The following is a 71,441-nucleotide window of genomic DNA, read 5'->3' on the forward strand; positions in this document are numbered from 1 at the left end:
AAGTTGTCACCAAACGTAAGCGTATTGTGAAATGCTTACATTGGGATAAAGGCTGCAAGGAAGGATCATTAAATGTCAGACGCAAACATGCTTTATCATGATCTAGTCTGCAAAATGGAAGGTGAGCCAGGTAAATGTAACATCTTGAGTTATTTTGTCTTTAGAATTTTTATCAACAACAATTACTTTTCAGTGACCCCCCCCCATACTCTCCTTTCCAATGATGCATGATAAGCTATGCTGGCCTGTACTGGCCTGTAAGGAGCCAAAAGGTATTCCATGATGTAATAGTCTATGATAGCATTGAGTAGACAAGTGTCAAGGGATGAGGTTCTTTGATCTATTTATCATTTGTAATTAGTAATTTTGTCTGTAAAACTAAAGGTTAAGTAAGTAAGACAGCGATTATAAATCAAGATCTTGTTTTATTATCTTCTCTAGAACTGTTTGTCCGTTCTGGGCTACTGTTGAAACATTGTGGTGCAAGATGGCATGGGAAGAGGACCCTCTCGCTATGTAGATACAAAGTGGTAATTTTAAAGTAACAGAGACACAATGATCATTATTTTCATGGGATTATAGACTAATTAAAACCTAAATGATATTCCATTTTAGCCAGGTCAATTCCTTCCTCTAAATTCTACACACTGCACCCATAATATAACAATAGTCATCTGTCAATATACTATGATTTATATCTATATATACAGTATAGATATATGTCAATATACTTGGCTACTATGTACTCAATGCACTGCCATGTCTTATTTACCTTGTTTCAAACAGATGCCTGTGATTAACATTTGTGGTGATTTCAGTATACAGAAATCTGACATTGCAAAAGTGAAACCATGCATGCAGATCATCTGCTCAAGACTAATACAGGATTCAGCCACATGATCTTGGGATTTCAGAAATTAGAACAATCTGTGAGGGCACAAAGCACATGGCAAGAGCTCCTCTTAAAAATGGCTGCAATTAAAGGCAAATGCTGCACAGTTGCTTTAGTAAAATACTTTCCCAAACTTAGCATATCAAACCTGTTTATATCTCTGTCCACAGGAGGCACATTAGTCATACAGGGGTAAAGCCGCTGTTGGACTCTTACCAAACCTAAGAGGCAGGTGCTTACCTTTGTTGATCAGTAATAAAAAATGACCTAATAAAACCGAAGACCACAGCAAGGAATGAAAACAGATGCGAGGGTCCTGCAGAATACACACGAACATGAAGCAACCACAGGAATATAAAGAACATTAGTGCAAGTGTAGTTCATTGTTTTGGCCCTCGTATGCTGGATGGAGATAATTGTGTTCGCATAGAAGGTGGGTATGACTCATTTCCACCATTGGACCGGTGGCTGGGGGTTTGGACAGCAGCCTGACTCTAATGCAGGGACCACCGCGTACAGAACCTCCCGAAAAGCCATCTGCTCATCATTTCGGCAGAGCCTTAGAAACTATAAGCTGAACTGAAACTTTGCAAACTTTGCAAAACACTTTAGTGTTCCCAGGACCAGCCACTCCACTCTGCCGCATGGCAGGCAGGATCTGGGGCTATTCTCATGAGCCAAGCAGCCTCTTCAGTCCTCCTTCTCGGGGTAAAATTAGCCTTGTGTAAACATTGTAGCACCTTAAAGCAGGGCAATCACGTGAAGAGTGCATTTCTGTTGGTGTCAATTTAAATTCAAGAAAATAGATGCAGCCTCTGCACATCCTTCAGGTCCACCTAGTAACATTGGTCGGGATTCTCTTCAAATGATAGTCCATTGACTCTTTCTCCATTCGTCTCTCCTGGAGGATGGTTTGTGTCTGTCAAGCTGGAGGCCCTACTAACTAATCACTGTCATAGGTGGTTTGTCAATCATCGGATAACCTGCGCAGCATTGAAAAACACTGAAGCCTAACCATATAATCTACAAGAAATCTGTACAGCTATTTCACACAGTGGCCGACATGACTGAACGTATCGCTTTCAGACCCCATCAACGATCAGACGGCGTTCACTAATTCCTCACCGTGGGAGGGAGAGTCAGGAGAACTGGTTACTATTACACTTGAGGGCATCGTCGCCTTGCATATACATGTATACTTCCTGCGGTAATCCCCTCTTTTCAGTGGCAGCTCCTTTCCCTTCTGAGGCAACGGCAAAGAGGGGGTTGAGGAATTTCACTTCAGCCTCAGCCGCTCCCTCAGACGCCAAGTCTTGTGAGGTTCATGCGTGGACTCACCGTATCCTGCTAAAACAAACAGCATTGAGGAGGTAGAAACAAAAGCTTTTGTCTTTTGAGCTATAATTAACTCACGCCCTCATGCACCCAAATGGCATTCCCTCCCCAGATACATATTAAGACTCAGAGCATTAGATGAGAGCATGTCTAATTGGCGAGTTGAAGGGGTCTCATGACATTGCCTTTCGTCTTTATTCAATCAAAGCAACGTTGGATGCAGAGTGAGCCATGCTTCAAACCGGATTAGTTTGAATTATGCCAGATTGTACGGCCCTGTGTTCTTTTTTTTTTTAAATGAGGGACATATCACAAAGCACATCCTGTCCAATATAAATAAGAAATAAGGGAGTGTAAAAACCCAACCAAACAAACTGATAGGAGTTCATTGCGTCATGGCGTACAGAACCAAATGATCAAAATGATTAAAAAAACATTATCTGCAATAAAAATAACATTGTTGTGTACCTGGCAAGCGTTTGCCTTGTGTGTTTTACCGTGTCTTTTCACATTTTAACAACAACCTCTCAAATGATTTAAAAAAAAGAGCAAAACATCTGAATTCTTGTCCGAAATTGCATTGTTTGCTCAATAACCTGTAACCTGCAAAGCTTTAATCATAGTTCCTTTCTTTTCCTTTCTTTTTAAAGGCCGTGCCCAGAGACAAAGTGCCAGTCGCTGCAGGATTCACCAGGTTCAGAACCTTCACCACCCTGACCCTCTCATCACTGCTGCTCTCCAGGACCTTGCCCAGATAGTCCTGCAGTCCATGGCTCCTCAGAGACCTGTGTGGTCCACAAGGCAGGAAACAGCTTGCGGGTAGTCCAGCATCCAAGGCTGCGAGAGGGCAGAGGACACGGTGGAAAAATGCGGGGATTTCCTCAAATGAGTGTCCAACAGTGCTCAGAAATGCAGCGTCCTCAGTTATCTTTGGGTGTAAGCATGACAAGTATGAAATGTAATAACCGTTTTTGCTTTTACAGAATTGGACTGAAAACTAGCTTGTGATGTGTGTGTAAGTTTCACAAAGAACTGAGCTCGACTAAAACCATGGCTTGAATGTTGGGGCTTAAGTCTCCCAAACGACTGCTCATGGCAGAAAGGTCATGTTTTTTCAATGAGTGGTATCAGGTTTACAGCATGTTGCATGTATACATGCTCAACTTCATGCATCCCTGGTGAACACAGTGTTGAATGTGGGAAGGGGTGTGTTGAATCTCGAAAAATATTTAATATCGCATCCTACACACTAAAGGAACGATGATGCTGATGCTGATGAAGGGTGGAAGTTCTGTTTAGCAATGCGTTAGAGCAGCAGCACATGTTTTAATTATTAGTAGCTAACATTGGATCGGAACTGGAAGAGCCCTCTCAGTTATATCTCTGAAGTCGGGTACAGAGGAGAAATGTGTACTACTGAAGAAGGAGGGGTGGGGGGCTGCAGCTGTGAGCTAGTTAGCAAATCACTCTGAGAGCCCTTAGATCTGCCTGGTAGTCGCAGCGACATGGGGTTAAGATAAGAGCAGTGTGTCTACATGCTTCAGAGCGAAGACCCACCGCAAACGAAAGGGATTGGTACTCAGGTTGAAAGGGTAGTAGCCTACATTTCATCACGCCGTGTGTAAAGGGGATACATACATAGATGGACAGAGCGCTGAATTCCAAATTAACTTGCCAACCGGTGCGAGGAATTGGTGGATATAATGGGGAATACGACACCTAAGCCTTTAGTAGGTAAGACATGTCGAACACCGTATAATATAAGATGCAAATGTTTTTTGTAAGTTACATGCTGTAATCCAACGAGTTTTATAGTTGTTGATGTTTTTGCAACATGTTGGAAGCATGGCTGGTCCTCATGTCGCGACTCGTGCTTCGGTGTGTTCGCTACTGTCAAACGTCTTGGAGACGCTGCAGAGAAGCGCGCTCGGCGCTTCAAGGCGAGGGAGACGCTCCGCGCGTTATTCCCGCAAAATATACGCTTGAGTGGGGATTTCATATAATAACCATATTCCTGCCGATTAGGGTTCACGGTTCACGCATTTTTTTTTTTTTCATTAGGACTATTGTATTCTCCTTGTTGAGTGATAGAGGAGGCACAATTGCCTTCTCTTTATAAACGGTATCGCCCTCACAAGTGATGTTTCCAACGCGTAAACAATAGTTGTATAGCTATATTATTTGATGTTTGCATAACTTCCCTTTTTGTATTGGATTGTTGTGTTTTTGAATAATGCTCAATGTAGCCTACATCAGTTGAATAATTGACTGTTGCTCACAGTTCGCCCTACACGGATCGATTCGGATTAGTAGTTGGGTCACTGCTCCTGGCTAGCACATCTAGGTGTGGACTTGTAGGCTATAATTTATATAAACTGTTTTGAAGCAGAGTTGTGGAGAACCTAGTCCTTTTTAAATAACTAAGGCTAATGAATTGGGGGAAATAATTAGGCTAATAAACCACAATATTTATTCCATAATAATTTGATCACGTGTGCTTCCACTCATAACTAGCCTACTTGGAAAGACTGTGTTTGTGACAGTGTTAATCTCACCAGCTGCCCAAGCCAATCCTCTCTCTTTTTGTTGTTGTCCTCTCTCTGCCTGTCAGCAGTCTTTCGGACCATCCTATTACAAGCAATCGCCAGGTTTGGAAAGTGCTTGAGTGTAGTGCTACTTAAGTATGATTCTTAGCTACGTGTAGTCCTACTTTACTTGAGGAATTCTAAAATGAGGGACATTAATAAATGATCGACACTACATTCCATTCCAAAGCAAATTCCAAAGTTAAGTCTTAGCTACATTTATTTTATCCCTGAAGGTAGGCCTACTGCATATTATAATTGTTTTCATTAATGGGCCTTTTCGTACAAGAAATACACCTTGTTGTTAATAGTAGCAGTTTACTTGTAGACATTGAGAGTCCACCATTGGGTCACCCTAAACACAGATAACAAAATCAACTGTTTCATTTTTAACTCACAAAGTGACCCTGTTTCACTTTCTTGGGCCTACAGCCCTCATGATAAATCCTGTTTACAGGATTTATCCATTCCCCCTAACTAATGCCAGAAACGTCCACTACACCACTGATCCCATGATGGCCAAACAAAAGCAAAATAAACCTGATGGAAGGCGGCAGCATTGGTCCAACGCTTGACATTGACTGTGCCTGAAAAGCTATTTCTCCATGGTCAATGACCTATTGTTTCATCTAATAAGGGCAGCTGGGCTGTCTATATTCAGTCACCGCTGTGTTTGATGCTTTTATTACTTAACACCCCCTCCCACACACACACACCCACTCACAACCGGTGCCTCTCTCTGTCAGTAAGGTAGTTTGGACTGAGACGTGTAGCCTGTACTTTCCACTCCCTGTGTACATTATGTATACGTACAACCTCCGTCGCTCTCACCACTCAGTGGGTGTGTTTTTTGCACGGGGAGAGGGGGGGAACACAAGCGGATCGTTTGAGATGTTGCAGATGTTTTTACTGCTGGCTCATAGTTTAGAATATAATCAGAGATAATGTCTAATTTGGGAAATGTACTGTGGTACATTTCACTGACATATTGGCCGCACGCAGAGTCATAAACAGAAATGTAATCACTGCGTGACAGGATGAACGTTTTGCCTCGGGGAGGGCCCCATTCAGTCACCACTACAGAGTGAAACCCAAACCATGTAATATGTGGGGGACCACTATCTGAAACATGCAAGCAGACCAAATAATGTAATGCAGCATTTATTAATATGAATAATCTTGCATAGTCTTGTCTAAAACGATATATGGACTCCTTAAGGTAATATATGACGTTAAACTAAAAACAGGCCATTGTCTGTTTGGTCCATTTAATGACTGTTGAGCAATGAAAGGGGCCATTCAGAATGTGTTCAGAGCTCCAGGCCAAGGATCCTTTATATAGTAGAAGACATATCCTCTCAAAATACTAACACAAAAGGTTGGATGTTGTTTAACAAGCATACTGTTACATGTATGTTTAGCGTGCCACTCTTCGTGTGTTACTAATTCCGGAGAGACGATGGGATAGAGTGTGTATACATTTCAGGGACACTGTTTACATTTTATTTATTTTTATACAGTCTCAGAAGTGGTGAGGGTCACCAGTTTGTTCGTAGATGTGGCTTACATTCTGACAAACGGCTCTCTGTCAGTCCAAGCAATATAGTTGACGAGTCTGTGGGCACTGAAAAATGTATGTTTAGAAGCAACAGCTCTGTTCTCCACACCACTGTGTCTACACGGGCTTTGTGCTTTATCCACCACGGTTAGTGGATCACCATGTTCAAGCATAATGTTTAAACATCGTGTAAGTACAATAAGCCAATAACTGCCGTCGTTTTTTCCATTTTCTCTCTCTGTGCCCTTTGCAGATGCGACCCTACAACACCGCCCAGTGGCAAAGAGGCAGTACTACATCCTTCCCAACAGCGGGTCAAGTGTGGAGAGACGGACCCCTGCTCCTCCGGCCAGCCTCAGCCTCGAGTCGCCGCGCTTCCACCCCCACGCCAAGGGCAAGAACGTCCGTCTGGACGGCCAGCTACGCCGCGCCACGCGCAAAAACAGCTTCTGTAATGGCGTCACCTTCAGCCACAGACCTGTGCGTCTGTATGAGAAGGTCAGTGTGGGCACACAGGTTAAGGATTCACCCCTTCCTCATGACCAAATTGCCCTTAAAGGTGACCTCCAGCCACCACCAGGTGTAAATATGATTAGCCGTTACAAGCCGTTTTGAAAATCCGCCTCATCTGGCATCACAAGTGGGCGTGTCCACCTAGATGTGTGATGGATAGCAGAGCAACGTCTGCTACAGTCCACTGGGTAGGCCGGTAGACTGATCCGTCCAGCACACATCTAGGTGGACACGCCCACTTGTGATGCCAGATGAGGCGGATTTTCAAAACGGCTTGTAACGGCTAATCACACTCACACGCGGTGGTGTAAATAGGTCACATTTTAAAGAAAGACGGAAAAAAGGTCTAACATTTGTTCCACGCGCCTCGTGCAGGTGCGACTGCGCCTCAGCGGCGTGCACACGGGCTGGAGCGGCGCGCTGCGCTTTGGCTTCACCAGCCTGGACCCCAGCGAGCTGACCTCGGCGGAGATCCCCAAGTACGCCTGCCCCGACCTGGTGACGCGGCCGGGCTACTGGGCCAAGGCCCTGCCCGAGAGGCTGGCCCAGAAGGACAACGTGCTGTCGTTCTGGGCCGACCGCCACGGCAGGGTGTTCTACAGCATCAACGACGGCGAGCCCGTCCTCTTCCACTGCGGGCTGAGCATCGGCTGCCCGCTGTGGGCCATCGTCGACATCTACGGGATCACGCAGGAAGTCACGTTGCTCGGTGAGCGGCCGTCGGCGTTCGCTGACTCGGACCGACCCGGTCCAAACCGGTGAAATATTGTTTGTGTGTTGAAAAAAAAAAAAAAACGGAGAAAGAAACAGCCAATCATTAGCTGATATTTGGGTTGGCCATTTTTTTCGATGGGTTTTCTTCTTTTTTTTTTTTAAGCACGTCCTGTCATTTTTCTTGCGACCAGAGTTGGAAATAGCGACAGTGCTGGCCTAGATGTAAATACACGCCAGTCATGGCTGTGTCAGACCGTGGGGTTTGGGAACGGTTACAGTGTCAACATATTCACGTCTAAATTAAGCTCCGGGCTGACGGTCCCTCAGAGGGCTGCTTAGCCAGAGAGGCCCACAGGAATAGAGTGTAGAGAGAGAGAGAGAGAGAGAGAGAGAGAGAGAGAGAGAGAGAGAGAGAGAGAGAGAGAGAGAGAGAGAGAGAGAGAGAGCAGAGAGAGAGAGAGAGAGAGAGAGAGAGAGAGAGAGAGAGAGAGAGAGAGAGAGAGATTTTTTCTGTGACTGGAGTTCTAACAGACCCCACTCTCTAGGAAAAGTAGCCCTGCAGATAACCAGAAACCAGACCACCGTTGTAAACCATCTTCAACACTCACAATAACCTCTCTGCGCTGGAATTTTCTTAAATATGTCAACTTAATGTTTTCCCGCCGGCCACTTTCTCTCTCCCTCCCTCCCTCTCTCCCTCACTCGCCCCCTCCTCCCTCACTATGCTGTAGTCCCTCCCCCGACCCCTCCCAGCCCGTGCCGCCCCCACCACTCGGACCGCCACCCTGTCGCTCTCTGGGTTTGTTTATCTTCAGTCTGATAGATCCTATGGCCATGTTTGGTCAGGAAGGCTGATCCCAGGGGCCTTGGTCAGGGGCCAGTGTGCGAGAGCATCCCTTCTCATGAGAGAGTAGAGAGAGCGTGCCAGCCAAGAGCTACTCACACTGATTTTTTGTTTAGAGGAAAAAACCCTCATAATCTATAAAGGAAATCATGACATTTTGAAACAATTTAATTTCTCTTTGAACATGCCGTCTTGTTACCGAAAAAATACACACACAGTCGTCTGAGTCAACAGCTCTTAAGTGTTTGAGGGCTGACTTTTTAAATCATGACTGATGTGGGAACCAAAAATGTTAAGACCCACGGCAAAGAATTGTTCCACATTTAAAAAAAACGGCAGGATTCCTACAATAGACTCGAAGAATCAATGTCCTGGGCTTATCTCTAATGATGTTACTGCATTATAAAAGCCTGACATATAGTCCCTCTGTATCATTCTGTCCTTCACAGAGAGCACGTTTGCCGAGAGCGTGGCGTCCAGCTGTCTGTCGGCGGCGCGTCTCAGCGCCTATCTGCCGCAGAGCAGCCACGACTCGGCCAACTACAACAACAACCAGCTGGAGCACAACCAGGCCGCCGCCGCCAAGATCGCGACCTTGCAGCTCAACGGCTACAGCCAGCTCACCCCCTGCTGCGCCTCCCCCACCTCCAGCTCCTCCACCACCACTACCTCCTCCTCCTCCTCCTCCTCCACCTCCACCTCCACCTCCACCTCCAGCCCCCCCTCCAGCGCCAGCAGCTCCGCCGGCCCCGCGCCCGGCCCCCGCCCGGCCAAGCCGGGCCTCCCCTCGCCGCTGGACAACGACCTGCACTTCCACCCGGTGCGCGGCTCGGACGTCGTCCTGTCGGCGGACCGCTCGGCCGCCTGCGTCCACTTCCCGGACAGCGGCCGCGCGCTGGTGTTCGGCGACCGGCCCCTGCGCGCCGACGAGACGGTGCACGTGGAGGTGGGCCACCTGGGCCTGCCCTACTCCGGGGCGCTGCTGTTCGGCCTGACGTCCTGCGACCCGTCGGGGCTCCACGCCGGGGAGCTGCCGGCCGACCCGCAGCTGCTGCTGGGGCGCAAGGAGTACTGGGCGGTGCACCGCGGCGTGGCGGTGCCGTGCTCCGGCGACGTGCTCAGCTTCACGCTGCGGGCCAACGGCGAGGTGCACCACGGGGTGAACGGGGCGCGGCGGGGCCGGCTGCTCTGCGTGGACGCGTCGCAGGCCCTCTGGGCGTTCTTCACGCTGCACGGCGCCGTCAACCGACTGCGCATACTGGGTAAGGGGGTCCCGGGTACAGGGGAGGGGTCCGAACGGAGGAACGGAGGCATGCGGGTTTAAGGGGAGTTCTAGCCTCTTTTTGTGGCCGGCCCGTTTGTTTTGGATTCTGGTTGTCTTTATTTGTATTATGTTGTTAATGCGGATAGGGCTTGTTTATTTAGGTTGTATTTTTTTTTGGGGGGGGGGCTTGTGACCAATACAGTACAGTATGACAGTACGACTGATTAAAATAAGCACAAAAGTCACATTCTGCCATGTTTTGTGAAAACCCCCCCTGCCTATTAATATTAAACAGACCACTTTCAGTCAATTGAGGACTTTGTGTCCTTGTGTGGTTTTGGACTTTGCCCTATTTTTCCAAACCGATCATTAGTCCTTGGGCCAAGACCCAAAATTTCACATATCGGTATCACCTGGGTGGGCAAATTCTAGTTGTGATTTTTTTATTCCTATACATCCCTAGATTAAGTTTTGATATGATAGACCTTGCTGACTGGCAGCTTTATAGTATTTATCACCTCTTAAAGTAATAGACTGCTGCTGTTCAAAAACGAAAAATTGCATTCCCTGGAAATCATCTTTCTTTCATTATATCCTCTTCTTTGGGTGTGTTTGAACTATTGGCCAGCCATAGAGACTTGTAATAAACCCTTAAGTAGTCTTTCAAGTAATTTATCTAATACAGGTGTAAATATATAAGCTTAAATTAGCCGATTTTAGGTTCTAAATCATTGCAATGTAGTTGCTAATTAAGGATACTTTTTGACAAATTATATTTCTTCCCAATACCTTATTCAATAAGTGCAGAGGACAGACAGACAGACAGACAGACAGACAGACAGACAGATCGGGGGAAATTCAGCATTGACGGCACAGCATACAGACACAGGACATAAAAGCAGCATAACAAGACTACTTTATTATGAGATCAGATGAAAACAAAGTATAACAACATAACAGATGAGAACAGAAAAAATGTTACAATGTCAGTTAACATCATAGTGCCACTGAGTCACAGAGGGTCAATTATGATTGGCCCCTTACGATCATAATTTTTTAATCAACATCAGTATCTTCATCTACATCTGAGTCTGTCAGGTGTGCAGGGGGCTCTTCCTCACTGCATTGGTTGGCACAGGTTTGTAATTTGCACAGGTTTGTGCACTTCAGCCCATTGTTGAGACATGTGCACTCAGGTAGTTTGCATGACCTCACACACTTGCAAGATAGCAACTGCAAGACAGCATCTGGTGCTGGGGAACCACGCATCCACTGTATATCCAGCTGCCCTTCATCATTTGTGGTCCATCCATGGTGCTTGGGGCTTGGTACAGATGGCTGGGTTTGAAGAGACCGTCTCCAGATAGCAGCCTGATAGTTGGCACGAACTGAATGCATAAATAAGCAATCCTGACATGGTGGAAGCTGGCTGGACTCTACCTCCCCACGTCTGGTGCAGAAAAGTTGGTAGCGAAGAAGATTGACATCTGTAGTCTGCGTAGAGGGTACATACATGTGGCAAGTGATTTCCTCCAGCTTCTTGAAGAGCTCATCGGAGACAGTCCAAGCACGGCCCAGCTCAAGGAAGGCTTCCTGGTATGTCCTGTCTGATTTCAATCGTTTGAAGGTGCCCATTTTCCCACGTCCTGCAAATGCACTTACCGTGTCACAACCGGTGAATGCATGCATGCCAATCAAGGCACCAGCCACACTTTCACCGAGTGATTGACAAAGTTTAGTGATGTCCAGAAATCTTGTCCTGTTCTGTGTGCCACATTTTTGGTACACAGGGCATGGGATGTCCTTGCTGAAACCAAGAGACAGCACCAGAACATCTGTGTCATCAGCTATGATGATCGCTGCCTTGTAGCCAGACTCTGCTGCATGGAGAGCATGCAATAGCATGCGGGTGTCAGCTTCCTCCTGAGAAGATCTCAATTGTGTTACCTCCTCCCACTGGTCCTTAGTGATTTTGAAGCAGACTTCTTCACAAGTAACATACAGTGTCTTGACCTGTAGTTTATCTCTGTGCTCAGGCCGTTTCCATTCCTCCACCAAGAACTTGATGAGACTGGTTTTGTTGGCAGCGCTGCAGAGAAGTTTCCTCCACTGCTGGATATTGTGGCCAGAAACTATGTTTTTAAACTGGATCCCAATGTCTGCACCTCTGTTTGCCCTTTCTGAATGTTTGATTGACATGTCCTTGTAAACATCAAAGACAACATCAATCCGTTCACTATCGCCACCTTCATGCAAGACCTTGGCTAAGGTTGATTCTGCCAGCTGTGCAAATGTCTTGTCGTTCCCTTTCATTTTTTGCACCAGGCTCATTCCATCGATGATGGTTGTTGATGGTTTGGGGATTACTTCTGCTGGGGCAACACTCTTCTCCAACTCTCTGGCAAGAGCTGCTTTGTTCGTTTTACGAAGAGATCCATCCGCATTAGCTAGGGTCCATGGCACTGGTCCCAGGGGATGTGCTAACACATCTCTCATGTGTAGTTCTCGGCTCTGGGCCACCAAAATCATGTGGCCAAACAGATTCCTATCAGCCTTCAGAACTACATCCTTGGCTTGCCCTTTGTTGCGTGTTTTTTTCCCAATATCTGAGAATTTTTACGCAATGACGTGAGTCTCTGAAATAGACAAATGAATATTTTATTTTTACATGTAATTAAAAGTGTAAAAATGGTATAGATGTGCTCCCCCCACTTCTAATAGTAGCGCTACACCCCTGCATAATACCTTAAGTCACTGCCTTCATGCAATGAAAAAAATATAGTTGTCTCGAAAGAAGTCACTAAACAATGTAAAATGCTTCTTTAAATACTCATGCACATGCATATATATATTGTATGCATTTTCATAACCCTTAACATGCAATAAAAAGTTAGTTCTTACCAGTCAGCTGTGACAGCTGTGTCCCATTCAGCTTTGATTCCTGAAAGAACTGCTCCATCACCAAGTAATAGGCCACACTCACTTCATCAACAGCGATGATACTGCACTGGTGGAATTTCTCCCTCATACAAGTCTTTGGCTAAGTCTAGATTTGGGAGATGTTGTCTGCGTTCTGCTGCCCTCAGCAAGAACAGTGGATGATACCTGTTTCCGCAACAGGTTGCTGCTGCCTTCAACTTAAGTTGGATTCATTATTACGCAACGACGTAAGTCTCTTAAATAGACGAATGAATATTGTGTTTTTACATGTAATAGTGTAAAAATGAAATGATCAACTCATTTAATTAGACACAATTTTGTTTTATTTATAAAAAAGGAGCAGTGTGATGTCCAAAAAGAGTGTTATATGACTTTTAATGTGCTATTAGCTGTCTATGTTCTTTTTGGAATTAATGAAAATCCGCCTATAGAGGAAAATGACAAAATGTCAAAAAAATATAAAAAGCTGCTCCTGTGAAAAGTCTATCATATTTTAATTTACTTATATTGACCCTAAAAACAATTTAGTACAGGTAAGGTTTTGCCCACTCAAGTGATACCGATATCTGGACTGGCCCAAGGACTACATCCTCGGAATAGTCTGTCTCTTATAGCCTAACATCATGTGATTGATTTGTGTCAACATAATGTGACGTATAAATCCCCCCCACCGCCCCGCCCCAAATATGTGAAGGCACAAATATGATGGTATTCTTACATGACATGCCAGGACAAAAGAGCTGTTTAGAAGAAAGGGGGATCTTATAAAACTTACACTTTCAATGTTTAAATGTGCTCCTTTTACCGACAATCCGAACAAGAGAAGTCTATTCTTCTCTTTGTTTATTATCCAGCCTTAACACTCTCCAACATTCTTCTCCATTTCTTCCCCTTGCCGCAGGGACTCTCCAGTCTTCCCCTCTCTCCGTGTCTCCCAGTGGCTCTCCGAGCAGCGGCCCAGAGGACAGTGATTCAGACCTGGCTTTCAGTGTCAACAGATCCTCCTCTGCCTCCGAGTCCTCACTGGGTGCGTGGCTGAATCCCGTTGTCCGGTTGAGCAAATGAGATCAACATGCTTCCCTTTTTCTGTCTCAGAACGCCAGTATCAGCATTGGGGGATGTAGCTCTTGATGCTGGATGTTATGTTGATCACATAGAAATATATCACATAGGTTAAATAGAGTTTAGAACGGTATAGACTAAAGTTTGAGAATAAATGGTCAATACTCGTGTGGAGATTGTCTGCAACTGCCCTTAGTGGCTAGTGGCCACCATTTGGTAAACTATAGGGCCTACTACAGTTTTTTATGGTGGGTTATAATGAAAGTGCATTATGGGATACACCTGGCCCTGGATTTTGTCCATTCAAGAAGTGGTAACTGGTTAGCTTACAAAAAACTATGATTCCTTATATATCTCCTTCTCTTGTCTCCTCCTCCTCCTCTTCATCTGTCTCCTTCCTCTCGCTGCTCCCTCGACAGTCACGGCCCCCAGCTCCCCTCTCAGCCCCCCGTTGTCTCCATGCCTCTCCGCTCCAGAGCTGCCATTGCCGGGGAAGAGCGGGGAGTGCACGGTGTGCTTCGACCAGGACGTGGACACTGTCATCTACACCTGCGGACACATGTGTCTGTGCCACGAGTGCGGGCTGAAGCTCAAGAGACAGATGAACGCCTGCTGCCCCATCTGCCGCAGGCCCATCAAAGACGTCATCAAGACGTACCGGCCCTGATTATGCAATACAACTTATGGGGGGATGGTGGATGCCTTGATGCTGCCAGCTCCCCTGTCTCCCGTTTGTTTCTCAGGCTTGGCGGATTCAAAAATACAAACTTGAAGTGATCCACTACATGCCACAATTGTGCCTTTGCTTTTGAAATCAATGATTTCAGTGAACATTGCAAACAATTGCAGCGACTGGTCTGTGTGTTGATCTATAAAGGCAAGTGTGTGGCTTCTATTGTGAGCCAGAACTGTGTGGAGACTAACTGCAACAGATAAGGCTACCTACTATGCACAGCCTTGGACCTTATCTCTCCTGCTGTGCTCATTTTCTGTCTACTTTGTGTGCGTAGGCTGAGCAGGAGATGCCCTGCGATGAATATTTAGTCCTCAAGTTATTTTTGACCCAGTTCATTTCCTTTTCGTTTATTTTGTGTTAATAGATGTTACAGCAGATTAATACAGATATAGTGTATGTTTAGTGTATATGTATGTTGTGTGTGTGTGTGTGTGTGTGTGTGTGTGTGTGTGTGTGTGTGTGTGTGTGTGTGTATATATATATATATATATACAGTATATATATATATATATATATATATATATATATATATATATAGTACCACTTACCAATAGTGTTTGACTTTAAGCGCCTTAGACATTTGTCCATTTGCAGACGTAACTTTAAAGAAAATCTATTGCTATAGGAAGCTATACATTTTAAATGATTCATTGCTGACACACACAAACACACACAAAATGTTTTATGTGGTGGATAAATGTATTTGGAAATGAAAAGCAAGCAGGAATTAGAATTTTTGTTTGGTTAGTAAGACAAACATTTTTTTAAATTAAAAAGAAATAAAAAATGCCTATATTAATATTTAATATATATTAATTCTTTAATCCAGATCTGAGACGTTTTTTCCACTTTTAGTGCCTTAAATGTCTTTGTATTGTTCCAGGATAATAACTCTGAAGATACTCAAGAAAAACAAGAAATATTTTTTCATGCACTGAAAGACAATGTATTTCTGGCATGACACAAGGGTTGGATTAGAGTACATTAAGAGTTTTAGATGTTCTCTACCGACTAAAACGAACATGTTTTTCCGTGTGGATGAAAAAAACATTGGTTTGAAAATGAATGGGTTCATCTTAACTGGTTGGAACTATGTAGGATTGATATCGCCATTTTCATTTCTACAACTTAAATTGAATAAACACAGAATTAGAATATTGATTTTTAGTAATGTTATAGACATTTGTTTTGTAGTATTGACATGAGATGGCTAGCAAATATGGGGCCTTGCCATAACCCACAACTTATTGACCAGTTTTTTAAATGATGTGGCCATTAATGCATTACCTATGCAGCTCTATGCAACTTACTGACTGAACAATGATGCAAAAACAAGCAATACCCTTAAGTGTTAAGAAGTTGTGGTAACAATGTGTCACAGGCAAAGAATAAACGAGTCACTGGTGCCATGCATGGCAGACACCCAAACATTTTGATTTGAACAAGCATAATGCCGTTTGGTGAGATTTTTGTAAAGCAGCTGGGGCACCAATGAGCTTTGTAAAGGGAAGCACACACAAAATATCCACCCATTCCCCCTGAATCTGAACTTTAATAAATTCAGTCAGTAACTATTTTCTTAGGAAGGAGCAGAGATGGCTCATACAACACAGCCCAGCTGTGTCCTTGTCAACCTTATCAACAGTGCCCCCAATGAAGATAAGTAATGTCCAAAGTTTGTTGCAAACAAAAATAAGTGTTTCCTGCAACTTAATCCATATATTTTGTTTAATTCTAGAAAATATACTGGCGCCACTTACTACTTACGTAGGCCTACTGTTGGCCATACTACATACTATTTATGTTTGCACAACATCGACGGTGTAAAGGTTAGGTCAGAACAGGTTTTTCAACAACAAACACAGCCACAGAATAATCCTTCAATGATATAAACGCACACACGCGATCGGTTTGGTCTCAATCCATGTTTATGGGCATGCTTTTCCACATAACTCAATATATATTGCACCCTTTCTTACACACTTGTCCAAAGATGTATTTCCATATGCAGTTAAAACACAAATGCAATTCACATTGAAGTTATTTGCTGGGAAACTTTATGAGTGTCAAAAATATATTAAATAAAAGATGTCAACCAGTTCAATTAAAAATGGATTAAGAAAACAGAAGAACAAATGTCCAGTCAACATTATGTAGAACACTAGGAGCCAAAATAAAAGTTTAAAATAATGTTTAATTTAAACTTCATGCCCATTGTGTTTATTCTGTTTCACGGTGTGTTTATTCCGCGGCACCATTTCTTTTTAACATAGGCCTAGGTCCAGTAGCAGTAGGCCTACATCATGGGATATGGTGTGGGATCGTTTGCACCCTTAACATGGTCCTCTGCTTTTGATTAAAATGTCGGTCTTTGGTCCTTCACTGTGTGGGAATAAAATGTATATATATATATATTAACCTTGGAAAACACAAAATTCCAAAGTAAAAAAATAAATTAATAAATTAATAAAATTCAGCTTACGATATGGCCAAACACAACATGCATTCATTCGAGTAGTTGTTGCCATCGGTTCCACAAACCGGTTCATATTCACGTGTACAGAACGGTAACACATAGTCCTGACACAATGGCTGCACCTACAAGTCAAAAATCAGATCGAACAAAAAATGAATCGACGAAGCCCTTGAGCCTACCTCAAACAACAAACATAATGCCAACGTAATGTCCTGAATGTCTCACCCCTTGAGAGTCGTCCGCTGTGGTCATTCCATGTGCAAGAACTGTAAAAGGATCGTTCACAATTAATGTTGGATAAGACCGATTGTTCACATGTTTCTTTGATTTTTTTTTGGCCACGGAATACAGTTTCTAGTCAACACATGTAGGCTACAACATGTCAAGCACGTAAAGGCGGAACTCACATATAAGGCACAACAGGCCCAGTGCACTCCACATGTTCATAATGCTTCTGCTGCTGCGACTTGCGTTGTATGAATCTCTCGTGTTGTAAAAGGTCGTGAATTCTACCGTGTGACTGGCAAGTTGTATTCGTTTCGACTGACTCCACCTCATTACACAACAGTGTTGTTTATGCATTTTTAACGCCCCGTTGTTGGACATGGAGTCTGTAACCTCGCTCCCAGCTGTTAACGTCTAACGACGCAACGCCAGGGACATCATGGGTCAAAAAGGCGTTATTGGCGAAAGGGAGAGAGAGTAGGCGGGACTTTCGATAGATGGATGTCCATTTCTGGTGCTATTCCACCGATATTGCTCTGTCCAATTAATCATCAAACTCAATAATAATTCACCTTGTTGTGGTTGTAGTTATCGTTGTTGTTATCTTATTCTTGTTATGTTCTTATATTCTACTCGCTCCGGGACTTAACTGGTGTACAAACCGGAAATTGCCCTACATTCATGATCCTCTCTTCGCCGACATTGATCCTAAAAAGCATAAATCCTTGTTCTTTCCACGGAAAGTGTGCAGTAGTCCTAAACAATTGGCTTAGTCTAGCCAATATATAATTAAGTATAATCTTTTGAATAAACTTCTTCAATACGACCCTTTTCTTAATGTTATTTCCTGATGCTATATATGCTACATGGGGATTAAAAGATTGATAGATCAATAGGCTTTTTTTTTTTTTTTTAGCAGTATGGCTATCTATGAAATAGGCCTAATACAGAAATTCATAATTAATTCATTTTTAGGTTTATACCTAGAGATAACCACATAGAAACAACAGCAAACAAAATTGCCTGATTATAAATTATATATTTTAATGATCAATAATAGGCCTGTGTCCATAAACCAGAGCAATTAACAGTCCAATAATCATGTTAGGTATGTTGTACAAAGGTCTGGTCTTCTTATCGTTATATTGAAGTCATTTAAACATCAATTGAGAAAAAGAAAGACAATAAGAAAAACATGTCATATATGAAAATAACTTTGAATACAAATTCAAATGAAACGCAATCAATCATAAAAACATAATCATAACAATTATTTTGTTTATATTGTTGATATCACCTTGAGTAACAATTTTAATCACTAAAAAACTTTTCCCTCTCAACAAATGATCATTGAGTTTGTTGAATCAACCCTCGCCATAGTAGTAGCATCACAGGTGTCCAGATAATTGGACCATCAGTCTGAGAGTGGACATTTTCCTCTGCTTTGGATTAAAGCCGAGGTTTTTCCTTGACTGCAGGAATAAAATTAACACAGATTAGCCAAGCAAACACCACATATCCAAGGAGGCCTCACAAAACCAACAGTAACAAAAGACAAGGCTCGGCCTACCTGATGGCGTAACAAAGTGCACATTCATTTGGGTATGTGTGGCCGTCAGTTGCACACACCGGGATAAAGGATCTCTCACATCCGGGCAGATGATATTTCTCACAAGCAGGATTTTCCTGTAGACCAAATCAGATTTACTTCACTTGCATCGGACCAAAGCCTACACATCAAAACAAATGAAAGCATAAAGCCATGTCATGTGGTAGAAGTCTCACCCCCTCAGGAGCACCTATGGTTGTGGTCATTCCTTGTGCCAGAACTGTGAAATGATTAACGATTTTGAACACATTTACATATTAGGTATATGGTTTCCAATGACTTCTGGAACCAGAATATAGTTTATGTATAAACATTGTTACATTAAAAGCATGTAGGCAGAACTTACCAATAAGGCAGAACAGCCCTAGTGCGATCTGAATGTTCATGGCTTGTCTGCTGTTGCTCTTTTGCGTTACAAGGTAATGGATCTCTGGTGTGTTGTTGTGTGTTGAACAGGTCGTTGCTTTGGCGGAGGAGTGAGGTGAGCTTTTATTTGTTTTTCAGTTGACTCCGCCTCATCGCACAACAATGTGGTTTTCCTCTGTTCTTCCTGGATGCCGTGGCTGAGGGAGTGGCCAGTGCACCTGTTGTTCCATGTGTTTCAGGACATTGCACATCGTAGCACACTCACTGGCCTCCATTTCCATACTCTCTTGTGACGCTTTTGTTGTACAAAAGAGCCTGGGGGAATAACCTAACAATTTGGTCAGGCAAATCGGGTGCGGCTTGAGCTGTGATTTGTATTGAATTGAGTTGAAGGACGGACCATATACCTCGATGGACCAATGGCTGGCTGCAACCCGAGGATTCCAATGCAAATGGCAGCGAGAGGGCTAAACTGGTTCAACCAATGCATCGGGTCAGACTAGTCCCTCTTTAATCTGTTGTAGGGAAACTGTAATCAATAATATATTAATGGCAATAAACTGATAAAAAACATGTTATATTATGTTATAATATTGTATTGTCAATTAACTGTCAAATATGCCATTAGGCAGGTGTACTTTAAAACTCTTTTTTTTGTTTAACTAAAGTATGAAATTGTCCAATCAAAATTGCAAGAAACTTACACGTCAAATCTATACCGGCCAGTTGGGGGTTATCATTCAGCTGTCATGATGTCATGCACGAGGTTGTCAATCAGCACGCTTCCAGTCGCGCTGACCTGTCAAGTGGTATTCCCCTTGTGATGCAAATGCCTTCCTTCCTACTCTACCCACACGTTCAATAATTTATGCTGTCGACCTAGCAGTGGCTATAGCTTTCACTAGGCCAATTAAAAAAACTTGTACTCATAGGGTGGATGATCAAAACCAACGTTTGATTTGTTTGGATCCACTGGACGTTGTTGTGACCAATAGACACACGAAGGCGCCATTTCCATGAAAACTAAAACTGAAGAAGAAAAACAAGTCGACAATGACAGTATATCCCAGTATATATATAAATATATATATATATATATATATATATATATATATATGCTAAAACAAATTCCATGCTGTCCAGACCAAGATACCATAATAACGAGTCAGTCCAGTTTTATCTGCTCGAATTAGTCAGGCTTGTAATGAAGGTGTGGAAGGTGTGAAGGTGTAGCAAGTGTGCAGGGGAATGAGTCTAGCCGTGTGTCAAGACAGGTTTACGATGAGATATTCTAACAGTGCCCCCGTGCGCTATCTTGACGTGCCAAAATGGGACTTGTCAGCCATGCACCAGTGTACCTATCCACGAACAGAATGCAATATTACCAAATTGATTTCATTCTATGAATGAATCGTGAACCTGCTTCCTCCTCATACCCCCCGCGCTTGAGGATCCACGCAAAGGGTTCTATGTTTCCTTTACGCACAGAGCGAATGGCGCGCCGTTGTTGGAGCGTTTTTTGGTCGTTTTTTGGTTTGCCTTGCAGAAGTCCTTCTGTCGTTCACGAGGGGCAAGACGATGGACGGTCATGAATCGCTCGTGGTCACCTTCTTGTTTTGAAGAACTATCCACAAAGGCTATCCTACTCTCTGTAAGGCACCATGGCTGGGGACAGTGCGTCGAACCAGCGCCCGACGGAAGATTGTTTCGCTATTTTTTTTTTTTGTTTAAAGTTCCATCTTTTGATTTGTGAAGTTCTTTAATTAACAGAAAGTCTTGTCAATGGACGTCGCATCAGGACGGATATGGATATACAAGCGAATGTGAGCTCGATCAATTGCCTGTCTCACAATGACAGCGACCCGGCACAGAAGTCTCCCGCTGGGTTGTCCACTGCGCTGGCCAGCGTGCTGATCTTTACTATAGTGGTTGACATTGTTGGCAATGTTCTTGTCATTCTTTCCGTGTTTAGAAACAAAAAACTGAGGAATGCAGGTCAGTTGGAAAGTTTCCTAACTTTAAGACAGTATTAATGACTAAGATGCATGACAAATTAGGGAAACCGATTCCTTTTCTATGTTTAACAACGTGCATTTCGAAGGTTTGGAAGAGCACTTTAATTAACCTTAAGTAACCTCGTTGCAATGATGCATAAGAAAAACTAAACATAAGACAATAACATGGACACATTTATGTGATCTTCTTCATCTCTCTCTCTCTCTCTCTCTCTCTCTCTCTGTTACTAAAAAATTGTACACCTGTCTCAGGTGTGATGTGTTTGTGTGTGTGTGTGTGTGTGTGTGTGTGTGTGTGTGTGTGTGTGTGTGTGTGTGTGTTTCACTGCTTCAGCCTGGGCCTGAAGCGGTGGTGAAACAGCCTTTAAGAAGCCAGCTTGGAGCCCTTACAGACAGTGGCAGGCTTGCTCCCCACAGCCACCTTCTCCAAGTCCTCTGTCTTCATACTTAAACCCCTGGCCTCCCTCCATCCAGCTCATCATCCCTCGCTTGTGTGCACCCCGTATAACTCAGAGCCCCCTGTCAGGAGCTGCAGTGTGAACGGCCCGAGGTTAGACAGTGTGTTCATGTGCTACTCTGCCCACGGTGTATTCCCGTTGAGAGGTTGTCATGAAGGAGAGGAAGATCGTGCACATGTATACAATTAGAAACTTCCACGTATTCCGATATAGAATTGTTTGCCGATTGTTTTTGCAAATGGTTGAACTTCTTCATGTTTGCATTGCATTTGTATTCTGTGAAGGGTGTCTATATTTCTCAGGCTCTGGTTCCATTCTTCCACGCTTGCCTGTGTAGAATTGCCGTGGATCTTTCTCCATTTATGAATAATACAGGAGATGAGAAGATAGAGTAGGTTGATTCAATAGTAAGAAACCCTACTATTGAGTAAATAATTCAAATTAAAAATCAATAGTATATTGATTTCTGTCCGCACATCATTTGAAGAAGATGGAGCAAACAAAATTGGTTGCCAATATTTATTGTTTGGCATGAGTTATTCTATCCATGAGTTGAGTGATGCATTGCGCCCTTCATTTGGCCAGATATGTTTCCTAAATCATATTCACCACGGAGCGGTGTGCGGCTTTGCAATTGGTTCTACGGATTTCATGTTGAGTTTTTGGCTCTGTTGCAATCAGCTCTGACACCGACTCAAGACCAGAGTCTCAGACGCTTAGCTCTCGGATGTTATTCCGATTTCTCAGATGATCTCAAAATAGAAAGCACAATTTCCTGTGATGCATGTCTAAAAATGACGAGATGAACGCTTTTAATCAACGCAGGATCCTCCGCAGATCCTAATGAGAGCAAGTGCATTAGGCGGTTACATGAGGAAATGACATATCTGCAATAATGAGCGTTGTTGTGATGTGTTTTTGGATTTCCGTCATGCTTCATGCATAAGGCATCTGTATTACATACTTAAAGGCTTATGGAAAGTTTAGATGAGATAAATTGAAAAGCAATCATGTGCCAATAACTACAGCAATGGCCACAGGCATTCATATCAATATGCTCCTGCCAAATCAAACCGGCCCTTGTTCCTGTCCAACAGCTGGCTCATTGGTTACACAAATTGTGTAATGCAACATCTTCTTCCACAATCTGTTCTCTACGCTATTTGAGATAAATTAATTGTACAATTGTGCACCAGCACATGGGTGGAGGACCCGCCCCCCCCCCCCCACCCCTGGTGGGACACACTCGCAGTGTTACACAACGGCCCCCAGGAAGACTGCATCTAAATGGCTAAATTAATGAGAGGATGGGGAATTCTCAAAGTACAGACGTGGCATTATATGTGCGTGCATGTGATCCACCGCTGAAACCTTCAGCGGTGGATCACTGGATCACTTAACTGGATTAAGTAGCATATTATTAAGATTATTATGTAACGCATTATAAAACATAATGTAGGTCTTAAAAAATGATAGATTTCCCATCCATCCATCCATCCATCCATCCATCCATCCACATATTCATCCATTCACCCATTCACCCATCCCCATATTCATCCATTCACCCATTCACCCATCCCCATATTCATCCATCCATTTCCATATTCATCCATCCACCCATCCATCCATTCCCATATTCATCCATCTACCCATCCATGCATTCCCATATTCATCCATCCATGGATGAATATGGCATCAATCCATGCACATATTTATTCATCCATCCATCCAGCCTTCCATCCACATATTCATCCATCCGTCAACATATTCATCCATCCATCCATTCCTAGGCTTCCTGGGCTCTTTCTGCTACACTACATTACATTTAAGCTGTGTTTTTACGAGTAAGCTCTTTATCACCCCCCGCCCCCTCACCAACGACCACACACACGCACACATGCACGCACGCACGCACGCACACGCACGCACGCACGCACACGCACACACGCACACACACACGTTTTTGTTTTTTTTACTCTCAGGCAAGATGCCTAAGCCTGTCTTATCTACTAGCAAGTTACTGCCTTGCCCTCCAGCTGCTCTTCTCTCTATCCTCTCTCCCTCAGTCTCTCTTTCTCTCTCTCTCCCCCCCCTCTGTCTCCCTGCCTCCCTGTCTTCCTGCCTCCCTGTTCCCCTGTCTCCCTGTCGCCCTGTGCTCTGGATCAATGCAAAAACACAGGCTCTGTCTTCCCATACACACTCGTTACCCGCGGACAGCGTCCTGGACATGTGAAACGTGTGCTGCTCTGGTGGCCTGAATCCTCTCCCGTCCACTGAGTGTTACATTGTCAGACACCCAGGGATTGGTTGGAAATCTCTTTGTCAAGGGTACTGATGCCAACCCACATGATGTGAAGCCATGCAAAATCAAATTAAATAAATTCACTGGTCCCTTGAACATGCGTCTTGGTGAACAAGTCACTATTAATTCATCACATGGGTTCTGCCCTTGCTCATGGGCTACTTCCTATCCTCTTACTCATCAAGTGAAATCTCATCTGGTTTGTGGCACGCACTCGCAGTGATAATCCCCCTTTTGTCAATTGATTGGAGTTAAGCGATGCCAACACGTTTGCGTCATAATTTGTTAGGGTTAAAAAAAATAGGGTTAGTAAATATGGCTGCATAAATCAAAGCATGGTGTTCCTGCCAGTCTGGCCTGCTGATCGTATGTCTCCACTGGGTCTTTGAAGTGGATGCGATGCAGAAGGTGGATGTGACAGAGAAAACCTAAGCCCCAAGGCTTGAGGATTGACGTGGGCCATGCAAGCAAGCAAGCCATGCAAAGGAATGCAAAACCTCTTCGTCCACACAATCTTTGCTCCTGTGCTCCTGCTATCATTCGCCTGTTTTGGCCTGCACTCTATTTATAAAAGTATATATATATATATATAAATAAATGTATAGATTTTTAATCTAATGACTATATTTATAGACTTATACTCTATTCTATAATATTATATATATATGGGCCTATATATATATTTATTTTAGTCTGTATATACAGACTCTATTTATATATATTCCGACTCTTGTTGCCACCCGCTTGCACTTTTCTTCTTCTTCTTTGCAGTGTGCTTCATACTGCTTGATCGACAATGTGGGGGCAACAAATATGCTTACACCGCCAATATGGTAAATACACACATAGACACACAGACATTTTTGGGTGCTTTTCGGGAACTCGCGGGGGAGACATTTATGGATTGTTATTTGTTTTGATGAGCAAGGAGTTCCAAGGCTGTGTACTGGCAGATTTGGAGTTGGCTATCTTTAAACGATTCCTAAATAGTTATTTTTCAGATCGAGGTGTTTATGAGAAGTTGGGTGACAGGGTGGAAGGTGTGAACAAAAAGAGGGTGCATTTTTGGTGCGTTTCTTGAATGCAGTCTTTATGTTTGAACAGTGTGTTTTGGTTTTCACAACGCACACCTAAAGATGGCAAAACAAGAGGGCACAAGATATGTATCTTTCAATAAAGGTGAAAGATACCATTGATCACCAATGGTTTGGTGACTTTGGCGATTGGTGACTTTCAATAAAGTCCCCAATGTGTTTGGCTTTCTGAATGCAGTCGTGTCATGTAAGTGCAAGCATGTGCGCACGCGCGCGTGTGTGTGGATGTGTATGTGTGGGTCATGTCTCTATCTGTGTCTGTATCTGTTTGTTTGTGAGTGCGCGCGTGTGCATGTGTGTATGCATGAATTCATGTGTATCTGTGTGTGTGTGTGTGTGTGTGTGTGTGTGTGTCATAATGGAACCTGTTTCATACACTGGGGCATTCATCCTCCTCCTGCCAAAGCAAGAATACTTTTGTTTCACCGAGTCCCTTATAAGAGATGTTTCACAAAAAACTTGTGATGACCCACCCACTTTCTTTGGGTTGGGTCATCTATTTCGATAATCACTGAGCCAATTTGTGTCAGCGGAGCCAAGGGGCCTGTATTCAGCTCTGTTGGTTCGCGTGCAGTGCCCTTTGACAAAATCAACTTTGAGGAACCAGGGTATAATGTTCCATTCCATTCACACACTTGGTAATAATAGCTAGGAACAACAGGTTCCTCAAACAAATGACCCTATTATGGTTTCCAGGGCAGAAAATCCAACCAAATATTTTGTTAGCATTGTCTGTTTTGCATTAAACAAGAAAGCCTGGTGCTGGCACTTTTGGGTAGGATGAGAACAGAAGACGGCCAGGTAGATTAAACAGAGAGAGAGAGGGAGGGGGAGGGTGAAGGAGAGGGAGAGAGAGAGAGAGAGAGAGAGAGAGAGAGAGAGAGAGAGAGAGAGAGAGAGAGAGAGAGAGAGAGAGAGAGAGGGTGAAATAGAGAGGGAGAGAAAGAGAGAGAGAGAGCGCGAGATTGCCAGCCTTGCCAGTCCTGTAAATAGTCTGTATATAGGAGGGGTTGTTTCCAGGCAACCACACACTCACATCGCTAAACTTGTGGGGAATCAGAGCGCGGGAAAAAGGCAACCACGAGGAGAGGCGAGGCGAGGCGAGCCGAGACCCAATGTCCGTGTCTTGTGTCCGCGGATCTCCAGCAGAGATACAGAAGCCCACGTGATGTCAGGCTGGGATGCAAACCTCTGCACGGTGACACATGCCGCCGGCCGGCTCAGTGGGCTTTCACACAACACATTGTGACAGAAAGGACCACTGAGCTGCGGCAAACATGAAGAGGCCAATGCTTGTTTATTTTTAGGGGGAGAAGGTTGTGTGTGTGTGTGTGTGTGTGTGTGTGTGTGGGTGCGTGCTTTTTGGTGTGTGAGTGTGTGTGTGTGTTTGTGTGTGAGCATGTGTGTCGTTATGGTTACGGCAGCTTCTTCTTCTACAGCAGGCTGGGGGCCAACACAGCATTATTCATATTAAATCCTTAGACTTACTCTTGGACTAACTCTGTATACTTAAACTCCACTATCTCTCTCTCTCTCTCTCTCTCTCTCTCTCTCTCTCTCTCTCTCTCTCTCGCTCGCTCGCTCTCTCACTTGCTCTCTCTCTCTCTGTATATATATATATATATATATATATATATACGTATATATATATATACATAGGGTAGTGCATCTCTCCTTCATTGGACGCTCCGATACATATCTAGATACAAGCTCGCTCGCTCTCTCTATCCCTCTCTCTCTCTCTCTCTCTCCCTCTCTCTCTCTCTCTCTCTCTCTCTCTCTCTCTCTCTCTCTCTCTCGCTCTCTCTGTATATATACAGTATATACATAGGGTAGTGCATCTCTCCTTCATTGGACGCTCCGATACGTATCTAGATACAAGCTTGCTCGCTCTCTCCATCCTCTCTCTCTCTCTCTCTCTCTCTCTCTCTCTCTCTCTCTCTCTCTCTCTCTCTCTCTCTCTCTCTCTCTCTCTCTGTCTCTCTGTATATATATATATATATATACATAGGGTAGTGCATCTCTAGTGCATATCTAGATACAAGCGCTACAATATGATTCATGGACAATACTTTTTAATGTGGAACGATTGGATGCAATTCGATTCAATATTCTATCGATCCGTTGCGATATGATTCAATCCGATAGATACAGTAAATATTAGTTTAATGGTAACACAAAATATATAGTTTTCAAGCAATCAGATCACTCCCAAAAAGTGAAAAAATATTTTTCAAGCGATCTGAATGGTCAAAAGAAATTGTATTTTTCAAGGGATCTGATTGGTCTGAAAAAATATTTTATTTTGAGCAATCTGAAAAATATTTTATTTTGAGCAATCTGAAAAATATTTTATTTGAGCAATCTGAAAATATTTTATTTTGAGCAATCAGATTTGTCGAAAAATAAATATTATTTTGAGCGATCTGATTGGTCTAAAAAAACTATATTTTTCAAGCAATCAGATTGGTTGAATCTTTCTTTCTTTTTTCGAGCGATAGGTCGAATTTTTTATTTTATTTTGAGAGATCTGATAAATCGCCTTGTAAACGCTATGAATATTCCCCAACAGTTTGATATCAATAACTGATTACCAACATATTCTGACTCCAGCGTCCGTTTTGATGGAATGTTTTGCGGTGGAATCATATGTACCTTCACTGGGAGGTATTTATGCTTCTCCGACAGCACACACATCTTCCAGCGTGGGCATTTCTCCGTGTTCCAGGGCCAAACCAATGCGTAGCTACAACTCACAGCGAAGTTACAAAGTATTAGGATCTCACTTCATCCCCCAGTGTAAAGTAACTTGAAGAAAGCAAACATTTAATACAAATAAATGTATTATGGTTATGTTGTAGACATGTGTTCATTGCAGATGGTTGAAGTTTTAGCGTTTTTGTTGTGGCCATTGTCAAAAGTGCTTTTGTCAAACAGTAGGGATAGTGTTTAACTCAGGGATTAACTCCACCACACAAGAGAGCAAAGAGCAACAGACACGGATGACGGCCTCATCATGCTGCTGTCTGTTCATGTTCTGTGCCGTATGTCGTATGTCACACACATATATATATATATATATATATATATATATATATATATATATACATATATATATGTTTATATGTGATAAGGAGCTGTCACAACACATTACTTCTAAATGAACACAGTTTGCTGTAAATGTCTTCTCCTTTGAAGCGGATTTGATTCTGCCAGGGCTTTAAGTGACATGCTCTGGCAGACGTTAAGATCAATCTCAGACTCTCCCCCCGGACGGCACCACAGTAATACTGTCAGACAGCATTTTCTTTCACTTATTTTGTCATACAAGAGCCAGGGTCACACGCAGCCAGGAAATTAGACCCCAGGCACACAGGAAGTTATTTGGCATTTAAGTGTTTTTTATTAGGGCTTTCTTATACTGTAGCATCGCTTTCAGAGAAATGCTGCATCCAAGAGAATCGATTGAAGCCATTCAAGAAGAGAAAATAAAGCCAAAGATATAAATCAAATAATTATTGACATTGACATTTCCCCTGTGACCTGTTAAACGTCAAAAGCATTAGCTTGGTCGCCAGCTAGCCGCGGTGAAGCCGCTGCAGCGCGGGGAGGAGATGACCGCGCCTTGCTGTCCCCCACAGGAAACATCTTCGTGGTGAGCCTCTCGGTGGCGGACCTGGTGGTGGCCGTGTACCCGTACCCCTTGGTGCTGACGGCCATCGTCCGCGACGACTGGACCATGGGGGACCTGCACTGCCAGGCCAGCGGCTTCGTCATGGGCCTCAGCGTCATCGGCTCCATCTTCAACATCACGGCCATCGCCATCAACCGCTACTGCTACATCTGCCACAGCCTGCACTACGACCGGCTCTACAGCGTCCGCAACACCTTCCTCTACCTGGGCCTCACCTGGCTGCTGACCGCCGTCGCCACCGTGCCCAACTTCTTCGTGGGCTCGCTGCGGTACGACCCGCGCGTCTACTCCTGCACCTTCGCCCAGACGGTCAGCTCGTCCTACACGGTGTCGGTGGTGGTGGTCCACTTCCTCGTCCCGGTGCTGGTGGTGTCCTACTGCTACATGAGGATATGGGTGCTGGTGATCCAGGTGAAGCACCGCGTCAAGCCGGCGCAGCGGGCCAAGGTGAAGCCCAGCGACGTGAGGAACTTCCTCACCATGTTCATGGTGTTTGTGCTGTTCGCCGTGTGCTGGGCGCCGCTCAACCTCATCGGGCTGGCCGTGGCCGTGGACCCGTCGCGCGTGGCGGCCAGCCTGCCCGAGTGGCTGTTTGTCACCAGCTACTTCATGGCGTACTTCAACAGCTGCCTCAACGCCGTCATCTACGGGCTGCTCAACCAGAACTTCCGCAAGGAGTACAAGACCATCGTGCTGGCCCTGTGCATGCCCCGCCTGCTCAGGGCCGAGTCGTCGAGGTGTCCCACCGAGGGCCTGAGGACTAAGCCCTCGCCGGCCTTGACTAACAACAACGTGGCGGAGGCCGACGTTTGAGGGGGGGGCCGCGTTCGTTTGCTGCGGAGGAGTCGATCTCCAATGGAGCCGCAGGAGGATTTATTTTTTTATTCAGACTTTTTTTTTTTTTTGGATGATTTTGTGCCTTTTGCTGAGATGCTATTCTCATTCACGTTGTTGTTGTGTGTGTGTGTGTGTGTGTGTGTGTGTGTGTGAGTTTGCGTGCGAAGACCTTATACATTTGTAATGTGCTGAAGTGCCACAAACTCAAGTAAGACCAACTCAAGGGGAATAATCCCAAAGACTAAATATACTGCTTTGTTGGGGCACAAATTGACAATGATGTAAAGCCAAGGGTACAAATCATCCAACCCCGCAGCCTGTGTGTCAGCACTGAATAGACGGAGCGTCAATTTTTCCTAGCTCTCACTTTCTTGAGCACTCTTGACTGTGTGTACCTCATATCCAGAACAGCCAACCACTGCATTACTTTGCATGCGGTCACATGATCGCTGACAATAATAACGAATGCAGGAAAGATCTTGTTTGGTTTCAGCATAACAACCTTGATTCTTTCGATTTTAACGTTTAAAATCTAGTGCAAAAAAAACCTTTGAATGTGTCTTTCTGGAGGAAAAGCGGCATCTCGACAAACATGTAGGGGTCAAAGCACCATCGCAGTCCACTCAGAATCAGACGATTCCAAGACAACATATGGTCAACTTCCAGTTTCTAAATTACGTTTTTCTCTCACACTTGCCTCATGTCTTCTGGCTGGTTGATCCTGTTTGCGCCCACTACAATATTTTTTTCAATTACCTCTCATATGTCAAAATTGGGTTACCTATAGTTGTATTGTGTTCGATTCCCGGCTGTCAGAGTGTCGAGGTGTCCCTGAGCAAGACCCTTTACTGCTCACGGCAAACTGGCTGTCGCCTTGCATGGTTGACTCCGCCGTGTGTGAATGCGTGTATGAGCCGTTGTAAGTCACTTTGGACAAAAGCGTCTGTTAAATGCCCTAAATGTAAATGTAAATGCAATGAATTACTCAAATTTCCAGATATAGACAAACATTTATTCAATTAAGGTATTTTTCATATATTGGCACCCAAAAAGGTATTACTGTGTTATTTGTACTTATTACTGGTATACAACTGTAGTTATGACATATGCCTGCAATGGCATTAAACTGACAAGTATTTTTTTCCAATTGCGATGCTCTATTGTCAATTGTAACTCATAGCAAGGTGATTGAGCTGGCTTTGGTTTTTCACAGATTAACAAATCAAGGCGAAGCTCTACCCAGCAACACCGTGAGAAACCCTACACTTTGAAAAGTGATGTCCCAACTGGACTTCCAGCTTTATGAATGGCATTCAAAAAAATCTAACCACCGTTGTTTAGGTCCTTAAGTAATACATTATGGTTGGCAGGGAAGCAAGTTACACAAACAGATGAAGCAAAAGTCCCATTGAGACTGCCTGCAAGCAAACCTGAGCAGAAGATGAGAAATCAATGAGGTATCAACTAATAATGTACCGTTGTGGCTGCAGCCCATGTTTCGTGTCAACCATTGTGCTGCCAATGGAGCAGCACACCTTAATAAAGTTACAGGCCTGTTTGCGTTTTTAAGTATATATCACCCCATATTGTTTACAAATGATATAGGCCTATAAATGCATGTTCACCCTCAGAGCATTTCAAACCAGCTCTGTCAATTCATATGTCTCGCAAACTCATTTCAAGTCTGAAGATGATGAGGGATGGCTGAAATTGCTGCATGTTACATTTTCATTTTTTACGGCAGAAAATCTGATGCAAAATTGTGGGCCAAAATGTGGGCATAAACTGGGGAACAACAAGAAGAAAATAATTTTCAAATAAATGATTATAAACCCATGCACATAAAAGTACATGTAGGGGACCTTGTCTGAACTTGTCCCTATTCTTTTACTAAATGCCCCATTGAGTACAGTGACTAAATACTTCCCACAAATATCTTATTGTATTAACAGACAACAGGCGGCTTCTCTGTTATTCAGTTGGAACGATCTAGTCCTTCCTCTACCTTGTAACCAGTGTGAATAAGAATATATATTTTTTAAATCCTTTAGACTTGGTCTAGCAAACTTCCTTTCAACAAACACAACAGGGTTGATTGTGATGACCACAACAAATATTTTTATTTCTAAACAGAAACTTGGAAACTCAGTAGCACAGTAAGACAAACTATCTGTTCCTTCCTCTGCCTTGAAACCACTGTGAATAATAATGTTATTTACTTCCCCTTGGACTCTGACAAAATAGCCCAAAAGATAATCAATTTTTCCCCTCATAACCACTTTCCCTTGACCTCCCTGGAAAACGTCATGAGGTCAAGGAAAGATATGGTTGAGATTTCATAAGGACTTGGAAGGAAACAACCACCGTGAGCATGCATCGGCGGATGTCATCATGTTGATTGCTGAACTGCTCAATACTGTGTAACTTTAAATGCTGCTGCCACAAGAAATTCTGGGATGTCATTATCTCCCATTACCTTCGTAATAGATGATCCAGTGTACCCTGTGCTAAAGGTAATAAGAAAGGAAGCATTGAAGCACAATTCCTTAGCATTTAGATAATTCAAACAACTCTTATCATGGCTGCCACTTACTTCTGGCTAATTTCACCCCGCTAGGGACCTATAAGCAAAAAAGCCTATTTGCCCGCATCCCTAGACTGGGTGAGAGTGCGCACTTGCATTCAATTATCAGGGCCAACCGGTTAATCCAGACATCACCCCTCACACTCGACTGAGAGCTCTGGCATGTCAGTGTTCACCACATGCTCTGCATGCTTCAAACCTTGCTTCAACTCCACATTAAACTGGATACTCAACAACTAATTTTGTCCTGGGGCGTGAGAAGCCCAGTAGGGAAGAGAAAGACACCTAACCCTAACTGCTCTTGACACCACTGTCTGTGTGTGAATGGGTGTATGAATGGGTGTATGTCGCTTTGGATAAAAGCATCTGCTGAATTCCTCAAATAAAAATGTATAAATAAATTACAGTATGGCTTTCTTTATCCATTCAATAAAGCGTTCCTTGTTTTTCCTGGGTTGTTTCCTGTTCTACATATTTCTCCCCCCGGTCACCGTCTGTACCGACTGCTGCGTGACACGATGATGATACACTGTATATTTTGTGTCGCATGGGTTGAGTAGTGGTTTTGTTCGGCAGTATATGAGCACAGCAAATCCCCCTTGGGATTGCATGGTTTTCCGTTCAATTCGTATTTCGTATAAGGGATTAAAACCAAAGATACAGACCAGAACGACAACGCAAACAAAGCCTGGCTGGTGCAATAGAAAAGCCAGAGGAACGCGATACACATCAGGAGTCGTTGATGTGATTTCACGACAGACATGGGACATGTCACCCAAGCCTCGATATGAAGCAAATCAAAAGACAAAACCCTGAGTTAGTTAGATATCAGTGTGTTTCCTCTGTGTATTTCTTCTTACATTCTGGGCTATATATTCAGCCCTTTTTCCACTGTGTATTGGTTGCTTTTGTAAGTATATTGCTGACATGTTTAAGCTCAATATGGTCTATAAACAGCCAAGCCTGGGAAAGAGAATTGCAGATAAATATAAACAAAGCATCTCCAACCCCTTTGTCGTGCATGAGGGCACGAAGCCCAAAGCAAATGGCCGTGTTGGTAAATAATTTAGGCCCCGAAAAAACTGTTGAGTCTAATGCCTACCTTGTAGGAAGCAAAATAATGCAGCCAGGCTACATTTGTGATCCATGTGCTACAAATATTATATCAAATTCACACTTTGGGCTTAACAACAAAAACAAATATGTGAAAACGCAATCCCTGTCCCGTCATGGGTTCACACTCTGTTCAAGGTGATCCTCACGCTCAAATGAATAACTGCTATTTTTTTTTTACTAGAGTTTCATTGTCTTTTATTTCACATTTTGCACCAAAAGAGAGATCTGTCCCTTTTTTGATGTGGAAAATATGTTTTATGAAATGTTTAATTTTGTAGTTTTTGGTAAGGAGGGCGGGTGCTTAACAATGCCTCTGGTGGCAAGCCATAAATCAGTCATGTCAGTCATAGAAATACACACAAGGGACAGTGCATTCATGAGGGGCCTGCGTCTAAGGGGATGCACAAGGCCTGAAACGCATAAGCTTATTCAGCTGTGGACGTGTTTCCCCAAAGTGTCTTATAATATCACATCCTCAGTGGACAGACTATATTTCCATCACTTGTCAATTGACACGCCACCAGCATACGTTCAGCTACTTCCTGTCAGGGAGCAAGCCCTTAGGAGCTGGGTGACACGTTTGTTTGGCTACATGGATGGTACACGGGGTGGGTGTTACCTCAGCGCTCAGATTAGGGGTCTCTGGACTATGAAAAGAAGAAAGGGGTCCGGAACAGAAGACTTCTGGACGTCAATGACGATGATTATTGATTATTGTAAACATGTAGAAGTCGCAAAATGAAGTCGCATCCACAACTCTTTGGGAATGACACTCAGACATCGGTTCATCAGCTCGCTGAACGTCAGAGAACAGGCCACAATTAACGAGTTCCCATTCCACGTATCGCCCGTCGTATAGTGGATGTTCAAAACTATTTGCCACAATAACGCGGAACCGCGACACATGCGTGTCCCCAATTATATGGGCTTCCTGCTGCTTGACACGTCCTGCACACATCACTGAGTTGTACATCGGAAGGCTGTGTGGCTGTGGGGACTGAGACGCGCCAGAGACGCGGCCAGTTATTTGCCGTAGTGGATCATTGGTGCAGTGACTTTCAGGAGTGACTTGCAGTGACTTTCAGAAGAGCCTGTGTTTCCTCATGCGTGTCATGGGCTCTACTCCATGTCTCATTTGGCCAGGGGTCACAACAGCCATCAGGAAGCTATTGTTGTTGTTGTTGTTCCTTTGCCATTTCAGGATAGAGGATGTGGGAATGCTGATTGCGTAGGCTTAAAGCAGACCTCATTCTAGGACAGGAGGATTGTTAAGGGGGGGGGGGGGGGGGGAGGGATTACGGATAAGTTCCCTGTTTGTTTTGCAAAATCTGCTTGGCATATCACTCCCTCTCTCCCGTGTATTTGGACAGTGGGGACAAAATCAAGCCCATGTCAAGAACAGATGAATGGAACTAACGATTCTTATCTTAGTCCAAGATACCTTGTGTAGAATGCTTCTATTCATTGTTCGTAACAGGATCTTGAACCCCACAAAAGAGCTGATATGATGAAAGCGGTGAAAAAGTGTTTTGCAAAGCACAGGGTTGGAGGTTCTATAGGGAATAGCATGGATGAACGGAAGTCCGACAGAAAATGCCATGAGAATGCAGATCGGGTCCGACCGGAGAGCAGCACCCAGGAGAGACCGGGTTTGTATAGAGATGGTCCTAAAGAGACAGTTGGGTCCAGAAACATGCAGAAAGTCAACATGTCGTTTTTGGAAGCTTTCTATTTTTGAGCAAGGTTTAGTTGTGTGCTACAAGGAGCCAGGGTTGCTCCAAATTGATTTTAATATATTTTTGTTTGTTTAACTGAAAGCGGTCTTTAATTAAATTTCAGAATAGATTGAAAAATTAATTATTATTTTAGGAAACAATAAAATAACTAAATGTATTATATTTTGTTTGATTAATGTTCATTTAGGGTAAATGTTATCTTGTGGGTAAATAAAAACCATTGACTTATGGCTGATTAGACAATCCTTTCTTAGATTTCCTGATTATGGTTTTATATTCAGCATGTATGGCTTGGCAATTTGATTACTGTTCTTAAGTTCACAACCAAAAATCACAACCAATACAATACATCTAAACTATTTTTGTCTGGAACAACAAACAATCATTCTGTAGATTATTTAAATAAAGGCCTATGCGTCAATTTTACCCAGGACAGTTTAAGGAAACCTTCAAGAAAACACCATTGTCATATAATCTAAATGTTTAAACATTATTGTGTATATGCCTTGTATCATGCTCGTCATCAATGCTGTCATATATTTTTGTAACTCTATTTTTACTTTTCGTACTTATCGGACAGTCTGCATAGTTGGAATTCTTCACTGCAAGATGTAAGCAGAAACGATTCACGTAAACAAAGCGCCACCTCTTCGTAGGTATTTTGACAATGTGGCAACTTTGTGCAGGGTGCAAAACGACAACTTGAGCACACGTAACTTTCCTATTGATTTTTGCTATTTTTACTGGAGTCTCTTCATAAGAAATGGGTTGGAAAACCTGCTGTGTGTGGGATTGGACCAGTTAAAAGCCAACTAGAGCGGAAAGGGCCAAGACATTTCAACTGGCAGAAACACAGCCAGCACAGCATGATAAACATCTCATACGTTTATACTCGCAAAATGGCCTGAATGGATCTCTGTCATATCAGTAATTAAATAAGAATAGCAGAGGGTATTTGGCCTACATTATTAAGTAGCCTAATGGCACACTATGCCACTATTGTTCAAAGGGAAAACCAATGGAAAACTCAAAATACAAATTACTACTTACGATAAAGATTTTTTTTTTAAATACTAGATATATGCATAAAAGAAAGTCTGTTCTAATATATTAAATATTATTTTGAATAATAATAGTATGTCGATTGTGCAGTCCATTACTCTCCCAAACAGAAGGTGGCGATCGAGCATTCGTCTCGTGCTTTTAGAGGCCCTTTTGGTGTCCACGTGACCAGGGCCGTCGGTCACGTGATCAAATGAGGAAGTAAAGCCACTACGCACCGTTAGCGTTTATTTGATGCTGTCATTATACCGTATATTTACACTATTTATCCGTGAAAACATCTAACTACTCCTGGCAAAGCAATGGACGCTTCCACTAGAACGTCGCTCAACGCTGCGGCAGCACCAGTGCCCGAGTTCAGGGGGTAAGGGATCTATTATCGATAAGATATTACCCTTAGTATTTCCATACATAACATTTGCTGAATAACTTGCATGGCACAAACCCCATAATGCACATCATGTTTCGTGGTTGGTCCGTCTTTCTGCCTTTTACTTTGTTATGGTTATGATTTCATGCAACTATAGCATAATACAATGCGTTTATTGTCCATAGCGTTGTTAGTGATGTGCCTTTGAACCTGTTCTCTGCAGGAACGAGAGCTCCCTGGTGTCTGCCCTGAAGACGCTTCTGTTCTTCACCTTCCTCATGGTCACCCTGCCCATAGGATTGTACTTTGCTTCCAAGGCGTACGTTTTTGAGGGTAAGAGGAGTTTGTCCTCCCATATTATTAAGACATTAACTGTGGATTGAGATGTTTTTTTTATGCTACTGCAAAAAAAACAACCCAACATGTATATTTGTTTTACTTTAATATTACTATTGTTTGTCCTCCCATGTTATTAAGACATTAACTGTGGATTGAGCTTTTTTTATGCTACTGCAAAACAAAAAAACATGTACATATGTTTTACTTTAATATTACTATTGTTTACCCTCATTGCTTCCTCTGTCCAGGTTCCATGAAGATGTCCAGCTCTGACAGCTACTTCTACGCTGCCATCGTCGCGGTGCTTGCAGTCCACGTGGTTTTGGCTCTGTTTGTTTATGTGGCCTGGAATGAAGGCGGCACCCCCAAAGGTAAAGGCAAACACGACTAGAGGCACCAGCTGCAAAATTCACAAGGGATGGCCGAGGGCCACAGATACACGGCCCTCGCTAGGCTACGGTTTCCAGCCCTAGCCATTGCACTGTTTATCAGCCCCATGGTGTGGAAGATCTGGTCGGCTCTTGGAGTTTAACGCACACTGTAATTTTTCCAAGACTTGTGGGAAAGGTTATTATGGTGTGTGTCTTTCCCAGCAATGGCTATACCAGTCCGTCAATGTTTGCCATTGTGTTTATTCAAAATGCAATGGTGGTTCTTGTTGAACAGATCTCGTTTTTATACTTGTTTTTGGTTGTTGCAATGTGCAACCTTTAGCTTAATGCTACTGTTGGAGTATAATCCCTTGGAGCTTGTGAACCGGTCTTCAGCTTTAGTTTGTCGTCTTCCATGTTTTTCATTAAATTATCTTTTTTTTGTTGTATCAATTAGTTTTCCTTTTTTCTTTTTGGAGATTAAGTGGTTTGTGGAGTGTAAAATGGTTGTGGAAAAGTTGAAATTATGTTTTGTAAATGTCCTGTTGTTTGTTTAGTGGTATATGTATGCACAGTTGATTGGATCTATTTTGAATAAAATAAAGACACAAAGCCATCTAATGTTAAACTATTGTTATTTCAATTCTCAATTCAATTCTCTTTTTTCCTCTTCATTTTGTTCATTACCACAAAAGCTGTCAATTCACATAGATTCAGGAGTATCTATTCGAGTCCGAATGTGCTTATTTCATAAATACACACACAATGCTTATGGCTGTAGAGAGTGATTGTTGTCACATGATGGCAGCAAACAGTAGGGCTGTTCCTAGCATGAAGGCATTCCACTGAAGGAGGGAGGCGATGTGCCACATGCCAGAGGATAGTATCATGACTCACAAACCTACCCTGAGATTCTTTTATTTTATTTTGTTAAAGTTTTTTCCCCCCATATCGAGGAGGGGGATGACTCAAGCACAGAGGTATGCAGTTACCACACTTTCTTAAGACAAAGTGAGTGAACTAGTGAAAACCGAGATCATACGGATTAAGATGTAAGCATGAGTAGCTGTTGATTTATTTTAGTTCCTCCTGGGTCATTTTTTTGTGGGACTGCCTATATTTCACATAGTATTTCTGTCTATATTTCACATAGTATTTCTGTCTATATTTCACATAGTATTTCTGTCTATTTCACATAGTATTTCTGTCTATATTTCATTTAGTATTTCAGTGCAGTGCATGGTTTTGACAGTGGAGTCGGACAGACTTGATTACATTTGCAGTATTTGCTTTATCTCTTGTCAGGAACACCCATTCAACAAGGCCTACTTTCTTAAATTCGCCCAATATAAATACTAGGCTATAGGCCACTTTAACTACTATAGAGTGTGAATACATGACATAGTATTATATTTTTTGTATTAACATCGCACTCTCTTTTAAACTCCCCAGCCAGGTTTTTAGAAAGTATTATTTGAGATCTGACAACTTTGTAACAGAGACGTGCTGTGTTTTGTGAGATGCATGTAAAAGTTTAAGACTTTATTTCCATACTAATGTGAAACACAAGTCCACGATAAGGTTATTAATTTGAAAATGGATACTGTGATCTTTCCGTGACACCATGAAGAAGCTACAGGAAATTGTCCACATACCAGTCTAAACAGAGAGACAGCTTCCTAGACATGACACCCCATCTCTGTCATATCTAGACGTTCATACCATGTGTGCCCATCTCTTCCTGGCCAGAACAGGAACAAGATATGTGTGCTATGTAAGACCGCACAACATTAGGTATAGAATCTTTTATTCAGTGCAGTTTGAATACAATTGGAAAATGTTGTCATTTTATTTTATGTTTTGTCCATTTGACCAAGTATTCTAATTTTATATTTTATTCAAAGGAGGTTTTAAGCTTTTTTTTCCCAAACAAAATTAAATAAATACTGGCGTTCAATACCCAAACAAGAAATTACATTTATCAAACAAACAAACACATATTCCAGTTTGGGTGACATTTATTTGTACTGACAAAAACCAAACAACTTTTTTTCTGAAAACCAAAAGCAGATAAAACATAAATTAAACATAATAGTTAAAATGTTCTAACTAATGTTTTTTCCAATATGACTTGGACCAAGTCTAATAAATAATCATCGGTTCATAGTTCATCCAATAATCAGGCATTGTAGAACTCAGTTCACTGTCAAGTCTTACCAGGCACAATAAGCCTCAAATGATTTAGGAAATTTACTTTAACTTGTGCTCTCTGAATACTTAAAAGGTCAAGAGCTTCATATAGAATAACTGTGTTTCTGGAAATAGAGAGGACTATACATAAGTAAACCTTTAACAAACATCTTGACATTATACAACATTATTATATAACATATTTCTTATGTTATTATGTCACATTTATTTATTTATTGTTAAAATGGTAAAACATAAATTACATGAATACAATGACAGCAACATCTATCTGATGTATATTCGAATGTTGTTTCTGTAAGATCAGAGTTGATGGTAGTTTTACTAAATGGAGTACGATGAGAATGCTTAAACAAATCATATCAAAGATTTCTTGGCACAATGCAGAATTATTCATCCGTCCTTATTCGACTTGCCTGCTTTCTAACCATCAGTTCATACCTAATGTGTGATATTTTGAGCAGCCAGTGAAACAAGAAGAATGAGCTGCAGTAGCGCATGAATGCCAATACATATTCATATTAAGGCACAAAAATACATAATAAACATGTCCGTTTTCAAATGTGGTCGCTTCACCACTGCATTTACTGAGTGTACGCCTTTCAAACGTTGACAGTCTTCAAGTGAAAGGTAAAAGGGTCACACCCCCCCCCCCCCCCGCCCCAGAAATGTAAGACCCCTCGGAGAAACACACACTCTCCCTCCTCAGACCTTCAGATCGTCTATTCTAGTCTTGTTGTTGCTGTGCTTGCCATGACGACCCCCGCCGGCGGACCTCGACAGGCCCGGGGACCCTGGCGCCGAACCCGCGCCCGTACTCTTACCTCTCGGGTCGCATTCCTCGGGCTTGCTGCTGCTGCCGCTCCTCTCCACCGCCAGGTTGTCTTTGTTCTGTTTGTAGGCGGCCTTGCTGTGGTACGGCTGGAAGGGGGAGTCCGTCTCCTCCGACAGCGGCGACATGTTGTAGCCGGGCACCGGCGGGTACGCGGGCGAAACCTGGTGGTGCCCGTGGAAGTAGTCGTCGTAGGTGGGCGCGAAGGGCACCGCCGCTTCGCTCGGCTCCTTGGAGCTGGCCTCCGCGGCGGCGGCGGCGGCGGCCAGCAGCCCCCTCCGGTAGCTGATGCCTTGGCGGCACTTGGTGAAGCCCAGGTGGTAGATCTCCACCAGGTTGAGGAGCAGCGACACGCTGGCCACGCCCAGCATGAAGATGATGAAGATGGTCTTCTCGGTGGGACGGGAGATGTAGCAGTTGACCGTGTTGGGGCAGGGGTGTCTGTCGCACGTGTACATGGGCCTCAGCTCGAAGCCGTACAGCAGGTACTGTGCCACGATGAAGGCCACCTCAAACAGGGTCTTGAAGATGATGTTGAACACGTAGGTGCGCAGCAGCTCCCCCTGCAGGCGCACGCGGCCCCGGTCGTCCCTCACCAGCTTTTTGGGCTTGGCCGCCTCCATGAGGCCCTGCTTCTCCCCGTGCGGGCCCAGCTCCTTCAGCTTGTCCCTCTGCTGGTGCTTCTCCTCCATGCGCACCAGGTGCAGGATGTGGCCCAGGTAGATGAGCGTGGGCGTGGACACGAAGATGATCTGCAGCACCCAGAAGCGCACGTGGGATATGGGGAAGGTGACGTCGTAGCAGACGTTCTCGCAGCCGGGCTGCTTGGTGTCGCAGGTGAAGCCCGACTGCTCGTCGCCCCACACCTTCTCGGTGGCGGCGCTGAGGATGAGGATGCGGAAGATGAAGAGGACGGTGAGCCACACTTTGCCCACCACGGTGGAGTGCTCCTGGGCGTTCTCCAGGAGCTTCCCGAGCAGGTTCCAGTCCCCCATGACGATGTGAGGTCAGGTCTGCAGGGTCAAAAGGGAATCGTAGGACGGCAGTCGTGAGCGAATATTAAACAAAAATATTCAGATTCTTTCCGACTTTTCTTTCAAAGAACCAACCGTGAGGTCGTCATCACTTCCAAAGAAGAACAACGTTGTGGAAAGACGTGCCAAGTGAATTTTTCTCCTTCTAATTACTCGTGTTTCCAAAGCTGCTATCGTAAATGTGTGTTTCTTGTTTGATCATGTTTGTTAAACTCAAGCTCGCCTTGCCAACTCTTGGATTCCAACGGTTGTCAGGTAGTCCCCTCTGCACAGTCACTTGGGCAGGGCTGAGTTTACTTGTCGAAGGTATATATTTGGGTAGCGTGGACAGGGAGATGGCAACTTCCAGTCACCGGCAGTAAAACAAGACCCTTCATGCCGGGAGCCGCAAGTAACACGATCCACCCAACATGAAATTAAAGCCCCAACAGATGGGGCAGAAATGGGAATTAGAATTTGTCAAGTGAGACTCTGAGAATGTATTATGCCTTTTAAACACCCCATGCTTCGACGGGGTATACTGCACATTGTCAGCTGGGAAAATTCAAGTTGAGCTCTTGGCAGTATGCTTTGATTCTGCTTTCTGTACACAATTGCCAGATGGCAGTCATAACATAGTGTTTACTTATGCATGCTTATGTGCTCCTTGGGTATGTACAAAACTTTATTCACAGCGTATTTCTGTACTTGTCTTTTGGCTATAGGGTTCTTTTACATCAAACAAAGAAAAGAATGTCTGTAAGCCCACCATACAGATTCATGTGTTTAATTTCAAAACGTATACAATAGTCCTGATGTGGTAGAAGACCTAATACAATGAACAATTGAACAGCCCGGTTAAAAGGGCCTTCCCACACAAGGTAGTTTGAAGTTGCACACTGGAGACCTTGGCCACAACAAGCCTAACTCTCTGCTCCGGCACATTGTGATAGTGAACCGTTTGTATATTCCACAGTGGATTGCACATGTAAATCTATAATTATTTTGATGATACTGTTAGCGTGCAACCCACCTTGTCAGTGTTTACATCCCTTTGTGGTGGTGGTGGTGGTGGCGGTGGCGGCGGCGGCGGTGGAGCACAAGGGATGCTCCCCTCCCCGTCTCTCCGCTTGCCAGGGCCCGTCCAAGGCCGACTGTTGGCCCCTTCCCAGTCGGCAATGTCCTTGAATAGACAGGAAAAGTATAGGGAACTCCGAGCTCCCAGTCCACAGACCCGTTCCGTGCCACAGCCAGAACAACCGACTGACCCCCGTTTCCAGGCCTTGGTTGGGGGGCGGGGGGGGGGTTTAGCAGGGGATCCAGGGGTCTCAGTTGCGCTAGCTAACAGCAAAGGCTCACTTGTTGGACACACTCACAGGCAGGTCCAAGCCGCCCTCCCTCCCAGGGTTAAATTTGGCTCTGGACACACTCTCTACCGTAAACTATTATCGATGGTCTCCTCTCTTGTTAGGCTGAGCGACAGGGCAGCTGGCCAATGAGTACATGTTCTAAGTCTGTCTGGCCACAAGTGCTACCGTGGTCTTAATTTAGCCCCAAAAGTCTCTCCTATCACAGGGGGCATGACTTGTGAGATGAGCAGCCATTTGCGTCCGCAAGCTACAAATCACAGGGATAGAATGCAGAGCAAGTCCAATGGCGGGCAGTGAACTGTCCCAGAAGAGGTTTCAAATACTGTGTATGATGCAAGGTGACATACATTACAAAGTTAATGTGGGTTAAATGTCTTGTCGATGCTTTCAGACATTGTATTGACTTTACATACACACAGCTTTAACCCATCTATTGTTTCAACATTGCTGGGCCCCTTGCACTTGATACCCACATAGAGGCACACGTATGCACACACACCCACACTGGTAGACAAAATTGAGGAAATGGCATTTTCATGTTTAACACACATTAAATACACGGCTATTTGCTTAATAAATAAGGGGTACAAGTGTGTTATTGGCTTTCTAGCAGGAGGCTATTATAAGATGTAAAAAAGTACATTACAGGAAACAAGAGAGAAAAACACTAATATAGCAGGACAGTGAGGCCACTGAACTGAGGCCACTGAAAAGGAAATACACAATGAAGCCGAAGCAATACTAATATGTTGCATAAACGTTGAACTAGTAACAAATTATAATGTCAGATACTGTGGCCTCGGACATGCCACAGTATCTGACATCGTAATTTCAAGAATTTCAAGGTAATTAAATTACATTTTAATAACATTCATATCTAATAAAAAATACCATCTCAAAAGCCGCCGGTCGTGAGATTCAAAAACCACCCCAAAGAAAAATAACAAGAATTGCCAGCCATCTTGGCTAGGACTTGTCAAACAGGCCAATCAAAGAACAGAGAAGAATACACTCTTATTTTGTCTATTCAGTATGATGTGGCGTTTCTAACAATGGATCCATTTCTTGGGATGGAAAGGAACTGGTTTATACAAGGTTTCCAAGACATCTCCCATCAGACCGTAATAGACACTTTTGATGTGGCATATTAACACATTCAGTTGGAAAACATTTGACAGAAACTACACAATAAATACGCTTCTGTATATATCCCTATCATCCTAGTTTGTTCTAATTATATGTAAACATGTAAATATGTTTTTTCTGGACAGCATTTAACTGCATGCTCTGGTTATGATTCAGGAGGCCTCCACAGATACAATGAACTTGTTAACCCAAAAGTATAATACAACATGGCTTTATCATGTGCATGAAACCAAGTCCCTTTACTTTTATATGGCTTTGACTGGGGATCCCTTTGAGACGTTAATCACATATATTTTCAATCAATATAAAGCTTATCATTACTTCTAGTAAATAATAGCTTTTCTCCCCTGACACACAAAAAAACACAAAATACTGATAAATCACCTCACTAAAACCATACGCCGCATAATAAATAGCATCAACGAGTACACTACGAACACCCAGATATACAGTACATGTAGCTTCCGTGCTGCGTTCATCTCAACCTCAGAAAGCAGAGCACCGGTCGCCCTTCTCGGCCGAACCCTTTCTAGTCACAGGGAACTTGGGCTTGATCGACTGGCCGGCTATGAGCTGATTGATCTCGTTCTGCCTGTACGTGGACATCTTCTGGCCAATCCAAGCCACCTTGGTGTCTTCCTCCGGGTCCCGCGTGCAGCGCTGGCAGGCCTTCCCCACCAGGTACACCACCTCGGCCAGGTTGAGCAGCACGCAGACGCCCGACACGGCCAGCATGAACACGGTGAAGATGGTCTTCTCGGTGGGCCGCGACACGAAGCAGTCCACGGTGTTGGGGCAGGGGAAGGAGTCGCACTTGACCAGGCGCACCATCTTAAAGTCGGGGTAGATCCGATAGAAGATGTAGAGGAAGACCACCTCCAGGGCGATGCGGAACACGATGCTCACCATGTACGTCCACCACAGCCCGCCCACGATCTGGAACTTCTGGCTCTTGGCGTGCTCCAGCTCCTTGGGGCTGCCGCGGCCCGAGCGCTTCAGGATCTTCTTGTCGATGTGCCGCCGGTGGGCCACGTGCATGGCCACCAGCAGCGCGGGCGTGGACACCAGGATGAGCTGCAGGGCCCACAGGCGGATGTGGGAGATGGGGAAGAACTGGTCGTAGCACACGCTGTTGCAGCCGGGCTGCTGCGTGTTGCAGGTGAAGCCCGACTTCTCGTCGCCCCACACGCTCTCAGCCGCCACCACCAGCACCAGGATGCGGAAGATGAATATGACCGAGAGCCATATGCGCCCGATGCCCGTCGAATGCCTGTTTACGCCGCTGATCACGGCATAAAAGGACCCCCAGTTCATCTTCGATTCCAGGTCTGCGATGGAGGAGGGGGGTGGGGGGTGGGGTGGGGTGGGGTGGGGGGGTGTGGAGGGTAGTGGGGCAAAGGTCAAACGCAATGAGCTCCATCAGGAGAACGAAACACATTTTTTGACATTAAAAAATAATGCAAGCAAACCAAAATAAAAGTTAGCTCAAATAAATTAACAATCAAGCTTATCGCTTGTAAAATTCCTTTTCTCAGTTATGATTGACAAGTTAAACGTTGGGCAAATGTTCTGGCCCAACCCTTTTTTTTTTTTTTTTTTACTAAATACATATTCCATACAGTTATCTGTTGGCAGAGGCAGTTTTAATCAGATTTACCAGGCGCAGCCGATGGTGTGAGCAGCACAAGCAGTGCCCGGTCCCGATACTAACATCTTCAGGTGTAGCCTGGACATGTGGTTAGATTTGGTCACAGTATTAAGCCAAAAACGGAAGAGGATCGCCAAGTGGTTTGTTGGGTGTATAAGAGCCATCGCCACAGCCTACCACGACCGTCGTCACAAGACGCAAGAAATAGAAGCCAATTGCAGATCATTCACAATATCACGTGGTTGGCGAACCTTGTATTAATACTGTAACTTCCAACCTGACCTCCAGTTCAGCGGCATCTAGGGCTGCCAGAGAATGCAACAGAAATGTGGCCAAGGAACGGCCAATGCAGCCACCTCAGTAGGAGGAAGTGTTTTTTTCCCCGCAGGCACACTCACACTAATATTGTCACTAGGAATGTTGCAGTTGCAGATATAAATTATGCAACAAACATTTCTATACCAAAATGTTGTTTTATTCAGAAAATGACAATCATAAAATGCAGAACAGCTTGACCAGACTTCAGCCTGGTTAATGTTAGTAAAAAAATAGAATTGAATAAAAGGTTGGAATGTGGGGCTTTACCTTCAGCTGTGGTGGTACACAAAAATGTGTACAAACGTGGTTAAAAATTAAATACAATATTGTGCTTTTCACAACCCAAACGGCTGGATAGTTAACACCAGGCGTTTGGAAAATGCTAATCATTCCCTCAGCACTTGCCACTGCCCTGCACCATGGCAGTCATATGCTCTTATATAAACCATTTACATACAATGGCGTCCATTATTGAGCTGCAACAAGACTCTTTAGAATTCGGATCAAACGCCTCGATTTCCGCCCACCCCAAGCAAAAGAAAGAATCTGTGTGGACACAACAGGGCCAAGGCTGACACATTATTTATTGTGTTTGGCCGGCCCAAGACATAAAGGGTGCCTAGGCAGAGACGCTGTTAGAAGAGAGAGAAGACGGGCCAGCTCAGGGGTTTTGCGAGTATGCCTCAAGATGGACGACAAGTCGGATTGTTATGAAAGGAAGATAGACAGTGAAGATGCAAAACAATTTTTATTTTGGTTATTTTTTTTTTGTAATTCACTCTTTACAATTTTTTGGTCAGCATATTTGGGCCAAGTACGTGTGGCTGATACGAGACATTTATCCAATAGATTCATATCGACAAATATGTTTTTTTTTTTTTTTTTTACATCACTTGGGCAGCTTCTACAAGGCCACATGGTTGGACAGATGTTATTGTTTGTTTTGTCATCACAAGATCTGACAGGGCTGGCAGAAGCTGTCATCTTGTATAGATGCTTATGCTCATATCGTACGAACGATGAACACAGCAATACAGCACCGGTGGAGAGGCCCATGCATCACAGACATACAAAGCATGGGTTTGTTGTGCGCTATCAGATGATCTGCAGTAGCTTGCAGTGCCACAAGCGTTTCTGCGTCACTTTGGATAAATTGGCACAGGGGGGCGTCTGTTGGCAGTCATTTTTGAATGAAATATCAGTGTTTGCGTAAACATGTACAGAACAATAATCCAGTATACACGTGACCTATTTAATGCTGGGAGAGAAATGTGATGATGGAGCAGTTTTGCAAACACAATTTCATTGGACTATTAAGCTTATAATGATTACATATCACTATACAGGCATTTGTTATGAGTCCAATTGAGTAGCCAGCTTTCTGTTGTAAGGCAATATATTCAGTATTGTGCCACTATGAAAGAAAACATTTTTTTTAAGTAACACTTAAAACCTATGCAATCATAGTATTGCATTTACAAAGTGAAGACCGTACAAAGTAAAGGAAGATTGTGGGTTTAATACCAACAAAAAAAATCACAAACCAACCACCAACAAAATAATAACAAAAACTAACTTTTATCTGAATTAAAGCCGTCTCAACCAAGTTTTTTTCAGAACATTTTCTGTGTAGCATGAAATTAGGTATTTCTGCCAGTCGGCTTCCTGCTTTTTCTTCTGAAGATGAAAATTGCCTAAGAACAGAAAATAAACAAAACGTTGGGGATTATCGTGTGTGCATGTGCAGAAGGGATACAGGGACACTACTGCCATCTAGACACGGTTGGGATCATTGTACATGCTACTAACCTTGTTTGACTGCGCCAAAGGCTTTCATTTGGCTGTGTTTCGCATGTCCATTCTGTGCTAACCTCAAAGAGACTGACGCTCCTCTCCTGAAACAAAAGACCATCATATTAATATTTCATATCAATATTATTCTATATCTGTTTTTTTTACTAAGCTTCAAAAACAAGTATGTATGTTAGCTACGGCTTTATTCAGGTGGGTTTCTTGTACACTGCCACAATACTGATGACAATCAATCAAACTTTCTGCAGTGGCAATAACTTTCAGCCCCACTCAAAAACAGTTTAATCGCAGTAATCATTAGAAAGGATGACCATTAAATCACGATGCAAGCTATGCATTCCTATATATCTCTCTATAGTCATCAATCAACCTTTGACCCGGGAGAACTTCAATGCTCTTTATCTTTTCGATGTTTTATTCCCTGGGGAGATGACGGCCTGCCCAAAGAAGGTACCTCATGGCGCCCATTGTGCCTCTCTCCAGGAAGAGCTGCACGGTGACGGTGAGGCCGACCGGGAACAGCCGGGCGTACAGCGTTCGGTTCTCCACCATGGCCCTGAACCAGGACACGCCCTCCTCCGTCCAGGGGCCCCCGTCCACCGGGGACACCTGCGGGGGTGGGGGGGGGGATGCAGACCAGGCACACGCCATGCAGTGTGATAATGCATTCAGGCCCGTCACGGGGAAGCCGAGATAAGACCGGGACGGATCCCAGGGATACAAGGGGGGGGGGGGGGGGAGAGGACAATTACATCCAGGAATCGCTCCATGAGCCTGCGGTACAACACGATACGTTTAACCCTTTCCTCCACCCGTCCTCCTCGCCACCATGCACAGTTCTACCATCTACCATTCAGTCCTTCAGCAGACGTTTTTAATCAGGAACAACTTGGTCATCATTTTTTAGGTCATGCATATAAAAAGTCGGTTATTTGTTTATATACATGACACAAAGGGGAGCAGGTTAGCAGTCCGCAACTAGCTACAGGGACTCTGCCGACGTTCCCGTTCGAAACACAGAGGTTCTCAGGATTTGTGCTGCAAGTGAAAAACACCCTAAGCTCTGAACTACACTGCCTCGTTATAAATACATTTCCGCAGCGCTGTGATCAAAAGCCGCGACACGCGCGACGCCAGCTTCCAGTGAACGGGCGGTGGGTGACTCACGCCGGCCAGCGAGACCTGTAAGGCCTGTAGGGGCAGGGCCGCCATGTCCGGTGTCAGGTGGCCCACGTTGCGCAGGGAGACGCTGGCCTTGTCTCCGTGGTCCAGCCTGAGCACCTCCACACTGACGTTGGTCACACTGCCACCGGCGGCCTCACCGTGCTGATGGTCTGAACATGGGGTGGGGGGGGGGGGTAAACACAAGGAACCCGACAGAATATCATTTATATTTATTTTTTGGCAGACGCTTCCACTTTGTATTGGGACAGACAGAACAGGTAGCGGCAGCGGGCCTCCTCTCCAGTTGGAGGCAATGCAAAGTGGCATGCTACCACCTAGGGGTGAGAGGGCGCTACAGCAGGCGGGGCCTCACCTCCGCTGACGCCACATATCCTCAGGACCCGGGCCCTGCACCACTGCTTCTGCTCCGAGAAGAAAGCCATCACAAGGGTCCCGATGTCTGGAATGCTGTTTTCCTCTGCAAACGAGCGGCCTTTCCAGCTGCTTTCAACGGAGGAAAAGAAAAGCCTGCTTATGTGTTTACATGCACGCTAGTTTAACGTGGATCAAATCAGGGACAGATGTGCCAGTGCTTGTCGGTGACACTGGGAGGATTTGTAGACAAGCAGAAAAAGGGGGGGGAAAACAATAAGCAGGGTAACATGAAGGGGACGACTCACCCTTTGACCAGGGCCTGCTCCTTGGCCATCACGTCTGGATGCTGGATGTAGAAGTGTCCAGGGGTCACCACGTGGGAAACCACAACCTCACTCTCCTTGAACGCAACGATCACAAACTTGGGGATGCTGGTGTGTCGGTTCGGGAGTGGGGACTTGGCTGACATGAAACCACATGTGGTGTTTGTACACTGGGGACTTGGTGGTTTCTCCACCGGTTCCTCAGCAGCAGGGGCCTTGCGGTGACCGTCCGCCCCTTGGTTTCGCTGTTGTTGCTGGGCTTCCACTTGTTCCAGAGGGCCTAGTGGTGTGACCACTTCTCCCATGTCCCACAGTTCCGTCTTGGTGAGGATCATGCAGGAGTAGATCAGATTCCCCCCCGACTCCACACGCTTCACCCTGAACACCGGGGCTCGGCCCTCCACCTCAGCCGCCACCGTCGGCTTCGGTGACGATTCGATGCTCCTGGTGTCGTCGGTCACCCTTCTACTACCACCACCATCGTCGTCAAAGCTACTCTGTTGCGCTATCTGTGATGGTGCTGTCGACGGACGACTCTCGCCGAGATGGAAATGGCGTCTTAACCAGGTCAAAGTGTCCTGCTTTGCGTCACATTTTTCTGTGTTTGTTCGCAGGAAGCCCAATAGCTGATCAGCTGTTTGTTTCTGGTGTTGCACCGGGATGTCGTGTTCAAGTTCCCAGAAGGGGAGTTGTGCGTTCATCAGAATATCTGTCGGCTGAGGATCGCAGGTTTTCTGGGACACTGGTTTTGTTGGAAATATCTCCGGAGAACCCTTTTGACATTGGCTAATTAGAGGAGACTCACCCTCTACGCTCACTTGGGGATTCTCCTTAAACACAACAAGCTCATTGCCTTCAATTTCAAAATCAGAAGAGTGATGGGCAGGTCCAGCATCAGTGTTTTGGCTGGGCTTGATGCTATGGAACACGTCATCGTTGACGGCTTTAGGATCTAAGAGCTGCTTTAGACGTTGAAGAGAGAGCGTTGCTCCAAGCACCTGGATCGTCTCGGTTATGGAGCTCGCCAAAAGGACATTGTGTAAAATGGGACCAAACTTAAGAACATCTGTTGTCAAAACGACTTTGTCTGGAAATAGATATAGCTGGTTTGTTATGTCTCCGTTGTCTGCAGGGGCCTCGACACAGAATTGTTGATCTGCAGCATAAGAATATATAAATATATGTATTTGGTCTAGCCTATATGGGAGACAAAACATCAGCTAGTCCAATTTAATTTAAGTGAGACAAGCATATGCAGGTCACAACACTTACCACGTGTGGCGTCTTGTAAAGCAGTGAGGAGATTGTTTAAAGTTCGGCACTTGGCGTCCAAGATCCTCGATAGTTCATCGTACTGATTGGTCGAATAGGACCCGTTCAAGAATCGTTGTACCTCTTCGTTGGCCTGTGTGGGGAAGTCACACATCATCAACCTTACTAATAATACATGCTAGCTAAACAGGCAGCTCGTCAGGGTTGGCGCATGGCTGAAAAGTGGCTTCGATTTGATTAATTCACAAAAAATGTTTTTCTAAACACACCCGGTTAGTGAAGCTGCGCAGTCCTCCGTCAAGTGTTTTTCGGGCGTTTTCCAATTCGAGGAGCTTGTAAATCAGCTGCACGTTTGGCGTCATGTTTGACAATCAAGTCCCCTTTCAGTGGAGCCCATTGAATGACGTCACTGGCAGGTGACAGTGGGATGGGGGGACTGGCCCATCAGTAAGAAGGTTCCACGTCAAGCAGGTAGAGGAGATTGATCGATTTACTGCATGCTTACTCAGGTAAACGATTTGTTATAACTTGGGAGGATACGTCAATGAAAACTTCTTAAGAAAACAAATCTGGTTAGATACTAATTTCAAGCTGAATGAATAACAATGACAAGCCACTGCACGGACTGCAGGCAGACAACCTTTGACATAATGAGATTCCTCAAAATGAGTCAGACAATAATATTTAGGCCTACTACGTGTATCTACAGTGTGTTGATGGAAGGAATGTTCCTGTGAACAGAAACACGTACACTGTGACTAAATGGTGCAGGGTCCTTTATACAAGGTGAATCCATTATCATTTCGACTGTGGGTATTGTGTTTCAAATCGCACCAGGTAGGTTATAGTTCTGCAATTAAATGACAGCACTATAGCATAATTGCAACATAAGACAAAATCGATTGAAATAATACAAAAAATGAAATGAAATATGGGCTTTAATTGTGTTATATTGTGCTCACTGGCCGTTATGTGTCTGACAAAACAGACGTGAGTCGTCCATTGCATGATATCAAATACAAGTGCTGAATGCCAACGGGGTTTGATATGATGATGATGAAGCAGCCAGTGACCGAGTAAGGAAAGCCAAACACAATAACACACGAATACACACAAAAGAAAGTAGAGGAAACGGAGGGCATGCGATTCGCTACAATGCATTCCTGCGCGGTTACAGCTAATACTATATGCACAGTATTCCTTTCTTGAGTGCTCTCTGCTTGAACTTGTCAAGCTGCTACTTGATCCAGTCAACATCGAGGGTGGGGCAAGGGAAAAAAATACATCCATGCACAGTGAGTCCACCTCCTCTGACACTTGCACTGTAGAAGACACAGGCCTGAACCCTCTTTTCTTCTATTCTATTAATTACATTAAATATAAATATTTTATTATGTGTCTGTATATTTATGTCACAGTCATATTACCAACATGTACATGTGAGTAGATAGGGGACAATTTATTTGTACTTTTATTGGAAATAAAACGACCATGAGATAAATATGCTGAGCAACACAGGCATACATGGTTTTAGACTTTTCACACATCTCAGCGGTCTCCTAGTACCGATGACATGTCTGTCCTGGGTGACTCAGTTTCTTCAATATACTTTAATATATTTAATATATTAACCACGACATTTAGTATTTACTGTAACTATTATATAAATACTGATATCCTTACAAATTACATAATGATAAATAACACATAATAATAATAATGTTAGGATGACTAATAACTATGCAGGTTCCTGTCAAGTCCACCAAATTCGAGTGAAAACAAACAACATGGAAACGATTGTCATCACAAATATGAAGATGATAAGTCGCTGGCCGACTGTGAGTACTGGCACCGTGGTTTGAAACAAGCAGTATACCGAAGGACTGTCCATATAGGCGGCTAGAAAAACCCTCTCGCCCTGCACAGCGCACTTTGCTTGACTAAAGTCAGGTACATTCACCCGTGACTCATTCAAAACGGTCACCCACGATGCATTGCAACAGTCGAAGCGATTCCCTCTGATGTACACAGTGCTAAGGTGCGACGACATGGCTCTGATCAGAGAGTGGTTCAAAGACACCAAGGCATTGTTGCTCAAGTCCAGTACCCTCAGAGGAGAACAACTCAGACTAGCAGGGACGCCATCCAGATGGTTGTTTGAGAGGTTGAGTTGAGACAATGCTGGCATACAGGGCCAGGAAAAGTCAAGGCTGGAAACATTGTTCTCGCTGAGACTCAGGGATTGAAGACTTCCCTGCACACCATGCAGCGCACCCTCATCCAGGACCAGGTGACGGTTACCGGCGAGGTTGAGGTGAGCCAAAGATGTTTTCTCGAAAGTGTTTGCATAGAGCACCTGTATGCCATTGTCCTCCAGGTTCAGGTGCTTAAGAGTCTTTATTTGTCTGAAGGCAACACAAGACATGTTCCGTCCCAACCCATTTCCAGGTGGACATGGTTTCACTGCGTTTGCTTGTAAGTTTAATGTCTCAAGTTTTGGTGAGGCCTTGAAAAAGAGTGGGGTAATGTATCTTAGGCTATTCTTCTGCAAGTCTAGATGCCTCAGGGATGGGAATAATCGCTGGTAATTATATCCCAATTGGCCAGGCTTTGTAATATTAAGTTCAATATTTTGCAGACAATTCCTACTAAAGTTTAGGGTTTCTAAAGAGGTGAGAAGGCTTAACGTTTCAAAGGGTACAGACCTGAAATGGTTGCTGCTCAGGTCAATGTAAATCAATGGCATTATTCTCCAGTTAGAGAATATCTCGTGATACTCTGTATTGGCTTTCCCGATAACAATCTCTTTATAAACAGATCTGGCCTCTGAGATCATTGTTGCCTCTGAATTCAAAGCACCAATCATGTTATTTTGTAAATAAAGATATCTCAAATGGATGAACTTTGGAACAATGGGGAAATAAAATAGTTTATTGTCACTCAAGTCTAGGATTTCTAGTCTGAATAACTTTTCGTCTTGCCGTGTCATGAAGAACTCTATTGAATTTTGACTGAGATTCAAGTAGTTCACTTGATGTAATTGAAAATCACAGATATGTGCCAAATTATTTTGGGACAAGTCGAGTGTCTCTAATCGCATAAGCGGTTCAAATGTTCCCGGTTCTATGTCTCTTATCAGATTATTGGCCGCGATAATGATCTTTAGTCCTTGGCATTCTTTGAACGTGTTGTGCATGAGTGCCGTGATACCGTTGCCAGTAAGGTCAAGATGAATCAAGGAGAATTTGTTTTGGAGGTAGAGTTCCACCGCCTCGTCGTTCAAGTTGTTCAGAGATATGTCCAAACGCCTCAGCCCGCCAACGGATCGGAGGGCTCTGCCGTTCCTGCCAACGTTGTTGTACAGAGCGTTTCTGGACAGATTCAGTGCTTCAAGTTGGGCCAGGTTTATGAAGGCCTCTTCAGCGATGAGATCCAGCTGGTTGTAACTCAAGTCAAGTTGTTGCAGGTGTGGCAGACCAAGTGTGTGCAACTGTCTGATGAAGCTTTTGGACAGGTCCAATCTTCTCAACTTCATATCCATTTCCAGAGGAGCAGTATGGCTGCCCTGCCTGTTCCATGGCTGCCCCTATAAAGAGGAATTAATAGTTGCAGAACATCAAATGAGGAATCTGTATAATCATCCGAGGCTACTGAACCAATACAAACCATAACTTCACAGGTGGACGACGACACAAGAATATATTATCACTGAAAAACTAAAAATGAGACAGTGTTTTAAGTCAGAGAGAGTTTTCAGCCTGCGCCTACCTTTTCATTGTGATATAACACAGAAATCCCATGGACGGCTTGGCCAAAGGACCATAGTAGCAAGAACTCGGAGAGCATATGTCTGAGCATTATTGCTTCCCTGCAGCTGTTGTTTTACTGTACCAGTACTTCTGCTGTCTGGCTGAACATCCACAAACACACACATGCACACGCACACTCAAACGCACCCGCACACGCATGCACGCCTGCACACACATACACGCACGCACGCACGCACGCACACACACACACACACACACACACACACACACACACACACACACACACACACACACACACACACACACACACACTTATTTATAGATGTACACCATGAAAAGAACACAGCTGTGGACAACAGTCTTTGTGGATGGCATGTTTACAGAATAAAGATGTTATCAATGAAATGTTATGTTTCAGAAATTACCTAGAATAAAAATTGACATAACTTTTTCGGGAATTACTTTTGCCAAATTCCATGGACTTAACTTACAACAATATTGAATTACAAAGAGTTCAGTATGATTGTTTTAGTTCCTGATTAATTCTTAGGAATATGGAAACACTTTAACAATAGAGAAGAGGAACAAATAAAGAGACAGCGCAGAGGTGGAGGGAAGTTATAATAATAAATAAATAATACAGACAAGCGGAAACATAAGGTGATGAAAGAAGCTTGTTAAACACACAACACAATGATGGTCGCCAATGACAGACGTTCCTAAAACAGATATGACATGACAGGGCCTTTCAGACTAAAAGTATTATTACCATGTAGCTGTCAACTCATTGTTTGCCAAATTGTTTCAGAAAACTAATTTAGCGTCTAATACTGGATGAACGCAAAGTCGTTATCTAATTTTGAGTTTTCCTGTTGCTGTCACTTGTTGCTATATCACGAGAACCAGACGCCAAGGGCTGAGCTTTCCTCTTCCTGCAACAAGGAGCGCCGTCCTTATTATTGTTAGCGTTTGAGCTCATAATCGTGGATGAGTCGTTAACTGACGATAGGACAATAGACTGTGCCAATAGTAAGCCCGGCATGATTAAGGAAACCACTTTTCAGACTTCTCAGACTCTCACTTTTGCATGAAGGCAGAGTGGCTGTTTTATCACACTGCAACTCTCACAGTAGTGCAGCGTCTTTTACGGATCTTATTGCACCAGTCAAATACTATTTGTGTGGTGTGCTTGAAATGTGATATTTACTAGCACATAAAGAGTTGAGATGTCGACACAAAGCTTGTCTAAACACCTCATAACCCTCTGCTCGGACAACAAATCGGCTTTCACACAGTGAACAGGGCCTCAGTCTTTTTTTTTGGTGCGCTGCGAGCCACCGAGGGCTCTCTGCTCCTTTTCCTGTGTGAACAGGCAAGGCAGACATAAGTGCGGCTTTAATGACAGACGCTCCTAATAACAATAGCCCGAAGGTATGAGATAAGCTTGACCTCTCAAACACACAGTGTTAGTATTGGCTGTCGGCTGCGGTGATGACTGTGAAAATAAACATACATAGTGCACTTTTGATGGCCTCACTTCTAGATTAGATTTAAAGTAATGCACACTTTTTCATCTCTCAACTGACCATCCTGCCCCCACCCCCCCCCCCCACCCGACTTTCTTTTTCTCCGTTTTTCTTTCATTTCGTTGGGAAAGGGGCGCAACTTGGATTTCCTCAGAGAAAACACGGAGGGAAGATTTATTATTGCAGGGCTATCCAAGTGCCGGATAACGGCAACGAGTCTCAGTAGTGCAGTGTCCAAGATGACTCCATACTGCGTAATCAGTGACATACCACACTTGTCCGTTCTCTCTCATCACCCCATCACGAATGTCTCAAAATGTCTGATTCAATTATACAACGAGATCCCCCCAGAGTTTGTTTTCTATTCATTTTCCGACATACTGGCAGTGTAAATCAAGGAAGGATTAAATGGAGCATAAACACTGTGTACTGATAGTAAAGTGTTTTGAAGGCATTTTGCGGCTTGGAGCACTGAGGTATCCTCAGGTTTCTAACCAAGCGGTGAGGTCACACCGAAACTTGAAATGCTCAGTGTCAAGCGTGCTTCTCAATGAAGAGCCCTCTTCCACTGCCCTTTTTTTACGGACTTCTCAAGATGGAACTCATTTAGATTGAATGGAGACGATAGGCAATAAAACGATGCGATGCATTGTGAAACTCACAGTCCAAGTAAAAAGCAATGTTTTAATAAAGACAATGGCTTCATTCAAGGAACATCATTTGTTCTTGTCAGTTCTCGTGCCAGTGGAGTCCAATATGAAAGAGGAGTAGTAACCTTTTTTAAATCAATACCACCAGCTGAACAGACCAGAAAGAGAGACAAATGCTTCAAGGCAGAAAATGAAACATTTTAATCCATCAATCAAATCAATTTACAAAAAGTATATCCCATTTTATATACAATATATACAGTGACATATAAACATAACTATCATTATTCAACATGGATTCATTCATACGGTAGCTAACCAATTGCATTGTTAAAAAACAACAACATATCACTGATATTCTGGATGCTGTAGTGCAAATATGTGCAAATACATAGTGCTGCCATCTTGTGAACACCTTTAAATCCATTTAGGAGGGAAATCAATTTCTGGTTTCACTTTACATTTTTTATTTTTCAATTTGCAATCCACAGGCCACAGATGCTGAGAACATCCTACATATATTTTATTTCGAAAAGCCAACGCCTACAGTCCGATACTTACTTATTTTTCATTACTCTTTGAGTAGCCCTTTTTTCTGGAGATACAAGGTTATCATTGGACAGCAAGTAAGGTACGTAAATATAAAGTATGTTTCAGCGCAGTGTCCTTCCTCGATATAAAAAAAGAAATGCCTAAGTGTAAAAAAACTACTCCATGTCTATAAATAACGAGAGGCCGTTGAGTCTTTCGTGAGAAGCTCGGCGTCCTTGCCCAAGACTCCTCTGCTGTTCCAGAACACAGAATAAGGGAAAGTAAACAAAAGTCACAGATTGGCTTCCTCAAAAAGAAATGTTTCTCCGATCGAAAAGTTCTACAGTTCCTTCTCAACAGGCTCTCAACAAAAGGCTTCGTATGTCTCGCCAGCAGGGTTTTTCTTTTTGGTTTCGAGGAATCTTTAAACAAAACTTTTTATTCTGATTTTATTCTCATAATCCTCCCCCTTTACACGCTAATTGCACGATTAATGGAAGGGATGACCGCAGAATCGGACTCCGTCGGATACGATTATTTCTCTTTTTTGGGGGGGGAGGTTTGTCACTATCTGAGCCGGGCCCTGCACCGGCTCCTGCAGTGATCAGTGTTGGCCAGCAGATGGCGCCTCGCCGAGGCGAACGCTGCCGAGGAACGTGGTGTGGTTGGTCATGCTGATCAGGGTGTCCTCGTACACCATGCGGATGGAGATCCGCTGGCCGGCGCGCAGCAGGCTCACCCCGGCCGTGTAGCAGGTGTTGAACTTGCGCTGGCCCGTCTCGATGCTGCACGTGCAGCGCAGGAACGGCGTCGAGTCCACCATGACCTCGTAGCTGGCGATGTCCGTGAAGTTCAGATAGTAAACCTGGGCGGGGAGGGGAGAGGAGAGGGCAGGATGTAAATACAGAATCACTGTCGGGGGTGGGGAAGAATACCATGCTTGTTTTTTTTTTGGGGGGGGGGTTTCGACACCACTGGGGGTTATTTGCCCAGTATAAAATATGTTGGCTAGGACTGATGGTGTGCTTTGAAAATCATCAAACAGGAGAAGCAGAGGCAGGACAATCAATCGTTTCCTCTTTTTTTTCCACTACCTTATATATTTGTAGATCACTGTGGATAGGTGCCATAACCAAAGCTTCTATATGGACTAGGAGCTAGGTGTTCTAACCGACCGCATAAGGTAAAAGAGTTAGGTCAAGGACCGTACTCACTTCTACCTGACTATATATGAAGTAGACCCCGTCCAGCAGCACCTCCAGCTCCCCGGAGCGAGAGTGCATCTTGAAGACGCGGTGGTGGATGGAGACCATCTTCCAGTTCCGCAGGACGCCCTCAGACAGATCTATGCACGAAAAGAAAAAACAAGGGAGAAGATGACTCACTATCTTCCTAGAGATAGATGGAATAGATATGGCGAGCGATAGAAATCGCGTTGCTTTGATTGCAACCCTAAGGGAAACGGCATGGTCTATTAATGTGTTGCCGATTAACTGCTTCTCCTCTCTCTTGCAATAACATTTACTCAATTTATTGCTGCTTATGGACGCTAGACAACTGGCGAGAGTTGTTGAACAAGACTTTAATGTTTTGCTGTTCACAGACGAATAAACGCAAAGAGGAGTGACCTGTCTGGGTGCCTCACTGAATGCCTGTGCTGAATTAGCCTTCATGTCAAGCTGAAACTGTTTGCCTCCACAGCCCCATAAGGAGAAACAGTTTCGAGAAGTGTAGCAAAACAGATTTTTTCGCTACATCTGGATTGAGCCCATGAAGACTGTGTAATACAGGCCTGGTTGGATGTAACTGAACCTGAATACGAGAGGTAACCAGCCTTTCAGTGGCTGCATGCAGAAAGAAAACTCCTTCCGAACATCCTTACCTTCCCTCACTTGGATGGTCGTTTCCTGTCCTTGCAGATGCACCACTGCTGGCTGAAAATAAAAGATAAAACAAAGGAAGGCATTAAAAATGGGGGTTATGGCGAACTGGTCTACTGTATAAAACAAATGAGAACAGCTCCGTGCTCACAATGGAAACTTTTATGTTCAAATATGACACACCGTACCTGAAATTCCTTTGTTTTGGTTTTCTCAGCAGTCACTGCGAAAAAGAAAACAGACAACTTTAAACACTAGTGAGCGCCTGATGTGTCTCACAACAAAGCGGCAGGTGGCAGTTGGAACAAAACAGACCCAAGGAAAGACGTAACATTGCAGAACCTGAAGTGTTCCACACAAACAAAAAGCACGCCAATCAGATCATTCATTGGACAACTTAATCCATCCCTGCCGTGTGGACCGTACAAGATGTTGTCGTTTTCCTGCAGACGTGTGTAATGACGAAGAAAATACGCTCTGATTTAAACCGGCTGGGAAACCAATAGCATCTATAGTACCTTGAAACAGGAGTGGGATGCTGCCGTATGGATTACACGCAACATGTACTTTCATTAATCCCAGACAGGGGGACGAGGGGTTCATAGAGCCGCTTCAAAAACAACTTCATACCTGCTGGACCTTGGAGGCCTGGGGGTCCTTGAGGGCCAGGGGGCCCGGGCGGTCCGGCCGGGCCGACAGCATTGCTCCCAGGGATGCCAGGGATCCCTGGGATGCCTGGGGGCCCCTGTGGCCCTGGGGGGCCGGGGGGCCCGGGAGGCCCCTGGGCACCCGGAGACCGCTTCCTTCCTGGAGACGAGAAAAGATAAAGGAGATGGTTGGTATAGGATGAAAATATGCTCGATTATCTTCATGCCGGCTTCTGCGTGATCCTACTACTACTACTACTAATAATATGATAGCACTCGTATGAGGACATGAAGAGAGAGTTCTGTGGAGTGTTGAATGGTTATGTGGGCTGTGTTGCTGGGTTTAACTGCATGAGGGAAGTTGCCGGAGAACAGACAGCCTCACGCAGAGGCCCTAATCAATAATAATAAATAAAAAATAATCCAGAGGATTCCAGAGATATATGTTGAATTTTACCTTTTCTCTTCTCTTTTCGTCTTTCCTTTCCAGTTGATTCTGAAGTGGGGGGGGGTGGGTGGGGGGGGGGGGGGGGGGGATTGGGAGAAGGAGAGGAACAAAAACAGTGTGATTAAACTTGAAACGGTCCTCCTGACCAATTATCCTCTCGGGTAACATCCAGCGCATGCCGTGAAGGTACACTGGAGAAGGGCTAAGCTAACGGACTCAGATGTGCTCCAATGGGCAACCGAGTGGAGGTATGTCAGTCTGTGGTATCTTCTGGTGTAGTAATTTGTAAGTGTGGTTTCACCTCCTCTGTATGAACAAGTGCCTTAAGCATTCACAGGCAGTGGAACTGGAGAAGATCATTAGAGAGATACTTTATCCTGCCAAAATCCTTTCTTTGAATTAGGCCCAGATGGGGAATGCAGATGAAAGTGTGTGTGTAGATATGTGGTGTGTACACGTGTTTGTGTGTGTGTGTGTGTGTGTGTGTGTGTGTGTGTCTGTGTATCTGTGTGTGTATCTGTGTGTGTGTATGTGTGTATGTGTGTGTGTGTATGTGTGTGTGTGTGTGTGTGTGTGTGTGTGTGTGTGTGTGTGTGTCGGTATCGCGCCTTTACAGCCATGTGTGTGTGTGAGCACATGTATGTTCTATGAGGGGCATGGCCAACGGCACACACAGAGAACGAAACTGCCCCTCGCGCACGGCTCCGCGGGCGCATTAGAAGAATATTTTCTTTGCTGGAGGGGCGGGTCCCGCTCGTCTCGTGTTTACTATGTCATTACAACTACAAAGGCCATTTAACCTTAAAACCTCACAGTGTGAGTCCCCCTTCTAACATATGGCCAGTGTTTCTCCTCTGGCTAAATGACTGGATGCATCCGCACGGATTTCTCTTAACGAGCAGCCATATCTGGAATCTGGTGCCCGTTAGGAGCGGAGAATGTGCGCACACGCGCACACACACACACACACACACACACACAGACACACACAAACAAACATGGATATCCATTTAAAGTGTGTGTGTGTGTGTGTGGAGAAGAGAGAGAGAGAGAGCGAGAGAGAGAGAGAGTGTGTGTGTGTGTGTGTGGAGAAGAGAGCGAGAGAGAGAGAGAGAGAGAGAGAGAGAGAGAGAGAGAGAGAGAGAGAGAGAGCGTGTGTGTGTGTGTATGTGTCTGTGTCTGTGTGTGTGTGTGTGTGTGTGTGTGTGTGTGTGTGAGACACACACACATCTAAGGCTGAGATTACAAAAGCCTTTGTCTGTGAGCTGAGAGCAGAAGGGAGACCTGGGAATGATTAGTGTTTAGAGGGTCGGGACATTACTGATTTATGTAGAAAGTCTCAAAGGTGAGTTTTTTCTTCTAATTTAAACACAATCACTAACCCCCCCCCCCCCCCCCCCGCCCCTCCCCGATCCCCCACTCCTAACCCCCCCCCACACAAGTATTCAGTGTCACGCCACAGACATCGGAATGCCTTGTGATCATGCTGCACTTGTTGTACTCAAACATGGGGCTTCAAAAAGCGTGCTTTTTATTTGCATAGCTAACATTCGGAACAAAAAAAACTACAAACGCAAATCAGCTGTATTGAGGGTGAGTTCTTTTTTCTCTTTGAGTTATTGATTGCGATGAATCAATCCATTAACTTGATGAGGGACATTAGCATCTCTAGGCGGAACGTCATTTTTTTTTTAACAGAACTCTCTTTCAACAAAGGCTTCCAAGTGATTCATGGCCGTCTATAGTTCCTGATGCGTAGGTCTTAGTGATGACAAGGTCAGACTTGATGTGATTTCAAGGGGCCGTTATGAGATTTAGAGATATGGAAATGAACACAAGCGTTGCTGTCTGTTTTAAATTGGTGAAACCACCCCAACCCTGTTTGCCTTGTTTGCTATCCAAGTAATAATCAGAACCATTCTGTTCCTAATCCTTTGCTCTGTAAAGTCCAACATGTTGTGGGGGAGTTCCTGGGTTAAATAAAGCACTAAACAGTAAAAAAAGGAGGGGAAATCATTTGATAAACTAATTAACAAAGGGTTTTGAAAATAGAATAAGAGGCCAAAGCCCACAAGAGTTCGACTACTGAATCGACTCAAACGGGCATCGCTTTGTTGTTTTCATGTAAAGGAGTGGACTGTCACATCACTCAAACCTTCAAATGAACCCCACCACATCGATACATACTGCACAAAATCACAAGAAAAACAAAGATGAAAAACACTAGAGGACCCTTTGTACACATCAGTTATTGACTATGAGCTTAAGAAAGCCAATTCATGTCGGTTTCACATTGGATCGTCAAGTTGTCGAGGAGAAAGTGGGTGTATCACAAGGACAATGGTTTGAAAGTTTCCATTGGGTCGTCACACGGTAGCAATATCACTACAGCCATTGTTGAAATGTATGCTGTATCAATATACCTGAATCAGACTGCTTACTAGGGCTTCTTTTTGACCGCTGCGTTATGCCCCTACGGTCCTCTGTGCCCTGGATGTTACTCGGTCTATGGAGTAACTGCTCCTCCTGAAAAGAAAGACACACACACACACACACACACACACACACACACACAGTTTGAGAGGAGTGAACATGATGCTGCAAGGACTTGCAAAACAATTCCTGACATTAGCAATTAGTGAGTTAATAAAAACATAAAGGAATTGAAAACGTTTCAGACAGCAGGAACCATGTTAGCGTACTCGTCCTATTCTGGGGGGCGGTGGGCAGAGGCGGGGGGGGGGGGGGGGGATAATGTTTACACAGAGATAACTCAGACCATTTGAAAATCTGTGAGATGTTACCAGCCACCAAACTCATTTGCGGCCAGGCTATTGTCTGTCTCATTGATGCTGTAACTCAGCCTGAAACCCAAAACCCTTTTGTCTGCTTTTTTGGCCCTTGAGACGTGTTCACCTGGAAATTTAGATTTTTATACAAAAGGAGGGACCTGAATCACTGTTAATCTGAGAGCAATATCTATTCATTTGGCACCTGGTTCCAGCCCTATTCAGGTGCGGCATGAATACGGCAAAAAAAAAGGAAAAAAAAAGAAAGGATCTGATGTAGCTTGTCTGAGCTCATTCCTCGCACCACCAGGACAGTCCATTCTGCAGTGGCGGGGATGTTCCCATGGGTGAGTGAGAGGGGGGACAAACCCCATGACTGTGCTCTTATGTGGTTGCGTAGACTGGTTATGGTCCACGTGAACTCAATGGGACCTCCTGACCCGACTGTACTAGCCACACACTCAAACAATCCTGTACTCCGTACTCATGCAGTGTCTGGTTGTATTTGTTGAGTGTGTTTGTCACAGAGTTACTACATGTGGCTTGCTCTTTTGTCACGTTCCGTTAGAGAGCCAGCACGTGATCACTTCTTCGGAGGATTCCCAGAAGTAGACAGACCAAGAGGGATCACTAGCGCTATTAAAACACAAAGACCACCCAAAAGCTTTTTTTTTGTTGAGCCGTCCATGTCTGGCCATACTTTGGAGTGTCAGCATGACACTATAATGGTAAGCAGCGCCAATATTAATGCTGAGAGTAGTTGTGGACAAAAGCCCATAGAAGTGTTGTTGCAGTAGACATCTGCCTGAAATTTCTATTAACAACTCCCGGGCATAGACACGTGCTGCACTTAACCATGTATCAAATTATGCAAGATAGGGATGTACCTAGGAATCCTTTTGCCTGGGGCATTTGGGTTTGTTGAAAAACGTTTAACCTGCTACTCGCATGTAGGGCTGACCCAATTAGGTTCGGATGACAGTCGTATCCGTGACACTCTTAGAAAGTTTGGATTCAAATGGCCTCAAACAAAAGGTCACTCTACTGAATGAAACCTCAACTCCAAACCACTCTTCCTTGTGGTTTTCCCCGGGCCGCTGAAAGACAAGGCCGTCTGACAAGGAAAGTTATGTTTCGGGTCTTAACTTTATCTCCACGGAGATGTGAACCCCCAAGCAGTGGGATGAGTTGAATCATGTCAATCCACCCCTATTTATGTTGGGCATTCTGAAAGTAGTAAAAGTCCACATCTCTGACCGGCTGCCAACCATGTACGGCCCTGTGAGTTCGGGAAATCCTGTCTGATGGAAGACCACGGCGTTGGAGTGTTTTATCAGTCCGCCGGCCTCCAGATGTTCCCGCAAGCTGCAAAGTTTGCCGTTCATTTGGCGCGCAGGTGTCTCCACATCTCCACGCCAGCTGTTGGCACGTGGGGGGCTTTTACCCCTCAAAGGATTCGGGGTGTATGTCGAAGCATATGGCATTACACTTTCGTCTGTAGCGTCGGCCAAACACGACTCCAACAGCCAATTTCTGAATCTAGATTAAGTCCAATCAAAACGACAAAATACAAAGTAAACAATGTGCAAGGCTACCACCAAAGTGCTCGGTGCAAAAAGAGATCGCAGCATGACCTTACTCACTTCGTTCCATCCCATTAAGAACCTTTACAGTCTCAGAAAAGGCATGCAGAGTTACAGTAAATCAGGATGACAATGTGTTGGTATGTATGCCAAGTGCCAACTATTGAGTAAAGCTTTTTTTTTTCTTCAACACAAGGGGGGAAAAGGTATTAATTAGAGGCCTTTTAAATCTTCAAAGAACAGGGGGTGGGAGCTGACTCTTTCCCTGTTGCTTCGTGAGGATATGAGTAAATTGCCTTAAATTGAGGGATGTGTAATTTGTAAGGACAGATTACGTCTTTGTGAAAAGGTTCCAAGTCGTTTTTTATATACATATATACATTCACACACACACACACACACACACACACACACACACACACACACACACACACACACACACACACACACACACACACACGTATAGTAATGATCATCCTCATCATCATTTATATGTAAATGTTTCGTATGCATAACAATTGAATCCGCTGCATTTAAACAGACAAGATTGGCTTACATGCTAGTGCCATAGTATATTATAAACCTTAGAGATAAAAACATGATGAATATGAATCATATGAGCTATAAGTGAGTCATCATTGCTCTAAAGGCTTTACCAGCTCCAACTGCATGGTGAATATGGGATATTTGGGGATACTTTCCACTAAGTCTACACTCCCAGCTGAGACAATGGCCGTTTCTGGGAAAGGTCTAATTCCTAATAAGTGAAACTCTGTCCAGTCTGAAATCCCCATAGAGGGACGTTAACTTGAAACAATAAAACGGCCCATTAGACACAGTTACAGGGATGGGTCACCGTCACCCCAGTGTTTGTGTGTTGCACTGTTTGGCCTTTCGGCAGCCGATCACATAACTTATTGCTGCAACACCACTGGCACCGTCCCGCTCCCCATCTGAACACAGTTAATGGCTTCACGTTGTCTAATTTCGTACGGTCTCTGTGACTCTTGGCGCGTTCCCTCACTGGACTGCCCCTTTACAAGGTCATGTCCTCAAGGCCTGCCAAGTCAGTTCACTGTCGAGTTGACACGTTTGTACACCCAGAGTCCTGGTGTTTAATCCCGTCTGCATTTCACGTATTTGTTTAAAATGTCCCCCTCATATTTCCGTGTTAGAACAGAGCCCTGCTCGGGTTTTAATATTGATATTAACGGGCCACCAACGCACCCTAGCGCACGCCATGGTGGCCTGAAGATTTTTGCGTCCCGTCAAACTGACTTTTTAATAGCTGGTAACGAAAGTCCAGATGTTTCGGCATCTGTTCTTTGTGAGACTTTGAAGGCATACATCAGAGGACAGATTATTTCATATGCTGGTTAAGAGAATTTTTTCTCGGGGGGGCTGGATAAAAGCCTGCATCTCAGCCAACACACTGAGCGCTGCTGTTACCAAGGTTACACCAGTAAGATGTTGGGTGACGAAGTGACACTTGCTCTTATTTTGCACTGCAACGTTTCAACCTCATACTGAGCACTTAATTATACCCTCACACCTGCGCGTTGGCTGGGACAAACACTTTTTTACTGTTGGGAACTGTGCAGCTTCACTGGATATATGGGATTTACTGCCTTGCCCAAGGGCTCCTTTTGTGGTCACCAGGGATATATTGTTGTTTACTTAGAATTTATTTTCTAGTTTATCAGTTTTTCCTCCTTACTACTTTCCTTACTTACATTCAGACTATTATATGTTATAATATGCAGTTATATGCAAGCCTCACTTTGCACTAAATATCCAATGTCTGCCTCTTCTCCAAACAGTTTGGTGTGTGTTAGAAACTACCAATGCTTTCAAAGTTGTGATTTCTGTCACATTTCACTGAAGCAAAGTGTTATGCAAGCAGATTGCTTGACCAGAAATATTAGGAAAGCTATTGAAGCATGTAATCTAATTTGGTCGTTTGGCTCGGGCTTTAATCCACACTATTAATTGAGATTAGCTGCAGATTTCATGTAAGAGTAATAGCAAGATGTGGCTTTAATGGATTTTAATAGGTTAGAGATGATGTTTTCCCAATAGTTTAACAATAACAAGAGGAATCAATTTAGGTGCATTATAACATCAGAACTAACTTTTTGGAAGGCGACTTCTTCCCACATATTCATAATTATACCAATACCCAATCACTCATTGTATTCGTTATGCATTCAGTGTGCATTTAATGAATACGCCTACGACTTTCACAGTCAATATTCCAGCACTAATTTGATTTAAAACGTGTTATCTTTTGGAGTCTCACCCCCAAACCAAAGTTCCAAGCTACAAATGGTGCCTGGTGCTTGGCTATCAGGAAAAACCATACCCCATGAAATGCTTGACTGTGACCCAAATCTGGTTGCCCGCGGATACCGGGCAACTGTAACTGCTCAACCCTGCAAGGGCACATTCTTGAATGACAAAGGGGGTTAGGCCCTTCTCATTCCCAGCATCAACCTCAGGCCAAAACGTCTATTTCCCTGGACACATTCAGAGTGACAGAATATCACTCTGGGAATTGCTAGTGTAACCTATTGAGGTTACACTAACAAAACCTATCCCAGGTGTTACAGCCTCTCCACCCTGGCTCTCTCATCCACAGCGGGTCGGCCTTACCCATCCTGGCATATCGTTAGGGCTATTCATTTGGAATCTGTTGGTGAGCGGTTGTGAGGCCAACTATGCCTGAACTCACACACACACACACACACACACACACACGCACGCGCACACGCACACGCACACACACACAGTGCTACAGTTCGTGCCGTTGTTTATTGAAACTTGAAAACCTTAAGAAACAATAGCAGCCATCCAACTTTCATCCAACTTCCTTACTGCCATATCAGTTCTTGTTTTGCCAGGAACCAAATTAACGGCCTATATTTAATACCAAATATGGTGTTCCAACAGGTTTGATATGAAAGTGAGTCAATGTGTTTAACGTCTCTGGAATGTGTGGTATTTTTACACTATATGTTTGTTGGCTTTACCTTTTCTTCCCTTTTTAATATTTCAATGTGGACCTTCTCACATTGTACTGCTCAGTATTAAATACCTGCGTGACTGTTCACATTGCATCGCATTCATGCTGCTCAAGAAGCTTTGATGTTGTTGTGTGTGAAATATGCAACAAACAATGTTAATGTCTCGAAAAAAAAAAAAATCTTCAAAGGGAAATTCTCAAAAGCTAACAAGTGCGGCCGCCCGGTCCAGATGCCACATGCTCCCGTTGCTCCAACTATGTAAACTGTGGGATGTGTAATCAGAGTTGTTTAATGCAGACATCTGGCAAGGACAGCATCATAGCACTGTTAAATATTTACAGCTGGCCCACAGTCTTTCACCTCGTGAGGCATCACCATCTGGGTTGAATACCGAGCTCATCTCAATGGGGAAACCACCACTATCCAAAATAAGCTGAGCAAAAAGGGGGACAAAGTGAGCGTCGAAATGAATAGGCTTCAGCCACTCGACCTGGGTAGGAAGGGGGAGAGAAGTGTCTGGGTTACGTCGGCGACTCTGGTTTGTTTGTTTGTCAGGACTTCACTTGTCAGGGTTACCATTGCGGTTAACCCCGGGGTTAATTCAAGCTAACTGCGTTGGTCTGTCTATTACCACCATGTAACATACACCCACCCCGGTCCGAAGGGAAAGAAGGAAAAAAAAACGACGACAGTTATAAAACAAGATAGGAACAAATGATGCTGGCGAAGGCAATCAGACCCACGCCTGCTCCCCTTTGTATTGATGACATTATAGGGGGTGGGTGGTGCTGTTGTGGGGGGAGAAGTAGAGAGTTTGGTGGTTACCAGAGCAGCAGATGAAAATATGATCAGTGCGCTCCCAGGAATGAAAACACATGTGAGATGCAAATGGCTTAGCTCCAAGTACCAAATGCCCATCTAACGTCCAGATGAATTAACATCAGCCTGGGGGTTTGCACCTGCTCGTGATTTAGGTAATTTGCTGTCCACCTGCTCTTGCGACTTCATGCCCCCTTTTAGGGAAATAAGTGGAACACCAACTGAGCCTTATATGAGGACTATCTCAAATGGAGAACATCTAAAGACGAGGACAATTAGTGTGCAAATGTGCTAATAAACAGAAGTATAATATATAATAAACTATTAAAACAATTAATACAGCTACAATTTCTGTTCTAATGAATAGATAATGTGTGCAATTACATTTTTATTTTCCTATTCATTCAAATTCACTCTCGTTACAACCTAAGCCATAACGGGTTCATAAACTACATGACATCTGCTGGGAAACCACAACCCAAGACTATCCCAGTGAAACTGAAGAACGGAGCCCTAGACAGGCTACTGTACAAATAGGTTGTCCCGAAACATGCCTTGACATAGCGTGAACCAAATCTGACACCCAACGTGGAACACGAGAAGGAAGCGGAGCTGAATGAACATGAACCGGTCGCGCGTTAGGAATTAAAGTTACGCACTCTTGTTTGGGGTCGGTGTGCAAAGTCTACAGTGTTGTTATTGATATATGCCCCCGGAACCTGGTGGTTATTTATTATGCTTACCTCACGACCCTCTCCGATGCTGCCGGGGTCCGCTGGCTGGGAGCCGTGTGAGAACGCCGGCGCGTCGGGCAAGTCACCTCCACTCCATATCGAGTCTCTTTTTTGGTGAACTATTTCCCTTTTCACTTCTGACCGCAGATCCAGATAGCAGACGAGCGTGATGACATGCAGCGACAGAGACAGCAGGAATAATCCAAAGAATATAGCGCTGCTGCTCCTAGTCTTGCACTTCTTGTTGCATGTGCACGGCAGAGGTCTGGGCATCACTTCACCCGGGAAATCCTCCTGAGAAGAAGCATCACATGCCATGATCGCATAGAGGAGAGCAGGATGTGCGTTTATCTCGGCATAATCAAGACGTGTGTTACGATGCGACCACAGATTGTGATGAGCCTAGATCCGTGCGCCGACATAGGAACTCATGGTTAAAGCGGCAGGTCGGTGCAAACTTCTTCATGTCTCTGTAGTAACAATAGAGCACCGCCTACGCCGAGCCTGATTGGTTTAGAGATCAATTACACAGCAGACCGTCCAGGACTCAGGTCGGATCGGGTTGGATGCATGACAGCATTTTAGCGGCATCTTTTGGACGAGTCGAGGTTTGCAAATGTTAAGACGAACTCCTTATGGGAGTATAATAATGTTAAGTGGCATGGCTTTCGTTTAATTATGACTATTAAAATACGCATTTGAGGCCCCTGCAAATAAATTAAATAAAAGAGAGAAAGAGAGAGGGGGGAAGGGAGAGAGAGAGGGAGCGAGAGAGCACTCTGTGTGTGTGTGTGTGTGTGTGTGTGTGTGTGTGTGTGTGTGTGTGTGTGTGTGTGTGTGTGTGTGTGTGTGTGTGTGTGTGTGTGTGTGTGTGTGCGCGCGCGCTTGTGTTGAATGTCACCGCAATGTGTTTACGTTATGCCTTTCGCTACGTGGGAGGTATATAGGTATGCACGGCGCAGGGAACCCTACGTTGTTTCCCTGCTAATTGAACTCTAGAGAAGGCACGGGATGCTCTTCTGCAATCATTATCAAAGAGACCAATCAGCGAGAATATAATGCGTTTTAGACCACAGCAACATTTGACGCACATTCTAGGCTTAGGTAATGTAATGGGCAACATGTTATTCCATCTGGACCAAGTAAACCAAGCACTCGAGAAGGGAGTGGCATTGATCAAACTGCACGCTGCGTTCACTGCTCTGTGTACAACAACATCAAATCCTCCAAACACACATCGGTCATCGAGGTTGATGGCGTGTGCAGCAGTTTGACATCGTGTTGTGGCCAGCCACAAGGTCTTAACAGGGTTGAGCGTTGATTGACATTGTGTTTCCTTCGTTTTTCGGCATGCAAAACTGACCTTTATTTTCTGTTGTTCTTTTTTGCAATTGTATTCTGATGAACACTTTGATCTGTGGAGCGAGGAACCAGAGGCGAATCGCTCTGTCCTTGAGCCACGCGCGATGAAACCCGGTACACTAAGCAGAGCTGCAAGTTTGGGCCCTGATGGATCACCCACTCGGTTAAGTTTTCAGACAGCTGCCACAAAACATCTGTCTTTATTTATTTTGGCCGGGTTTTGACATTTTGTGTGCATTTGACCTACACAAGGTTATGCTTTCCCTTGATGGGGATGTATACTGACAGACAGTGAGCTATGGCTCGCTTTCACTTTCGGGGAAAGCCCAGGGCGTCTTTCTAACATAACATATAATATAACATAACAACACAGGGGTGACTAATTGTTTTAAAGTGAACGATTGTCCGTGGCTAATATACACGTGTTCCGTTGTGAGTGCCACTGCATCACAGGCTTCAGTTACAGACAGTGTGCTGTATTTCGCCTCCCATGTGCTGCATTTCGCCTCCCATAATCTGCTTCTAAAGCGATTCTAGTCAACTGCCACTGAAGGGCAGCATTGCCAAACCGCAAATCAACCACACAATAAAACAGTGTCATGGCATAAAATAAAATAAAAATAGACTATAGGATAACCATTCCATTAGCTTCTGTAAGATAAACTCATCTTTCATAAAACGTGAATAGGCATGCACATATTTTCCTTTAAAAAAAATAAAATCTTTTTTTGTTCTTTCACAGACCTTTTTGGACAGCATTGCTTCATTATCAAAGTCTAAGATGTCAAACTGTATAGAGAAGGACATTCCCTGATTCATGTAACTCTCAAAGGGCCCTTACTGAGAGCTCAGCCTAAGCATATTTGCAACGGTTTTCATCCGGGCAGCAAACACACAATGACTTTGAGCACCAGACAGATTATAATGGGGGCAGCAGGAGATAGTCGGGCCCATATTGCTCCTGCATTTTCATAAAGTCAGTTCAGCAGAGAAGAAAAGCCGTTGGCAATTTGCCATTTATGATGATAATTTATATATTTAAAAAAAACATTATTGGACTTTTCTGTTAATGTGTGCGAGATGAATAGGTCACGTGACCTT

At 44.1% G+C, this 71,441-nt stretch overlaps 5 protein-coding genes, 1 long non-coding RNA gene and 2 pseudogenes across 8 annotated transcripts; 3 read left to right on the forward strand and 5 right to left on the reverse strand.

Moving 5' to 3' along the window:
* The first annotated feature begins 3,723 nt into the window (after window positions 1-3,723).
* neurl1b (neuralized E3 ubiquitin protein ligase 1B) lies at window positions 3,724-14,854 on the forward strand. Its single transcript, XM_084469711.1, has 6 exons — window positions 3,724-3,961; window positions 6,624-6,868; window positions 7,259-7,592; window positions 8,891-9,703; window positions 13,547-13,672; window positions 14,127-14,854. Exons 1-6 carry the CDS (start codon window positions 3,931-3,933, stop codon window positions 14,372-14,374), a joined length of 1,797 nt encoding a protein of 598 aa, XP_084325837.1. The 5' UTR covers window positions 3,724-3,930; the 3' UTR covers window positions 14,375-14,854.
* Window positions 14,855-16,617: 1,763 nt separating this feature from the next.
* On the reverse strand, window positions 16,618-17,479 carry LOC311345550. The gene is made up of 4 exons (XR_014633685.1): window positions 17,327-17,479; window positions 17,145-17,185; window positions 16,926-17,041; window positions 16,618-16,825 (listed from the first exon to the last, which is right to left on the reverse strand). It is a non-coding gene; the product is annotated as an uncharacterized lncRNA (long non-coding RNA).
* Window positions 17,480-20,924: 3,445 nt separating this feature from the next.
* Window positions 20,925-29,495, forward strand: LOC311344758 (melatonin receptor type 1B pseudogene; annotated as a pseudogene). The gene is made up of 2 exons: window positions 20,925-21,114; window positions 28,630-29,495. The product of its transcript is annotated as a melatonin receptor type 1B pseudogene (transcript).
* Window positions 29,496-36,218: 6,723 nt separating this feature from the next.
* On the forward strand, window positions 36,219-37,713 carry vma21 (vacuolar ATPase assembly factor VMA21). Its single transcript, XM_084469823.1, has 3 exons — window positions 36,219-36,381; window positions 36,611-36,720; window positions 36,975-37,713. The coding sequence occupies exons 1-3, from the start codon at window positions 36,320-36,322 to the stop codon at window positions 37,115-37,117; spliced, it is 315 nt and encodes a 104-aa protein (XP_084325949.1). The 5' UTR covers window positions 36,219-36,319; the 3' UTR covers window positions 37,118-37,713.
* A 2,295-nt stretch (window positions 37,714-40,008) lies between these two features.
* LOC311344939 (gap junction Cx32.2 protein pseudogene) lies at window positions 40,009-43,273 on the reverse strand (annotated as a pseudogene). The gene is made up of 2 exons (XR_014684139.1): window positions 42,184-43,273; window positions 40,009-41,150 (listed from the first exon to the last, which is right to left on the reverse strand). The product of XR_014684139.1 is annotated as a gap junction Cx32.2 protein pseudogene (transcript).
* An 850-nt stretch (window positions 43,274-44,123) lies between these two features.
* On the reverse strand, window positions 44,124-44,992 carry LOC311344940 (gap junction beta-1 protein-like). Its single transcript, XM_084469288.1, has one exon. The coding sequence runs from the start codon at window positions 44,978-44,980 to the stop codon at window positions 44,153-44,155; it is 828 nt and encodes a 275-aa protein (XP_084325414.1). The 5' UTR covers window positions 44,981-44,992; the 3' UTR covers window positions 44,124-44,152.
* Window positions 44,993-50,120: 5,128 nt separating this feature from the next.
* LOC311344759 (transforming growth factor beta activator LRRC33-like) lies at window positions 50,121-54,443 on the reverse strand (the record flags this gene model as incomplete). Its single annotated transcript, XM_084469105.1, has 4 exons — window positions 54,347-54,443; window positions 52,455-54,164; window positions 50,579-50,711; window positions 50,121-50,224 (listed from the first exon to the last, which is right to left on the reverse strand). The coding sequence occupies exons 1-4, from the start codon at window positions 54,434-54,436 to the stop codon at window positions 50,121-50,123; spliced, it is 2,037 nt and encodes a 678-aa protein (XP_084325231.1). The 5' UTR covers window positions 54,437-54,443.
* A 3,216-nt stretch (window positions 54,444-57,659) lies between these two features.
* Window positions 57,660-69,296, reverse strand: eda (ectodysplasin A; the record flags this gene model as incomplete). Its single annotated transcript, XM_084469670.1, has 8 exons — window positions 57,660-57,920; window positions 58,270-58,400; window positions 58,938-58,989; window positions 59,124-59,158; window positions 59,566-59,742; window positions 60,040-60,078; window positions 62,454-62,556; window positions 68,988-69,296. The coding sequence occupies 8 exons, from the start codon at window positions 69,294-69,296 to the stop codon at window positions 57,660-57,662; spliced, it is 1,107 nt and encodes a 368-aa protein (XP_084325796.1).
* Between the last annotated feature and the right edge of the window lie 2,145 nt (window positions 69,297-71,441).

Source organism: Micromesistius poutassou (assembly GCF_964030765.1).
Source record: "Micromesistius poutassou genome assembly, chromosome: 6".
Taxonomy (NCBI): domain Eukaryota; kingdom Metazoa; phylum Chordata; class Actinopteri; order Gadiformes; family Gadidae; genus Micromesistius; species Micromesistius poutassou.

Coding starts and splice junctions, on each gene's coding strand:
- LOC311344940 (XM_084469288.1), bottom strand. CDS start 44,980: ATGAACTGGGGGTCCTTTTATGCCGTGATCAGCGGCGTAAACAGGCAT.
- neurl1b (XM_084469711.1), top strand. CDS start 3,931: ATGGGGAATACGACACCTAAGCCTTTAGTAG. Junction 9,704..13,546: donor CAACCGACTGCGCATACTGG/GTAAGGGGGTCC, acceptor CCCTTGCCGCAG/GGACTCTCCAGTCTTCCCCT. Junction 13,673..14,126: donor TGCCTCCGAGTCCTCACTGG/GTGCGTGGCTGA, acceptor CTCCCTCGACAG/TCACGGCCCCCAGCTCCCCT.
- vma21 (XM_084469823.1), top strand. CDS start 36,320: ATGGACGCTTCCACTAGAACGTCGCTCAACGCTGCGGCAGCACCAGTG. Junction 36,382..36,610: donor CCAGTGCCCGAGTTCAGGGG/GTAAGGGATCTA, acceptor TGTTCTCTGCAG/GAACGAGAGCTCCCTGGTGT. Junction 36,721..36,974: donor CAAGGCGTACGTTTTTGAGG/GTAAGAGGAGTT, acceptor TCCTCTGTCCAG/GTTCCATGAAGATGTCCAGC.